The sequence below is a fragment of the Pagrus major genome, chromosome 10, assembly GCF_040436345.1.
Source record: "Pagrus major chromosome 10, Pma_NU_1.0".
Taxonomy (NCBI): domain Eukaryota; kingdom Metazoa; phylum Chordata; class Actinopteri; order Spariformes; family Sparidae; genus Pagrus; species Pagrus major.
The window spans coordinates 10,586,817-10,658,105 of record NC_133224.1 but is presented as its reverse complement, the minus strand read 5'-3'; the positions used below and the strand labels follow the sequence as shown (position 1 = coordinate 10,658,105).

The following is a 71,289-nucleotide window of genomic DNA, read 5'->3' as shown; positions in this document are numbered from 1 at the left end:
CCAGTGCTTTGGCGTGGATGGGCTTATAGAGGAGAGCGAAACTGGAGGGGCTGAGGAGGCCGTTGCCCTGCGCGTCGACTTTTCCCATCAGCACGTAGTTCTTGCCTGGGGAATATACGGAGAGAGGAAAAAACGTGTCAAAATTTGGTAAATACAAGAAGAGCTGAATTAGTCATATTGTTTGAAAATGTAATGCAGTGTACCACGTCAGTAGATGAGCACCAATAACAAAATGATACTCTTCATACTGTTTATGTAATAGAGATTATTTGTGATAATAATTACTTCCAAAAGGCACTGAACTAAGAAAAAATAATCCACCGTTACTTTAATGTTTTGGATGTATTGGTTAAATAAAGATTCACATCGTCTGCACTGATATAAATCATAGGAAAGATATCTAACCCTTAGTTGGTATGAAGACCAGTTTTCAACTTTCAATGCTTCAACGCTACAGACATATTGGTACAGGTGTTGCATGTGTATATGTAATATGCAGAGACACATAAAGGCTGTTAAAACAGATAGTTGCACTGTACCTTTGATTAGCCCGGGGCATCTCTTGCAGGTGGAGGTCAGTATGACGGACATGACGGGCCCTGATTTGGTGATATTCAGTTGTCCTGCCTTATAGGCCTTGATTACAGATACCTCAACTGTCACTGAGCCCCTCTGACCAGTGGTCAAAGTTGTAACCTTACCCGTAATCACTGAAAAAGACAGAGACATGTAAGAATGGAAAGAAAGATAAAGGATGATCAGCGAAGTACTTAGGAAATTAGTATTTTCTTTCACAAAATGTCAAGCAAATTATCATCAAACTTCATAGATTTTTGGTTATTTCTAAAGAATTACATCTAAATATTTAAGTTATACTCAGGGCTTCCACAGGGTGTATTTCCATCTCTCTCTTTTTTCACACATAAAGAAACCCTCAGAGGCAACAGAGTTGACTTAAAAAAAAAGAGTAAACTGGTGAAATCCTGTGTTAGGAAATTTAGATTTCTAGAAAGCCTGATGAAGTCTCGAAGGCGGCTGATGTGGCTCACCAAAGTCATTAGGGCAGAAGCTGGATTGGAGAGTTCCTGTCCTCGCACAGGCTTGTGTACACAGTGGGTTCAGTGGTAAAGCTGAAGAAAACACACACGGCAACAAACACAAACACACGATAAGCACATTACTACTCGATACAAGTGTGCACACATATATGCAGGTTGTTGATTTTGAAATTCCACTCACGTTTTTTGCTCACAACCGGCTTCTTCGTCACTGTCTTGCTCGCTCCAGGTCTGGGTGTCACTTTAGGCTTGATCTTTGGTTTGGCCGTTGGTTTAACTCCACTCTTAGATGTTGGCTTCACTGGTTTGACTCCAGGTTTTAAGGTGGGTTTGGTCTTCAGTGCAGGCTTACGTGTGGGCTTAGCCTTAATGCTTGGTTTGAGCGTTGGTTTAATAACCTTAGGTTTAGGTGTAGGTTTAGCTCCAGGTTTAGGTGCAGGCTTTTTCACAGGTGCTTTAGGTGTGGGTTTAGCTGGTTTGGGTTTAGGCGTGGGCTTGACGATAGGTTTGCGTGGTGGAGGTTTCAGTGGTATCTTCACCAGTGGTTTCTTGGCTGGTTTTGGGGTGGGTTTAGGCCGAAGGCCAGGTCTGGGTTTGGGGGTTGGTTTAGTGGGTTTGGTTGCTTTTACTGGCACTGAGGTGGTCTGAGGTCCATAGATGAAGTCTCCCCCGGCGGTGGGCGTCCGAGACCCGCGGGGCACACTGGAGTAGTGGGCCATGAAGCCATCTGAGGTGACGCTGAGGTCAGAGACGAACTGGACAAGGAGCTCGTTCCCATTACTCACTATAGTTCTACGTAAAGGATGAGGAAAATAGAGAGAGAATGTTGGAAGGACAGGAAGAAGAGATGTATCAAAATGAAAGCAATAGACCATATTCACATGGCGGCCATTTTCCTCTGACATCACACTCAGGCTGGGAAGATAAAATATGATACTACTGTGTTACTGTGTTGTTTTAATTTCACCACTTCCTGATTGATCAGCAACTGAAAAGACAATGGATAGTAAAAATCTCACCATTAGCTCACGTTCAACACTGCTAATGTTTGCATTTAACCACTTCCTAGCTAATGTTAGCCTACTGTTTGATAGCGTTACCATATTTCAAGGTAAAACAACATATTTTATAACCCGTTAGCAACTGTTAGCATTCAACCACTTCATAGCGAACACAACTACTTGATTAAGCCTGTCTAATGTTAGCTAGGAAGTAGTTGAACGCTGATATTAGCTAGTGGATAATCAAATATGTTTTACTTTAAAATATGGCCCAAAGTCCCTCTAGATTTTCACTATCCATCATCTTATCAGTTGCTGATCAATTGGGAAGTGGTGAAATTATTACATTTTGTCAGATTCCCTACGTTTATACGACTCGCAACCTAGAAAACAGCAGCACAACTTATCCCAGCATTCGAGCGTCCCACCCTGAGCATGACGTCAGGGTAATATGGTCAATTGTCTTTGCAAACCAACTTTCAGCGAGTGTTTTGCCTTCTTCAACAATCATTTCTGCTCGGTAATCTCACCCTGGTGACCTGTCTCCACAGAACTTCCCAATCCGCCGTGAGTTATCCCTCTCTCCCCCGTTAAACAATGCCACATAGTCGTAGCGACAGTACGTGTCAGGCTCCAAGTCCAGCTTCACAAACTTCACTTCAATCACCTGGGGAAGACGTTGCAATGAGTGCACAAACATGCAAACACAAACTATGAAATGAATGATGGGGAATGAATGATGTGAGCTGGTGTAGTAGTAGTAGTGGTGGTGGAGGAGGAGAAGGGCCAGACTTTTGCAATACAGAAGGGCATTTACTCTCTCCCTCGCTCTCGCTTCCTTCCCTCCTTCCTTACGTTCAATCTCTTGGCACACATGAACACACCTTCAGGCACTCAATGAAGTCTTTCATTTGAACTCCGTCACGCGGCCGCTGTCACACTCACACACACACTCACTTACACTACATTAAGGACCTGAGGTTGAACATTTCCTTGTGATGGGCCCCTTCACTACTACTTTCATTCCTCATTCTCACTAGCCTTATTCAACACCCCTAGCTGCCCTGTAAACAACACTATTGAACTAAATCTGAATATTCCTCACTTTTTTGTGTAAGGAGAAATAAAATATAATATGTTGGATATTTTTCCACCTGTGTAATGAGGATAAAATGGTTGTTGGACATATTTATAGTCGATGCATGTATGCTTCAGAGGGAGGGGGTGTTAAGTTTACTCTCACAACTTAGCCTACATGATGCACTACTGACTGGTCTCTTACGAACGTAAATACAAGACATCGTTTACCGTTCACAAACAAGCCTGCGCAGCATTTGCTATCAAACACATAGTGTAGTCCCTTTACAACATTCAACATTTGGGAGAACCCATCGTGTTGTCAAAAACTGGAAGCTAGGAAGCTAGGCTAACCAGCTAGCTAGCCTAGCAAGGTAGTGATTTAAGGGGGACGGCCTTCCATTGCGAAACACCCCCACTCCGAAACACCGCTGTTCCGAATCCGACTTTCAAGTTCCAATTACTTCCCAATAGGGTTAGGGTCAGGGGTTCCCCAATAGCCTTTTCGGAATAGCGGGGTCTTTAGAAAAAATGGGAAACCACGCCATTACGAAGAACGGAAGTCTATTTTCGGAACAGCGGGGTTTCGGAAAGGCGGGGTGTAACCTTAGAATCAAATGCCATTTTTATCAAGTACGTTGTTTCCCGCAGAAACAGGATTTTTGAAAACGCTAACATGCAAATAGCAGAGGGGATATGAACGTCGACTGAAATAGTTGGTTCCTGCAGGAAAATGAGTGAATACAATGTAAATGTCTTCTTTATGGTGATAGGTGACTTTAACAGAGGTCGGTCAATGATTTAATGCTTCACACTTGATGAAAGATTAACTTAAATTCACAACACTTATGTTGAACTTCTGAGATGCCGCACTCAGTTTGTTTGAGGTACATTACTAGTCAAATATACAAAGTGCTTACATTGTTTGGTTCGACGGAAATGTGCCAGGAGCAGCTGATGCCTGCTGGGTAATTAGAGTTGGGCCAGTTGGGCGTCTTGACAGAGCCCTGCGATTTGATCAGCCGTCCTCCACAGAACTGGTTCTCTGTGGGAATAAAAAAGAGGACAAAGCCAAAAGGAAATGACTGCAACCCTTTTCACATAAGTACATGACGTCTTTCTGCCCTATATTACTGTATTTGAGGCAAAAAAACAAACATTTCTGCTGTAGTTTGGTGCAAAATACAGTTTTTCAGTCACAGTGCTGACATTTATCACTAGAAAATCCGGCTCTGTGTTTCCGTGCTTGTGGGATTACATGTCCACACCTTCCACATGTGGTTTTCCTGCACTGAAGGAGGCCAGGAAGCCTCTTCCTCCAGTGGCGTCGTCTGACACCATCTCCAGCATCATGGTGTTGGAGGTGGAGATGAGAGCGCCCGGCCGGAACGTCCCACAGAAACGACCCAGCTTCTGAATCAAGCGAGAGTGACCGTTGTAGACGTCCAGGTAGTCGTACCGACAGGTGGGGTCAGCCTCCATGTCGAAGAGGCGGAAAGAGAGCATGACCACGTGACCCTCTGGGACCTGGAGGAGGTTTGAGGAAAGAGGAAGTAGTTTCAGGAGAAAAAGTAATGAAGTCATTTCTTTTTCTTTTCTTTTTTTAAAGACTCGTGACCACAGATTATTCAAGGATTATGATTCAGTATTAATATTATTGATACTATTATGTTAAATCTCTTACAACCATCAAATGCTCACAAGTGAGATGATTCTATGGAGGACTGAAACTGCCAAAATTGGAAATCCATAAAGATTTCCCCCAAATAAAGGTTTAATGCATCATTTTACACATAAAAAAAAGAAAATTAGTCTGGTATGTGTGGTATCTTTGGAAACATTGAAATTTTTACAAAAAAACAATATGGGAGGGGTCCATCAAGGTTTAATTTGATTTTCTAATAAAAAAAATGAATTAATATGCCATTATATGCACCAAAAATATTACTGAAAATAAATGTAGCCATTCATTTATATATTTAAAATGATATATAAATTAATATTACTGCTTCAATTGACTCTGTATTTAAAATATAATAGTAAAACACATAAATAATTAATGAACATATAAATAAATTGAACATTAAATGGGAAAGTAAATACATATTTGAATTAATACAAAGGTAAATAATTACTGAGGCAAAATAAAACATCATTCATTTATTTTTGGTGCATTTAATGGCTTGTTAAAGTATTTATTAATTTTTTATTGATTCATGATTTTGGCAGTGTCGATCCTCCATACAAATGTTTTTTTATTAAAACAAACCTTGAATGCTAGTGAGTATCTGATAGTTTCCAAAGATACCACATGTCAGACAGATTTTTTGGAAGATATGTTCAAAGTGATGCACAAAACATCTAGAATAGTTCAATGAGATTTAAATGTGCAGCAAACCAGCCCCCCGAACATGAACACTTTTTTTGGTTGTGTTAAATTATTTATTTGAGTCCCAAGTTGAACCATTAAACATTAAGTTTCATATTCACATGATTATTATAAAACACATTCAGACCCATGTTTGGATTCAGTGTCGTGGTGAATGACTCACAGTGATGTACCAGGTGCATTTAGTGTTGGGTTTGTAGTAACTGGGGAATCCCTCACTGGCCACGATGCCCGAGTCTGTGACCAGGTGGCCTCCACAGTTGAACACAGGCCTGAAAGAGCATCGCACAACCACCACTTAAAGGAACGGTTCACCCAAAATTAAAAATTCAGTCACTATTCACCTATACTCTGATGGAAAGCTGGGTGAAGTTTTTTGTAGTCCACGAAACATTTCTAGAGTGTTGCAGCATTCTCCATGGGGACGTTTCAAAACATTAGAATACAGCTGGAAAAAAATGATGACCCTGTCCAGTTTGTTGTGTGTTGACCCATTTCTGTGCAGGTGATTGAGGAGGCGTGTCGGGAGGAGATGCCTCACCTGAAACTGATCCACATCAGGGCTCCTCCTCCCTATATAACCTGGCTATCAAGTCATCTCCGTCTCTCTCTCCTTCCCAGCATGCAGGGCTTTTGTTTGGTTAGATTTACTTGCTGAACTGCACTAGGCTTATGTTTTGTGGACTACGAAACGTCACCCTGCTTTCCATCAGTGTGGGGGTGTGTAGAAAATGACAGAATTTTCATTTTTGGGTGAACTTATCCTTGAACTTGCTGCCGTGGAAGAAAATACAGCCATACTGAGAGTATTGAGGCAGAGCGCCTGCACACACATATATTCACAGTTTTACATACACGCTGAAAACCACGGTGGCACAGTCTGTCTCTGTTCTCCGAGGCCGGGGAGGTTCCCTATGAACTCTCCTGGTTTGTGCTTTTTTTTTTTTCATAAAACTTGGTCAAAACCAAACCAGGAAGAGCGTCAACATACAGTACACTGACTGTACCACAAGAAAGTTGTCTGTAGACGCAAGTTGAGCAGACGGGCACTTTAAAACGCTGCACACCACATGGAGTTTGGTGACACACACCCACTCTTTCACACTCAGATAAACACAGATCAAAGCAGGGGGCGACACTGACTTTCTAATTAGGCAGCACTGGTTAATTTAGACGTCGGCTGCTGTGGCATCTGGTCAGTTTGTTTCCTCTTTCAAACTCAACTCCGTGGCTCAATTTGTGTTGCTCTTGTGCCCGTTTCTTGAGGGGAAAAAGACCAAGATTCATATTTTTTTTACATTGCGGGGACTGTGTCTGTGTGCCCATCAACTTATTATAGTCCCTTTTCGTTCCTTAGGCATGCGTTGTGTGTCTACTGCATTACTTTAAGCCAAAATAAAATCCTAGTGGGGGTGGAGTGTCCCTCCCTTCTGACCCTCTGGGGCTGAACAGCCCACAGGCATTTGTTTGTCTCTCGTGTTCAATTTACACCCTCTGTGTGTCGAGGCAGCTGAGCGGTCCACACACCAGCCTCAGAAAACATCTAGAATGGACATTTTCAGACTGAAAAATGTCGATTCAAGAGGGTCAAAGTCTGAATTTATGGTCAGCTTTGACAAAAATATCAGACGTGAGGACGAGCTACTGTAGATTTGCCCACTTGAATCACTGCATCAATTACAGCATGCAGTCATTTTGTGTGTTTATGGGACGCCAACCACATCTTCCTAACAGCGCATAGAAACCCTCTATTTCTGCTGCACTTTCCGTAATCATAATACTGCAACCAGGGGAGGAAAAAACAGACAGATGTGGGCTTGAAAAGAGCATGCCACATGTGCAGGATGTAGACAAGAAAAACACAAGAGCGACATTGATACCACAAGTTTCATATTTCTAAAGTGTCACTTAAACCGAAGCTTACCTTGTGTAGTTGGTCTGACTCTGAGCCTCAGTCCATCCCAGTGTCAGAGTGACAAGAAGGCACACTGTCCACACCCTGTCCTCCATCCTGCTCTCCTCCGAGTTCCAGAAAAGACGGGAGAGGAGAAGAAGAGGCAGGAGGGAGGAAGGAGGGAGAATGAGACTGAGGCGTGGAAAGACGCAAGGTTCAAAAGGGGAGGGGAGAGAGGAAGAGGAGGGAAGTGATGGGTGAGGAGGAAAAAAAAGGTGAATGAGTGTGATCTGGAGAGGACAGAAGGCTGTTTGACACAGGTTAACAGGGGCAACAACATTAATTACACTGTACGCTGACCCACGGCCAAAAGCAATGTATATACAGCTCAGAGTACAGTGTGCTTGTTATGTTCCACCTCTGTGTTGTTGTTGAACAGGCAGTGGAGTATATGGAGAATGTATGTTTCTGCAGGTGTGCGCGCTAATGGACAGAGTGCCACTGTTGCATGTGTGTATACTGACCTCTTCACTGCACTGCCTGCTACAAGCCGCGCTTTTGTTAGCCACGCTAGCAGCGAGGAATCTGTGTTCGGCAATGTCGACAGAAGAATCTCAACAATCATCGGACGGATTGCCATGAGATTCTTTACAGACGTTCATGATCCCCAGAGGATGAATCCTAAAGACTTTTTGAAAATTTTGTACAGTCGTAGTCTTCAGAGGATGAATCTCGCTGTGTGTTCAGACACAAGGCAAAGCTCATTTTAGGCAACGAGATTGTAAGAAAATGAATGGAATGATGCAACTAGATGCAAATTTGCCTGGGACCCCAAGACCATTTCACACAAGCTATAAATCTTTAGAAATAAATAAATAGGCAGACACATTTTCATGCTACCTGGGGCTTTATGATTCTGCTTCGTAACCTCAGGAGGAAAACTTAGCCTTAGTAAGAAGAAATTTTAATCAGAAGAAAAAGATCTTCATTGGCTGATTTTTTTTTTTATGCCTAAATAAACTGAATAAACAAACTGACCTTAAAGGACAACACAGTTTTCACTGTTTTACTTTACCTGTTTATATGTGGCGGACCCTGCCACCTTTCTAGCTTCAAACAGTGTTCTGGGGACCTTATTTTCCTCTGAGAACAGCTCTTTTATTCAGTTATAGAAAACATAAATATTTCTAAGTTTGTACCTCATTAATATTGTAAATATTAAAATTCTGAGTTTGAATTTGTTCTCCAAAACTACATAGTGGCCCTTTAAGGCACTTTAAGGGATAAAGGGCACATTTTTGAAACCTACCCGGGTGCACACAAGTAATTTGTTAACTGTGAGGTTATTATGAAGATTAAATTCCTTTCTACAGAATTCATGACGGTGGAAAAGCCCAGTGAAGGAGCTCAGTTTAAATGTAGGAAAGAATGAAAATATACAGCAGGTTCACCCAGAACAGAGCTCAGACTGGACGTATAAAAGTAAATATGGAAGACTTGAAATATGCTGAATTCTGGAGAAAAATGTATATTGTTTTGGCAGGAAAAGGCCCATCATTATTGTTTAAAAAAAGTAAGTTCTAATGCTTGAAAAGGGGACTAAGAAAGCTCCCTAGCTAGTTTTTTTTAACATCAGCTCTCTAACAAGATACCCCACGCACATGACAATCATTGTCGTCATCGTTATAATCATAAAGTGCAATGAAGTCAACTTGGCCGCTTTGCATTTGTCCAAACGATGGCATGCCTTTTGTCTTTTTTAAGCTCTGGGTGGAAACCACAGCTGAGTAGAAGGAGACTGTGGTTCAGTAAAGAAAGTAGCTGCCCTGATCTGCTCTCTGCTTCCAGTTCATTCTGGACACTTCTGCGTATCCAGGCCAACTGCTGCAAAACACCCGTCGACAAAAATAGCCAGTAGAGAGATGTAATCATAAAACTAACTGCAGGGGGGAGAAAAAAAAGCACAAATCGGACTTCACATTTAAAGGCATTTATAGTCATTTTATTGTCTTTTTTTGTACAAAGTATTTTTCACAAAAATATTAAGAAACTGTTGCAGACACCACTGACGCCATAAAGCATACTGTAGGATATCACATGACCAGAACAGTGCCACAGAGAAAGAGAAAGGGACAGAGAGGAATAAAGATAGTAAACACTCTCCAAACTCAAGACTTCTTTTTTTTTGGAGTTACGTCCGCCTCTTTCAAATCCATTTACAACTGTGACCGAGCGCTGGCAACACAAAAGCTCTTGCTCAGCTGAAGGCTTCACAGCTCCATACAGTGCTGGCCGTTTGGGAATACTGTCAGTGATGTTTGTGAGAACTAATGCCCGGCCGAAGAGGAACCTTTAAAGTCCAGGTTTGCCTCTTGGCGAACTGTGTGTTGCTCAACAAAGCGACTAGATTTCTAGTGTCATGAGAAACATCTCTGCGTCAGAGACTGAACTGATTGTGTTGTCTGCCAGATAAGATTTCAACCCTTCTTACTTTTTACAGTATAGACACTTGTTTGGGCATTTATACTCTCTCTATTTGCAGTGGATTGAAAATATAAAAATATACACAATGTTTACAAAATAAACCTGGTTCTTACTGTACACTGTATCTAGTGGGTGAAAGTAGCATTCGCTTTAGTCTGGACAACCTTTTTACATTAAAAAAGTCTTCGAGAGCGACACGATCGAGGTGGGAGCAGGATCCCAGAAACATTCAGCAAGAAGAGAAGCCGTGGCTCAAACTCCCTTCTTTCCTCTCGAGCTGAACCCTGCCCAGGAAAGATTAAAACATCAAGGAGGACACTGTGGTGAAGAACATCCGTCTTAATATAAAAGGTGCCTCTTTTTTTTTTTCCTTTGTTTTTTTTGTAACACATTCACCTTAGTTCTCCTGATTATCTTACAAGTTAAATAAATATGCCAAGAACGTACTGATTCACTCTCTAAAACTGAGTGAGCATGTCCTGGTGGTGTCCGAGGCATACGTCATGCCCGGTGTGCTGTCATCAAAGTCGGACCTGATGAAGAATTAACCGGGCCAAGTGTCCTGCCTGACCTGTCCAACAATTAACGGAAGTTGTCTCAATCGATATGCACCGTGATGTCCCAGCGAACCCTACTTCTAACAACTTTACACCCTGTGTAAATGATGTTTTGGGCACAAAAAATGCTGGAAGATGCACGTTTTCTGCATATGAGCAGAGAAAGGTCGTGATAGTGTTTTTAATCTTTGGCCACCCTCTTAGTGAGTCATGTGAGACTTTTCTTCTTTCTCCGTCACTCTCTGCTCCTCTGCTGCTGGCAGCTCTTGGATGCCGTCTTGTGTTTTGGTTCCTTTCTCCTCCACGTCCTCTTCCTCCTCCTCCTCTTCCTCCTCTGGGTGAGCTTCATCCATGGCTGTCTCTGAGAGGCTTTTCTTCCTCTTCCCGTCCTCCTGAGCTTTCAGCACATTGCACAGCTCCATCTCGTGGATCTCCACGTCAAATGGAGCGGTGGGAGGCACAAAGGAGGGAGACTTGCAGCCCGTGCAGCCCTGAAAGAAACAGTGGAATTTTTAAATTCATGCTTAATTAATGCATCTAAACAATAATTCACACTTTAACCCTTCTATAGTTCAGGGTTGAGCTTCGGTGGTGCACTTACAGAGATGTTGATGGCTCGGGGAAGGCGTCCTGTGCGGATCCAGGGGTGCACCTGGCTCAGCTCCCTCTTCTGTTCCTCGGTGAAGCGTGGCTGGTGTTTCTGCATGCTCCTCAGGGCCTCACGGTCCTCTCGCAGCACTGTCTCCATGTCCCTGTTACAAAGGCACAGGACAAAAAGGTAAACAACTTGCATTCTTTCTAGTTCTACCAACAAGCTGGTGAATGTCTGTTGGATGGAAGGTGTTTGAATTAGACTCTGGCTCCTTAAATGTGAATATTTTCTGGTTTCTTTACTCCTATATGACAGTAAACTGAATATATTTGGGTTGTGGACAAAATAAGACACTTGAGGACATTATCTTGAGCCTTCAGAAACATTTTTTAGACCAAACAACTAATTGAGAAAATAACCAATGGATTCAATGACACTTAAAATAAACATTGGTTGCAGGTCTAGTTTGAATGTTCAAGCTCTGAATTCAATTTCTTTGCACACACGTTTCCCTCTATAATGTGTCATTTTCATCGCTGTGTCGTACCTGACAGGCAGCTGATAGGTCATCATGACCTTGTCGTCAGTGTTGGCCATCAGCAGCCAGATGGGGTCCTGCAGGACGCACTTGATAAACTGCTCCTCTCCACCATCTCCTCCAGCACTACTGCTGCCCCCTGCTGGCTGCTTGCGAGAATGGTCGTTCTCCGACGAGTCAATGCTGCCGAAGTACTTGCTGGTGTGGCTGCCACCTGGATGGAGGAACAAAGGAGTAAAAATTGAGAATTACACGAGAGAAGACTTGTCAGGTCTTAGTTTGAGTTTGTTTGTGATTAGTTCAAAATTTACTTGTATCACTATTTTCTCACAGATTCTGATTTCAGTCATATTTAAGTCATTCTCCTGTTTGTTTTTTGCCTGCTTAGAAGAGGTAGTTGTGTCCCAATGTCTATTATCCTTCTTTTTTTATTAAGTTTATCTCCTCCACGGTTTTAGAATTTGATTCATTTTCTATCAAGGAAATGTTTGAAAATTGCCTCTTGACATATATTACCCAGGAGGGGCTCGGTGTAAAGTAGGCAGTGTGACTTTGAAGTAAAATCTCTGTCAGGGTGACCCACAACTGTTAAATGACCAAAATGACTAAAAAATCTACTAACTGGTGCCGCTGGTGCCAGAGGAGCTGCAGCCATTGGACCCGGAGCCTGAACCAGAGGACCTTGTGCCCGAGGAGCCTGAACCAGAGGCGGCTGAGCCGGTGCCTGAGCGGGAGTCTTCCTGCAGCAGCATATCCAGCAGGTCACTGGAGGTGGACATGGCGTCTTGGTTGGACTCATTAGTTTCACCCTGATGGGCAAAAGAGAGGAAAAGAAAAACGTTTTAATATATCCCATGAAATAAAGACAACATCCTACTCTGAATGTCCGTTTACTTACATTCTCATTCTCCTTCGAGTTATCATCAGAGATCCCTTGATTGGCTGAGCTCTGTCCCCCGGCCACACCTCCCTGCACAGAAGGCGTGGCTTGCTGTGATGCTGCCAGGGCTGTTGCGACCTCTAACCGGTTGCTTGGCGATTCTTCCAGCTGCAGCAGGTTGAGAGGAGAGGAGCAGCGGGACTGGAAGAGGGGAGACTCTGCGCCCTCACGTTCAGCGGGGATCTGACTGTAGGACTGGGGGGTGCTGCTGCGAGATGGGGCGCCGGTGGCTGGGAGGGGGACGGGGTTGGAAATGACAGTGGGGAGAGCAGATGAGATGGCGACGGGGTGCGTGAAGTTAGGATTGTAGAAGTTTCCGGGGTTGGCGACTGGCTGAGGGATGGGTGCTCCCATCTGGGGGAACATGTAGTTGGGCAGAACGAAGGCCATCATGGGAGGCACCATCTGGGTCGGGGGGAAACGTGACGGGTCTGGGACCGGCTGGGGGAAGGGCTGAGCAAGTGGAGGGTAAACGGGGTAGATTGGAAGCATACCAGGAGCAAAAGGGGCAGCAGGAATGCTGGCCTGGGAGCCCACAGAGGGCCAGGAAGAGGAGTTTGTTGGGGGTCCGAGAGGCATGTTGAGGGGCATGGGAGCTGTGCTGGTTCTGGGGTCCTGGCGGCTCCCACTCAGGCCCAGAGAGCTGTGTTGGTCTGATGACTCCTGGTGTTTGAGTCTCTTACCGCCACGACCACGTCTGTGACCGTTGCTGCTTCCTGCAGCGGGGTAATCACGGGAACAACGCACTCCTGGGGAAAAGAAGAACACACTGAATTAAGCTACATTTTCACAATTTTTGAGTGAGTGAGTGAGTGAGTGAGTGAGTGAGTGAGTGTGTGTACCTCGTGACAGAGGGTTGGCAGCAGCTGTGTGGCAGCGCAGATTTGAAGACGCCGTCTGGTCGAACACGCGCAGCTTGCTGAGGTCCTTGAAGCGGTCAAGGAACGCTTGCTCCTCTTGCTGGGTGTGGGCAGAGAGCACCTCCTTCGTCAGACCCATCCGGCCTCCCCCACCTCCTCCTCCAGCACCCCCACTTCTCCGACTGTCCCTCTCTGGCTGAGTGGCTTGAGGAGGGGGAGGTGGCGGGGGAGGGGGAGGAAGAGGAGGGGGAGAGGTGATGGCCGCGTTAGCGGTAGGTGTCTGTCCGCTGGCCGGACGAGTCAGGGTAGTTGTAGGAGTGGCGAGCATAGGAATCATGGGAGCCTCCTCCATGATGATGTCTGATAGAGATGAAACATGAAGAGATGTTAAAGCATTTAAATTGAGACGATGCAACTCCAGAAAGAAGAAATGACACATTCTTCCTCTGAGAAATGAAAAGTTAAATTCAATAACATAACATTCAGTCTTAGATTTTGTTGCTACAGCCTTACTTGGTCTGATATGACCAGTAGCTAATAGTGGCTAATGTTAGATAGATAGATGGATAGATAGATAGATATAGACAGTGGAAGAAAGACAGTAATTTGTTAGTTTGCTGACTTCAAGACTCTTTTGTATTTAAGCTACTTAACATTATCCAACAAAAGTTATTTAGTCTGACTTTATAAAAAGACACAAAAGAGAGGAAACTTTAGGACAAATCTTTGGGTAAAGCAGAAAAAGCAGACACCAAGAAACTTAAAGGAGAAAATTTCCAAGACGAGAAACAAAGGCATAAATCAGATTACCTCCAATCTGCAGTTTTATCATGCGGCTACAGGTTTCTGCAAGATAATTCTTAAGACTTTTGAGCTAGTAAAAAAACTTTGTGGTCAGTTTCTTTCAAATTAAGCAAGGAAGGTAAAATACAACAGCATCAGAGTGTTACTGGTCAACAGAATAAGTAGGGCTTCTTTCAGGCTCAAATCAACCAATCCATACTTTATTTATTTGGAGGTCTTTAAAATAAAGTTAGAGGCACAGTTCACCCTTGTAGTGTTATTTATCCATCAAGATTGTTTGTGCGAGTTGCAGAGTTTTGGAGACATCAGCTAAAGAGATGTCTGACTTCTTTAGAACATAAGGGACACCTACATCCAATATCTTCAAGAGAAGGCAGAGGTACTGCTGATACCGCCAAAACTCGGCAACTCAAAAAAAGTCTAGATGGATAATCAGCATCACAGAAAATATGTATTTTTTATCTGGGGGTGAACTGTCCCTTTAAGACATACAAGCACCTCATAGTTTCAAACAGACAACCTGCTGAAAAGCAAATGCTAACATGGTTCAGAGAGTGTTGATGGTTCCCACCTGACTCAGGAGGCTTCTTGTCTCCAACATGCACGATGGTGCTGCTGAAGCTACACTGGGACGTGACTGAGGCTACACTCTCTGCCTTTGTGGCCATGGTGAGCGGTGGCAGAGAAGGTGGTTCACCTACGAGGCTAACTGAACCACCTGCAGAGACAACAAGTTCAACAAGCTCAGGATTTGTAGACTGACTACAGACACAACAACAGGCATGCTTATTGGTGATCAAGAATGATCTGTAAAAAAAACCAAAAAACAACAAGAACAACATTTTTCATTCTATGTAATTACTTTCAAGTTAAAATTTCAAAAAGTACCTTTGTTGTTGCCACTGGCCTCGTGCTGTTTGTCCTCATCCGACGTGGAGGTGCACGAGGATGAGCCGCACTTCCTTTTGACTGTGTTAGGAATGTTACAGCTGTCCAAGTACCTGTGTGGAGCCAAATTATCGATAGATTAGTATTAAATGAAGCAATAACTAAAAACTGATGAGATAGGCTTTAGGCTAGTGCTCGCTTGCGCACACGCACACAGACACACACACCTTATGATGCTGTCCAGACAGTTGATTTGCTGGTAGGAGTAGCCAGTGGGAGCCTCCTTCTGTACAAGTGGTGCAGGGACCAAAGCTTTGGGAGGCTTTGTAAGGTCGGCTATCAAACCTCTGATTGGGTCGCTGCTGATGGCTCTGATGCTTGCTGGGCCTGGATGAAGAGAGGAAATGGAGACTTTAGATGACTGTTGAGGTCTTTTTGACATCATAGTTAATTACTAGCCCTTTAAATTCACAAAAGTATCTGTTGCTATCCTTTTCTTTTACCTGCGCTGGTGTTTTTTCTAGGCGGTGGCCGGTTACGGGACTCGATAAACATCTGCTGTCCGTTAGTCTTGACCATGTGAACATCTTTGCAGATCTGCTGGAACGTCATCTGGAAAAATAAAAGATCTTGTTATCAGACTTGTTAAAAAGATATGGCTGTGAGAAATAGCAGGATGTTTGATATTTAAGTGTATTGATTATGAAAATGTTATGTTTTTGGTCTGACAGTATCTCCTACAGACTCACCGGTTTGTGCGAAGCGACCACAGCAGCAGCCTCGTCCATGGCGGGGCCGTTGCTGTCGCTGGACGAGGCACTGAGGTGCTGTTGGTGTGAGCGGCGGGAGCCCCGCGAGCCGCTGGAACCAAGCGAGCTGTAGCCCTGAGAGCCGCCACTGTGCACTGGCTGCACCAGGACCCGGTGGATCTGCTCGCTTAGCTGAACCACGTCGGGCGTGGTGACCCTACTCTCGCCGCCCGGCGGTGTCGTGAACACATCTTCGTTCAGAGGGCTCCTGGAGAGGTGGAGGAATAATGTTAAGCACCCCCTCATGCTTTAGATCAGAGGATTATATTTGGATTTTTTCCCCCAGTTCTACCATTTTATGCCTTCATATTTTGCAGAAAGTCATCACATCCCTCTCCTTCCATCTCTCTAACCTCACCTCAAAAATCTATCTCCTCTGTCATAAATGCAAATGTTTTAGAATTAGTTTATTTATAGTCTTACGTTCTGACTTTGTGGCGCCCTACGATGAATGCCACCTTCCGGCTCCAGGGGTTGACAAAGGAAGACCAGCTGGTGTCGATGGTCAGATATTCCCCGTTGCGGGCGCACATCCTCAAAGGCGAATATTCAAACGGCTGCCCTGCAAACTGAAAGACTAAAGAGAGACAAAAGTGCAGACATGAAGACACTTCTATGAAAGATAGAGACTTTTTTTAAAGATTAAACTACTATGATAGGAGTTATGACTCAATAAGACAATGTAAAAGTTAAGATGAAAAGAAAGAAAATTCATGTAGAAATCAATACAGAAAAACACCATTTTCCATTGTATGTAAACAGCAGTAACAGTTGAGTGCAAAATAGACTCACTCTTCTCATGTATTGCCACCATCATGGGCCTGTCTTCAGGGTGGATGTAAAGCAGGGTGGGGGTTCCCACCAAGTCCTGAGGCAGGTAGCCCAACAATGGCACTGCCCTGCAAACACATATTTGTGATATTTACACACCGTCAGAGAGTAATAGTTACCGCACTGGAGCAGCAGACACATTGGTTTACAACTCAATGCAATTATAGAATATTAAGGGAATAACTATAAACAGTAGATGAACACTGAATATTGTCTCAGAGGTCACTGACCTCTCGTCAACTTCCTGGAAGAGGCAGCTGGGAGTATGACTGGTGGTAAAGATCCTCTTGTCTGGTGGGATACGAGGAGCTGAGAGGACACAGAATCAACAGATTAACAGCATGTTTTGAACAGGCAGGCTAAAAAGTCCACACAGACATTCTTTATATATGGTAAAGGTTTATTTGCAATTCTGTAAGGCATCCAATCATGTGGTGTTTATGATATAATTAATATTCAGAGAAATATGGTATGGTTAGTATGTCTCTTTCATGTCCTCAGACACAAGTAAGTTAAGTTTATAATCATGTGGACAGCTGCTCTATTTCAACAAATCCATTTTGTTCATAAGCAGAAACAATCTTATCTCGATACTCAAATAGGTCACATCAGTTTTTAGTAAGGAGGAGTATAATCCAGCCAAGATGAAATTCATTTATCAGAAGACTACTGCATTTGTGATGTCTGGGTTACTCTGACATAACATTTATCAACGCTGCAAAGCCAAATCAAAAACATTGTTGGAGTTGTGTGATCAATTTCTTTCTAATGATGTCAATCAAAATAATTCATCTGAAATAAAAGCCTGTTACTACACTGTATGTGCAATTTCTTTTAAAGATGATCCCTAATAATGTTGGCGACTCCTGTGTCAAACAAACTCAAACATCCTTATCTGCTCACATAGATATAGAGGGAGTAAAAAGACAAATACCCTCGTATCCAGAGTGGACCCTCTCTGCGATAAGCAGGCAGCAGGGCTGTGGCTCAGCACCGTCCGAGTCTCTGATGGTGAGCTGGTAGGGCGTGAGGCGAAAGGGGTAGTAGCGCATCTCACGGCCCAGCGTCCGGTCGGCACTGATTCGACAGAACATGGACTTCTCCTGAGTGCAGTCGACAGAGGGAGACGCTGGGAGGAAAGAGAGTTGGGGAACAAGTCAGTCAGTGAAGGAAGTAGTACAAAGATATCCAACGAAGACCTGATTGGATCAGTGGAGCATAGAAAAGAAATCAATAAATATTGAGAAATTGAGCAGTGTTTTTAATCACTTTTTTCAGTACCATCTCACACCAAGCCTCCCTCTTATTTCTAACCATTTTCCCAATTTGACTGTGACTCAGCTCACCAGACCCGATGCAAGAGGCCCAGGGTGGCAGGCGGCAGGGTGCTGTGCCACTGTAGAAAGTGCTGACGTCCTGCGGGGCTAAGAGCTCTGAAAACACGGTCCCCTGGAGACACTCGGGCTTGCAGCGCAGCAGGGACGAGCCCTGGGGTGATACGTATACGACTTTCCCTGACAAGAATGATACAGCCATGGAAAAAGTGTCCTGAAGAGAGAAAAAACAGAAGAGGAAGGTGGTGAGACAACTCCAACAACCAGTCAATGAGCTCTCTCTGGCAGTTCAGTAATATCATTTGTTTTAAATGATTTAAAGTGGGAAGAAAGCAGTTTTTGAACACAAAAAGTTCCTTGTAAAAATAAGGTTTTTAAAAGCTCAGGTAGTGTTTTCAATGTACTCAATGTACACAAGCAAATCAGGTAGATTGGATCTCTAAATCTGAATCACCCTTATTCTTCCGCGTTTAAGCTGCAGAGCAGATGTTAACTAACTGCTTCATTCACTAATAACAGGAGAGGCTCTTCCTGAGTTTCTCTCTTGTCTCATGTTTTTCCATCAGTGAGCTGTGAAAGCCTCTTATTTTGAAAGGAAGTACAAGGAAACAGTTACATTAGAAAATATGTGGCTTAGATTAAGTATACTGCATTTTACACTGTACCAAAACTCTCTCAAAGCTCACAGCAAAATAAATGCAGCATCGAATAATCATGATCACTGTCTTCCTCATAAATCTTTGTGGCACTTAAAGCCATGTGACTGAACCAATGTTCCTTTGCACCCTATAACATTTTATACCCGTGGGGTAAAAAAAAAAAAAGCCATAAAAAGATGATGTCCTAACTAAGTGCAGACTGATGAGGCAGCTTTAAGAAAACAATATGGAGTTTTGTCAAATGAATAGCTGCTGAAACTTACAGTGTTTTTGAGGGTGTATTCTGAGGTGATGTTGTCAAGCTCCTCAATTGTGAAGGCAGACAAGTCCAGACTGCAGCCGTGACACTCCTCTACGCTCCACTGATGATAGTACTCCTTGTTGGCTGGAAACGTTAATTAGAGAAAAAGAAAAGAAAGTCAAGGAGTGACTATTATTATTATTATTATTATTATTATTATAATTACATATTGTAACAAACATTATGTATGCAGAAAAAAACAAGCAAGGGAAAATGTTCAGCTCAGTAGAAGATATGGTAACGCTTTGTTTTAAGGTCCTAATAAGTAATAAGGCCCTTATAAGTCCTTATAAGATGCGTACTAACATTATTATGTGTTAATAAGACTGAATGGTTATCACATGGAACTTAATATAAAGCGTTACGAAAATACAAACAAAACCACTCCCTCACCTCGAACTTGTTTGACACACTGAAGTGCATATTTTAGTGCATTTAGAGTGCTGGTGTGGCCTTTGGCCTTGCGCTCATTGGGTAGGCGCAGCTTCAGTTCCTTGATGGCCTTCATGAGTTCCTTCTGGGTCTGGACCCTCGCCGACTGGTCGCTGCTGCAGCCGGAGGTGGAGGGGGGGTCATGCTCTGAGCTGGTGGACAGCAGGCTGTAGGCCAGGGAGCCGCTGGGAGGGGAGAGACTCTGGGAGTTGGAGCTGGGAAAGAGAGTGGCAGTTCAGATTAGTAAAGATCATTTTTACGCACAGATATCAAATATGAGCAGAACACTGTAACAATGCCCATAATCATTCTCCTCATACCTCTTGTTGCTCCCTGTCATCATGCCAGAGTCCTTGCCGTTGGATGAGCTGTGGGAGCTGCGTGTGGATTGGCGCCCACGTGATCCGCTCTCCCTCTCCATCCCGCCCTCGCTTTCCCTCTCGCCGGAGTCGTTCCCGCTGGATAGTCCATCCATATCGTCTGAGTTGGGTCCCCTTCGGTCTCTGGACGAACATCCGGATCCTGACCCTCCGCTGGGAGACGAAGCGCCTCCAGATCCGCTCCCCTGCTCCTGAGCGGCGACATTGGCACCGGGCTGACTGCTGCTGGTTGCCACAGAGTTTAACCCCTCGGACTCAGCTTCCTGCTCGTTGTCTTTCTCGTCGGCCCTTGCCACTCGCCCCCGAGTGCTGCTACCGGGCATTGATTTAGGGTTGTCATAACTCATACTAGAGTAGGATGAGGCTGGTTCAGCTTGATTGAGGTGTCAGCCAAGGTAAAACAGGAACAACTTTGATTTAAGTGGGACTACTATTTACAAACAGGTGAATCATTTTTGTTTGCTGTTTGTTGAAAGAACTAAGGAGAGAAATTCATTGTTTCTCCTGCAAAAAATGTTAAATTAAAGAGGTTTGGGCTTAAAGCCCTTTTATAGGTGCAGACTTTGGCTGTCGCAGATGAACAAAAAGCAGTGTCTGCCCTTTTAAAAAAAGACAGCAATTATCTTGAGAAGAAGTGTCACTCAAAGTAATGCAGACAAGACCTGAATTTCTGCTTGTGAAACAGCCTTGGCATAAGTGCTCCAACAGATGGGATGAGAGATTGTGAGGGAGAGTGAGAGAAACAGCTCTTGGTTAGAGCAAAAAAAAACCCAAAACAATCTCTTCAGTCCGTAGCTGGTCTTGTCGCCTCTTCAGAGATGTGTTGCTCTAGGTGCTAAAGGCCACCTGAGATGACAGAAAAAGAGAGAGATGGACAGAGAAAAAGAAGGAATAACATTAGCTGCAGGTTTACAAAAACACATGTCATGGTCTAGCCAGCATCTCTGAAGGACTCCGCTTATCAGCAGTTTATCATGTCGGCCTCCAAGGAAGAAGACTCAAACATGGCCATGAAATGTTTACACAGCAGCGTGGTGCAGACTGAACACCCAGCTGTTAGTCTTTTACCCAGATTATCTGGAGAAAACAAGTACCTCATATCTTGAGCACAGATTGACAATAATCTGCGAGTACGTACGCATCTATCTGTATATAGACCAGGTGATCATGTGCTAATTACAGGGGACATTTGTTGGTCGTCATAGCTTTCTCCCGTTTTACCCAGATGACGGTCAAACAAAAAGAACACCAGGAGGGCGGATCAAAGCTCTGCATCAGAGGGTTGTTATAAATTAGGGTTTGTATGTGAATAGTATCTTAAAGTATATATATGGCCACCACCTACGCAAGTAAAAGTCTAGGGCTATTTATTCCTTGCAAGGGAGACACCTTGCACCTAATCCTTTAAGCCCTGCGGACGCAACCTGAAGGAGACACAGGCCAGTCCTCAGTCGTCAATCCTTCCAATTTTATGCACCTAGCTGCCCCACAACCCCCTTTACCTACGTCCCTCACATGTGCTGTGATGCTTTCGATGCAGAACTTGTTCAGGACAGGTTTAGCCAATTCCTGCACTGAGAGTTCAGACACACTTGACGCAAAAACCCAATACGGCTGAGTGGACGAGTTTAGGGTGGCCGCCACCAGCTGGACACTGGGACAAAGAGGATAACAGCTAATGACAAATGTTACTCATGAAACAAAAATAACTAAAGCAAACGTAACAACCTGGAATGGAAAATGGCAATCAACTGCAGGTTTTCAAGTGATGCTGCCTCAGTGCATGAAATGAATTGCTAATCAGCCTTATGTTTGGTCAGATGGATGATGCAGCCCTGCACATGACGAGCTGTGTGTGCCATCATCGAACTGGGCGGGGGGAGAAAGAGCGATTAAACTATGGAAATATGCAAGCAGGGCGTGAGTGGGCGTCGAGGCATGCTGGCATCAATGCGTACTTCCATGGGTGAAGACAGACACACGGCCGTGGGTGGAGGTGGTGGTGGGAAAACTGTGCTCAGGCTACTAGAATACCTGGATGTGCTGTCCTAGCCCAACCACCTACCCACCCACCCACTTGCTAAGCCAACTGTAGTGGGCCATTCCCAAATTCAACTTCCTGTACCACTGCTTCAGCCAGTCCAAGCATGCACTGGGTAACAAAACAAAGACAGAAACAACAATAATGCTCATATTCCCACCTACAGGAAATTTCCAGTTCACCCAACATGCGTGCCTTAGGAGTGTGGGAGGAAGCTCGCACAAACACAGGGCCAACATGTAAACATCACACTGCGCCGCCTGAACCGGTCAGATCTGAGCCCATGGCTGTGAGGTAACAGTGCCCGCCACTGAGCCACTATGCCGCCCACCTGCTCAAATTATTCACAGGAAATGCACATGGTAAATCCAATCTCTAATTATGCAAGTCTTTCTGAGTGTGGGAAAGCATATGGAACATGGGTCGCTGGCTATATAAGATGCTGCATTACCCTCTGACCAAAGTGCACGCTACTTTTTAAATTTGTTTAAATACACTATTAAATTGAGCATACATGACTTGAACAACTCTGAAACTTCATGTTACCCTTTATGGCGGATTTGCTGCAAAAATTCACTGACTCCAAGTGGGGCAAATATTCTCGCTCAATCTCCCACTCACTTCAGCTAAAGCCAATCATGAATTTGACATCCCCTTTTTGGTCTGATCTCCTCGCAGGTCAGAATTCACCTTAGTTCAACCTTTTTCCTGATAATTTGGCCAATTAATACTTGGGTTGCAGCATTATTAAAACCGGTGTTATCATACCATGGACATTCACTCATCTAAGGTATTAAACTCTACTGAATAACTGTTATAAAAATATATTTGTTTCAGGTTTATATAAAGCTTCATAATCATCAGTACAAGTGAAATTAACCCTTAAGAAACCCTTCTGTTTTCATTCCTTTAAAAGATCACTGTAACTGGGTTAAGGTTTGGGATTATCAAAACAAAGATAACAGTGTTGTTGGAAATGGAGACGCCACTATTCTAAGTGTCATTACCTTGTTTTGTATAATATGCATCATCACTCTTATATGCTGTTTAATGACTGATTGCTCCGATCATATATTCAGGCATTAACCAGTAATCAGGACCATAACAAACATTCCCTACTTGTTGTGCCTCAATTGTGAGGACTTACTGCTTTTCCCTTTTTTTATCAGTGTAAACTGAATATCTTTGGTTTCAGATATTTGGGATTTAACCTTGATGTTTCATTTTCATTTTATCAAAAACAACAGAGTGATCTAGATAACAGTTGCCGGTTTAATCAATAATCAGCCCTACTCTGCTCATTATTAATTTATTAGCCCTATCAGAACTGTGTTATCACTTCCTTCTCTAGGGCAGGTCAATTTATGGACTGGACCATAATGTTACCATACCTTTAGCGTATGGATGACACATTGCACCATCAGGTTAAAAATTGCAAATAACTTCATGTTGCTCAACAGTTGGTGGAAATTATCAATTATTATCTCAAAAGATGGGACTATACCCTGAACATCTATAATGGTTCCTGAAAATGATTTACATTTGAGGTTGCTGAAGCCAAGACTTCATACACATGAAGCCGTTAGAACAGTCAAGTCGTTCAAAGGGTGTATGCAAGGGCAGAATTTGCCTGCTTATTTAGTGGCCCCTTGCGACGTTTGTATGAACTCCACTGTTCTGTTAGCTAGTAGACTATGGCTGCACAATATGGTCAAATGATCATACTGTGATTGCAATATGATTCATGATTAGTGGGAATGATCATTTTTGCATCACAGTCTTCATTTTCACTGGAAAACTATTTAAATCACAATAATGTGACATTAGATGGGATCTGTACCAAACAAACAACATTTATAGGCCATGACATATCTGCAGCACCGAAGTACTTCATTATAATGCTGTTTTGATAAATATTTTACCAAAGAATTGCAGCTTCTTGCAAATTTAATATTACACTTTGCCATATTGTGATTACAATTATAATACAATTATTTGTGCAGCCCTACCAAAGAAACCCAGCTTTATTTAAGTGCTGACATGCACAGACTTAAGATGGAGGTTGCAGTTAAAACATCATTAGTCAATTACCTGATGACAATTAATACTAAAATTATTCTATAATTAAAATAATTATTGTTGCAGCCCTAGAGAATGTGACAATCTTAGATTATATTGTAGCACAGGCCAAAAACACAGCCTATGCATTGTTGTTGTAACACTAAATTGTCCACAAACAAGAATTTCTTTCATTATGGACACAGAAGCTCTGACTTGAAGCTAAACATAAGCAAGTTTCTGCTCATTTTCTTTCTTTAAGACACACCCCACCATTATACCAAAAGAACACTACAAAGAACACGGGGCTAGTCTGACATAATAAATCAATAACCGTAGGTGCAGTCACTGTTTCATACTACATGCTATACTGACACACTATCACAAAATAAAAACAGCACCTGATACGAACTCAAGATAATAAACACACTTCCCTGCTGCATTGTGCAGGTGGAGGCTGCAGGAAGGTGTGGCGCAGCTCCGTGAACGAACATGTGTGAACTTCTCCGCTTGTCCGACACCACCCGCTCCGTCACTACAGCCCGCATCACGACACGTTTAAAATGACACAATAATAAGTAATAGTACCGTATCAACGCCTTCACCGGTCTGATCGTCCGTATGCAGACACGCTGCTCGACATGCCACCGTCCTGTGTGTTAAACAGCGCTTTCACAGCACAGCGGATATGTCCCGCCTTGCTTTCCTGTGTACATTCTGCACGTGTCCGCGGCCGTGTTCCCAGCAAGCCTCTCCGGCTCCTGATTGGTCGGCGCGCCGGACCAATGAGAGAGCGCGTGCACTAGTGGCTGGTGTGCCTCCAACAGCGGTCTGCCTGATGAAAGGCTGCCAGACACTGGTCTCAGCTCCGCCTCTGGGTTGGTCTTTATAAATATGGAAGCGATGTGCAGATGTGTGCGCTGACTCACGACCAGTGTCTCTGAAGGAGCCAGCTCTGTACATAATGTACGTTTATGAGACAAAGACACACGCGCGTTGCATGAGTCGGGAGGGGTAAAAATACGGGACTACCTCTTCTCACCCTAGCCAGTAGAGATTACATAACAGTATATGACTACATTATAACCAAACATGTACACACATTGCGAACTATATCTACCTTTTTGAGATTTTCTTAGCTTTTGCTGTACTTCCTTCCTTGTGATTAAATATATCATGCCCTAGTACTTTATATCTCTGAAATCTAAAATAATATAATTTAAGCCTCACCTCTCAGTTCTCAGTTTATAAAACTAATTTTCTGTGGCCTTGTGGAAAGTGAGGAGTGTTGGCTGCCTCAGGGGGAAAAGAAAACCTGGATACAACATGGCACAGTTTCTGCAATGGGTGGGATTCAATCTCCACAAGGTCACCTAAACCAGGTACCTTGGATAAAATCCTTCATCAACCACCCTGTTAACATCTTAACAAGTTCTCATCTATGACTATGCTTCCACTTTCCCTTCACTTCATTCTTGTTGAACCACTTTGTCCATAACCTTCCAACTGGGTTATTGTAAAATAATCACAACATTTTTGACAAAATACATCAATATTGGTATTGTGACAATATTTGGAAGAATAGCTATTGGTGCTTTTAAGAAATATTACCAGAGAGATTTTGATAAGTAATCATCAGTTATGTGGATATAATGACAAAGTGTACAAAGGCAAGTTCAGAAACTTGCACCACTTTATTGTAATGCAACTTTTACAACCAGGAAAGGACAACACTTACACCTTATCACAACAGAACAACATCCAAAATCTAAGACGATAACTAGTATCATATTATGATAACAACATAATATCAATATATCGCCCAGCTGTATTGTGACATAACAACACATGACCACGCTACAACCAGTCCTATACAATGATTGGTACTTTCCAGATCCCTGCACTTTCTGTGATTCTTCAACTTAATTGCCATGTAAGCATTTTGTGCACAATATTTGCTAGATTTTTCTATATCACTGCTCGAACAAGTAACCTATTATGTAATCCACTGAGATATTCTACTGTCGGTGGAAGGCAGGAAGCTTGTTTAGTGAGACAAATGTTAATTGTTTTTGGCGGAAACTACCAACCAGGAAAAAGATGTGTCAGTTGTGTGTCATGATGACATATGCAGTATTACATTATGTTGACATGTCTGTCAGCAAGTTGGAACTATGTCTCAATTATTTATGTTTGTTTATGCTGAGCATAAAAAACTTTAAGCTACGAGGTTAAGTCTGAGGGTTCACATGATTTTTGACCTGGATAGCACATATTTCTTAAGAATGGTGCCTCAGTTGTTGTAGTTATAATGGGTATCATTTAACACAAGAAAAGACTCAACATTCCTAAGATTAGAACGGAACGTTTCCTTGGCGTGGCTAAAATTTATGTCTAAGCATTTGCATATTCGAACTGGAATGATTAGTCGATTAATCATTTAGTCGATCGCAAGAAAACTGACTGAAAAAAATGTTGATCATCGATTATCCCTTTTAGTCATTTTCCAAACAAAAACGAAGGAAGGAAGGAATTGCTTTTCTTTGTGATTTATGCCAGTAAATGAAGAATCGAGAAAAGTCTGAATAATTACTGATAAAATCGAATTTAGGAGCATCCTGATAGCATTAGCTGGGCAAACACTCCTGTTTTTGTACTCAATAATTACTGAAAAAAGAAGGTGCGCCGTCACATTGCACCCATGTGAAGTTATCGCTTAAAGGAAATTTCAGACTCTCCTTTTCAGTCTCTGTCAATAAATCAATTATTTGTCTACATCCTAAGATAAATGTACATGTGTCCAGTCCACAGTGTGGTGTGGGAGGAGGAGCTCTTTTTGGTGTCCACCGTAATCATTATACCAATTTAATAAAACAAACTAGAACCATCCTCACTTCTAACTTGTAAAACCTTTTAAAGAATCCCATCCTCTCTATCAGATAATTTGCAAACTTCTCTTGAGCTGATCCCAAAACATTCTGTGTTATATATCAAGTTACGAAGACAAAATGCTCAACGCAAGTCTTTTCATGAAGACTTAAATCAGAGCCAATCTTGGTAACTTTGGTTTTGCAAAAAAAAAGTTTTTTACATCAGCCTCATTTCACAAATCCAGACTTGCTTAACTTTAGCATCATTGGGCTACATTACATATCAAGTTTCTGCTGGAAACAATATGAGTCACTATATTAGAGGAAGCCAACCTATCTACCATGATAAAATATGTTTAATAATATCCACTATACATTATCCATTTTATAAAGGATGCAATCTGGCTTAGCCTGTAGCAAAACTCAGAAACAGCAAAAAGTGAAATGCCAGATCTTACAATAGCATATTAATTAGATGTCCACATAGCTAACCCCTGTAGAGCTGTAAATACAGACCAAACTGAATGAGAAAAGATTAAACATTCGCCTCCAGATGAGGCAATAACGCTTTGACAGTAAATTTCTCTAGCCACCAAACCTGGGAATAATAATTTTAAATAGCAAGAAAACCCTCATTAACAACAACAATAGAAACCACGATCATGAACTCATGTTTAAGAGCCACCAGTGAGCTATTTCCCGGCAGCCTGTGGTATGTTCAGTAGTCCTGATTGTTTTATTATCGTCTGAGCACATTGAGGGCACACTCGACCTATCTCTTGTCTCCCTTGGCCTTAAGCTTTATGTTTTTATTCTGTTTATAGTGGGAAAGAGATTAGTGGGGAGTGCCATGTGACTTTTTGTGGTCGGTGAAGGCACAAACTTGAAGCCAAAACAGGAGAAAACCATGTATTGCGGCTCCCCTGCTTCACCCATCAAAGTCCAACTAACACTGTGATGAAAACTGTGTGTTGAGTCAATCCTCCACAAATCTGGGATCACACAGATTAAAATGTGGATCACTACCTGTCACCCATGCAAAATTAGTACAGCTCACTGGTGTCGTGCCTGACCAGTTTGATTTGCATATCTTTTTTGTGCCCACCCACAACTCCCTTTGAGACTTTTAAACGGGTCACACATTAGGGGAGGGAAGGTTACTTTGAGCTATGTTTCAGTGTTTTATGTCCAATTGCTGATAAATAAATAATTTTAAAAAATGCTAAAATGCTTGGGCTCTGATGCAGAAGCATCCCTCTGTCCTTAGTCACCACTCTGTGGTCTTAGACAATGTCCCGCCCACACCTTTACCCGATTGGTTACAAGTCACGATTAATGGCCTATCAACACTGAATAATCTGAATCTGTAAAGACACTACTTGCCTCCAAAATGTAGTGAAGTAGACATATAAGTAGGAGAAATATAACATTACTTGAGTAGTAACAGTAAATCTTACCTAGTTACATTCCATCACTGTTTATTCTAAATTTTGACAAAAGATTCTCATTTTTACTGCAAATGTGTATTGTTCCCATTATCGGTATTGCTAGCTTCTTTGCACACTCAGGCACTCTCAGGCTCAGATATCTAGGAGGTTTCATCTGTGCAGATTCCTGGACCTCTCAAATCCTCCAAGGTCTGTTATAAATGGTCTATTGCGCCATACTGTCTGGACATTTTCTGTAAAGCAGAAAATATGGCATGCCACGCAGAGTATAGTGCTGGAAGAGGGTTGCATGGATACGCTATGCAAATTCTCACAAATGCCACAACACAGAGGATGAGCGTATAGATGCCAGCTTCTCACTCCATAGTTGCCATTTGCTAAGTGTGAAAATACATAAATTCATGGTTGACTGAGAGGATGCTAGAAAGGACCGACACAGACATAGCTTTTTTTATTACTGCATAAGTATTCTAAGCAGCTTGCTATGGTGTGTTTGTGGTGATATGACAGAGGAATGTTGGGGTGCAGCCTTTCTAGGTAAAGAAATTGCAGGATATGCAGCCGCATATTGGGTGGATTGCAACAGTTGTCAATCACAGCACACCATTTGATTGGCTGGACACACACAATTTTTTTTAAAGCCTGCCTTCAACAAGTGTTTCATGGGCGTAACAGAAGGAGCCTCTAGTGCAGGGCTGCTCAAAGTGGGGCCCGGGGGCCAAAGTTTACCCACCATTTAGATTTGGCCAACCAGATTTCCTCGTTAAAAAAAAACATCCAATAAATTTTAAAATATATATATCTTTGTTCATGCTGTTTCATTTTGGTGAGGTAAAAACAAACTCCTTAAAAACATTGGATCTCTAATTATTATTATTTCATAGTCTGAGCATGTAACTTGAAATCAGTATCATTTTACATCTTAATTAACAACACAATACCTTAGGTGTTAACACTAATCATGTCATAGCGTTGTGCACTGCTGGGAAAATCAACACGTTTCAGAACATGCTTCATGTAAATACCCTACAATATGGACCTATCACAGTGGGACATTTTGTATCCTTGGTACAACATTGTGCAATGTACAACGCGCATGTCCACGCCACAGAAACTAAAACATACATGTTTACTCAGTTTAAAAAAATAGGTCGAAATCGCTTTAAATCTGGATGAATGCCAATGTTTGAGGAGGCTCTCGTTAACTAGTGGTGTTGACTTTTACCTAAAAATCATAAATGTTTTCTTAATCCGATGCCGTCCGCTTGCACTAAGCGACACCTAAAGCGACCACACGATTCAGCTGTGTATTTTGACATTTCCTGAACAGCTTACAGCTCATCATAAACGATGCATTACAACCATATTACGAGGCGGTTAAATTTAGCGATGTTTGCTGTTTGTACCCTGGCGCAATCACAGCCCGAACTAGCATGCTAACGTTAGCTCACAAAGCAGCGGACACGGACACGACAACAACCAAAATCCCCATCGGCTTACCTTAGATATGCTTCGCGAAAACAACAGCTTCGATATTCCTCGATAAGAGACTGGTCAGAGAAACAGCAAAAAAATCCTGGCATTACCGACCGTCCTCGCTGTACCGTCAGTATGAGCTCTCAGAACATTTTCTTTCGCCCCCCCAACAGTAGTTTACACGCAGGGATACACGTGCCGGTACATGGTCTAGAAGTACTTTGGAAACAAACAGCCGTGATTGGATAGCAGGAGGCGATGTCCCCGCCCAGACACGCCCCGCCGCGCTTGTGATTGGTCGTCGGGGGCGGGACTAGCTGCACGGGGCTCAGCAGTCACGTTGAAGTGTGTCTGGTCCTGAGCTCAGTTCCCAAACAGAATGGAACATGAGAACGCCTGATGTGGCCTACTTGCTCGGACCGTAGTACCGGTGATAGCATCGCAATGACATTTAGTGTAAGAATGCCGTGTGGGGTGTTTTCACAGTTCTGTCAGCAGTGTATACAAAGAGTGACTGTCACTGTCACAGTTGTGCTAGTTTGTGTGAACTTAATCATAAACTAAGATGTCATCTTCATCAGAAATCAACCCTGATGACTAATGGTAAAAAATAAGGCTATGGGCGCCCCCCCCCCCCAATTAATATTTATAGTTAAATAAGCAGCTGAACATGATAATAATAATAATTATAATAATAATAATGATGATGACATATTTCCATGACGACAACAAATCCATCTAATCTTGTCGACTCATCTCTTTACCAGTGCTACAAGCGGCACAGGGCTGTTTCTGCTGCGTGTTTGCACCGGTACTTACGGCTGCGGCAGGGCCCAGGCATGCACATTTCAACGTGCTCCCATACGGTGACGTCATTTGTTGTGCTTGTCCTCTGCGAAGGCACGCGGCAGACGGGGTGGTTGGTGAGCGGCCGTAAACAGTGCAGATGTGGAGCGCATGCCAATGTGTAAACAGCCATTACTACAATGATACACTCTTATCTTTAATGGGAGGAGATTTACTATGCCAGAAATACCTTCAACACACAGAAAAAAAAAAAATCTTTCACAAAAAATCTGTCTGAAAAACTCATTTATTACATGTTTGTAGGTGCAGTAAACTCTGAAATACAGTAGATATACATTGATTTTAAAATATATCATGAATACAAACAGGTCTACTAGTGAAGTGAAACAAGAGATGTACATATTCATGTAGGCCTATGCACAACTAGGCTATTAATATATCATTACCAGGCTCTCCACAGTGCCACCACTTGGACACCACACACAACATATTCTGCATCTCTGGGCAAATGCTCCATTTTCTTCACCAGTCAGTAGTTTACTCGGCCTCCCTCTGCAATTGGTTGGTTCAGTTTGCACTTGGCCTCCCTGAATTTGTGGGCTGGAAACAGCAGTGGAGCCTTGACACTCAGCCTGTTGTTTTTTTTGTGCAGCTGCACAGAGCTGCAGTATTTTGCCATTGTAATATAACCTGAATGTATATCATATGATTAAACCTTCGTTAATTCTTGCTTTTCTATCAACATGGAGTGCAAAACAACAACAACAACAACAAAAAACCCAGAACGTTTGATTCCACATGCTTTAAACAGATAGTGCCTTTTCAAGAGATGCTTGCATTCCACAATTAGATTAACACTACGGCTGCTTTAAAAAATGACTGGTTGGTTATTAATGTGAATATACAGCATGTCATTGGTTGAGCCGCACACAGCCATCCGGCCAATAGTCTGCTGTGAGCCTTTGGCACCTGCTACTGGCAGCTGTTTGTGCCCACATCTTGTGTCAGGACAATTCACTGCACTGTCATGTTTACCACTTTAATCCTACTTGAATTAAAATATAAGGGAGGGTTTTTCAGTTCAGGTACACATTTGGATTAATTTTTCATGCTACAAGCAACACATATTAACTGTTCATCAAGTTTATGGGGGAAAAAAAATCCCCAATGTGTAAATGTATCTTAATGTTTAGAAATAAAGATGACATGCATAGAAAGAAGAGTGCACTGTTGCTAAATTTCCCCGACCCAAAATCTGCATACTACAAGTATTATGAGCAATGCAGATACAAGTTTAACAAGCGTGATGTGTCCAGTAGAGGGTAGCATTGCATTCGATTGAGACCATAGGAGAGCAGCAGTGTAATCAAAACTGAACCTGCAATAAGATAACTTTGAAATAAAAGTAGTAGGTTTATAACATTTGATTATTTCATACATATTTAGCTTTATTTGTGTTTCACAAGATTATTTTATTCATATTAACTACTGACAGTGAAAGCAGGTAACAAGTTGAGACGTGACAAGGCAAGGAAGGAGGGGTAAAACTGTTTAGCAGTGAAGGGTTTTTCTTTTTATGTGTTGCCTACATTACCCACAGTGCAACTAAGCCACTGAGTGACATTACTGGAGACAATTTATCAGATTACATGCAGCTTCCTCTGGAGCCACAAGAGGCTTTATACCACTTTATCTATACCATATTTTAGAGCATTTTAAGTATAATGCGTTTCAATCCATCGCTGTTGAAAAATTATAATGCTCTAAAAAAGCACAAAGAAATGGTCAGAAATCTGTGCTTTTATATGTGTCGATCTTGAATGCAACCTGCTCTGAGCAGGTTAGGTGTGCAGCATTAGTTGACATGGCGTTTCACGCTGGCAAGATGTGGACCACCGTTGTAGTCCTGAAAACTCAGTTTACCCTGAAGTTACCTCGGTAACCACAGATCATGCTTCTTAGTACAGGCCAGCATAGTGCATTCAATTAAATGAACCTCTTTGTTCAGAGCTTACCTGAGTAATTACATTCCTGAGACAGGTATATTCTTGAAGTCAAGTGAATTTGAATTTGATAGTCACAACAGAAGTCATCTGATGATAGTGCAGATCTAGACTATAGTCTTTAGTTTACAGAGACCCCACATTCCCCCATAAGCAAGCACATGGCGACAGCGGTGAGGGAAAATTGCCTTTTTAATTGGAAGAAACCTCAGAGCAATCCCAGGCTCATGGTGGGCTGCCATCTGCCTTGACCGGTTGGGTTGAGGGGGAGAAAGAGCGGAGCGGGAGGGACTAACTTCGTCCTGAAAGGGGAAGTCCAGTAAACCTGGGCCCTATATATACAAAGTAATGTTGTCAGACGCTAAGAATAACAACCTCAGTCCGTCAGTGTCAAAAAACTTTGACGGTCGGAATTGCCCCAAAGGATTACATTGCAGCTGTGTCATTCATACCAATTGATACTTACCAAAACTTTTGGAATCAGTCCAGTATTGCCTCAGCTGGCAGTCGTAACACAGCTGCAATGGCTCCCAGATAGCAAAATTAAACCAGACATGTTCCTTCCGGTCCACATACAGCATGGAATGATGACACCTGGGCGGTCCACTCCTGTTTGCCAGATCTGAGCCACAAGCACATGGCCACATGTCAGCCAAGAGTGAACTGAATAAACCAAAACTGGTACAAAGTCTGGGCCAGATCCAGCCGGCCAGGCTAGAAATGAACTGTGGACGAGCTTTGGGACGGTTCTGAATTAATCTGTCCACTCTTGGTTGACATGTGACCTGCTTGTGTCTCAAAAGTGTTTGTTTTTGCCACTGACAGGCTAATCTTACTAATTTCCTTTATTTTGCTTTTGCATCTGTGAAACAAATAGGGGAAAAGGGTTTTGCCAGATGAAAAAAATAAAGTTTTGCAGTATAATTGCAATATTAAGTAAACTCAATATGTATCCAAGGGGCTTATTCTGTTGTGTATAGTTATCAGTACATTGACACAGTTATCCAAGTGTCCAAATACCCCACTCACAATATGCAAACATATACTGTATTACAAATAGACCCTGGGAGTTTCCCATCTGTGAAAAAAAAGTTGTTTTTTTTGTTGTTTTTTTTTGTAATGCTCATTTCAGCCACAAGAGGCTGACTTGCACCAATACGTCATGTTGTCAATGGTCTAAAGCGTTCCTGTTTTCTTTCAGGTGAGTTTTGATTCTCTATGTATTCTCCATGTGTGACAGACCGATTAATATTTACCATCAGCAAGTCAGATCAATTAGTGCAGTAACATTTAATGGCCTCATACATTTATTTTTACATTCTGATATATGAGCATTTTCATTTATTACCAAAGTTTATGGATACTGTCAGTTGCAGCAGTACAGCATGTTTGTGTTTACTTATGTTTTATGTTGACTTTGTCATTGAAACCAGCAGTTGTAAGAGTAGTAGACTAGTAGTTATCAGAGGGCTCCAGCAGGGGGAGCCTGGAGATGTTGAGCTACATTTCTGGACAGCTGGCTTCCTCAATATAGACATGATTTTAGGAGAGTTTATGTCCGTGCATCTTTCATTTAAATTCTCTAATTTTCAGCTATGAGTTCCTCTTAATAAGGGTAGATGTTAACCTTAAGGTGAATGTAAACATGTTCTCAGTAGAGACAGTTTCTACAGTATGTATGTTTGTTTGCATTTGTGAGTGGGACATGTATTTTATGAGTAAATGGTTCCCTTGTCTGTGTTTTGGTGAGCTCACCGAGACAAATTACATTCAATTATGTTGATATGATAAAATAATAAAGATAATGAAGTGTTAAATTGAATTGAGGAAACTTGCTAAGAGAATAGCATAATTGTGTACATGTAGTGATAGCTATACACAACAGAATAAAAGCTTTTATATATTTGCATTCTGGGAATTTTAATTGATAATTATTATCCATAATTATCATATATAATTGGTGGTGTTTATTTAAGATTTGGAATTATACTGCACATTTATTTTCTCAAGAGGCAAAAAAATATATAATGGTAGGCTACTTTTTATGCAGAATGGTCCATTTCACTATTATTAGTTACTGATGCATTAATGTGTGCATTAGTGCACTTCAGTGTCACAGGTGGTAAAAGTGGGGCTAATTTAATATACTAATGCACTCTTAGCTTGTGGATTTCTTCTTTTTCAGTTTTCCATTAATGCAGCTGGTAGGTAAATGCAGCTCTTGATTGATTATGCTAGCTTGCTACACCTCTAAATTACCTTCATTAGTAATTGGAGGCCACTGTCTAACATCCTCAGTCCTACTAGCTATGCAAGCAATGTCATGGCGGCGGCGCTAGATGGCGACACACACACATTGGTCGCCGGATTCGTTTGTAATGATGCATAATAATCTATAGGAGTATAAATATAAAGTAGCAGAAAATGAATATAGCCAAGTAAAGTACATTTAACTGAAAATTGTACCAATGTTACTGCAGAACTTGCGCAATAGTCTAAATATACCTACTTAAAGTCCAGCACTGCTGAAACCGCCTTTTTCTAATCATCAGCAGTCACCGAAGGCGGAAGTAGCGGTGAGTGAATCATCTCGCTCTCCCGCCTGTGCGCTGCTCTCTGCTGCTGGGGGAGTACCACTTTAACAGCAGGGCGTATCCGCTGTGTGGAAATTAGGAAATACGTTCATGTTTGGATAAGTCCCTCCTTTACTTTTAGTTTGACCACGGCTGCTGGTGACCAGAGCCTCCAGCGGCCGCCTGATACAAACATCTCCACCGGTCCAGAGCAGCGGTTCCGTCCATCAATGGCCGATACAACCTTCATTACGCGTAAGTTTCCAACCTTTTACGTTTCTGTGTCGTGAAAAAGAAAAAGGTGTAGCTGAGCTGCACGGTGAAGAGTCGTCAGTATCTTCTCATCTCCTCAGGAAAAAAACAAGTTTACTGTCATTTTAAGAGTTTTATAATTTATGTTGGCCCGAGGGTCTTGACGTCAGCTAAGCGAGCTTGTTGAGACGTAACTGATGGCAAAGTTTGCACACAGACAGGACGGTGTGACAGCCACACTTCAACTTCAGCTGCTCATGTGGAGAAGGGTAAGAGGACAAAAAGACATCGAATATTTTTAATAAGATATGACACAATGAAATAAACAGACAACCTACCTTAAAATGAACTCCGCAGGCACATGAATCCCTCATTATAAACATGTTTAATGAGTTATAGCTAATTAAACTTATATAACTACCCAGACCAACACTTTAGGGTGTTTTTTTTGGACTGAAATATGTTTTATGAAACTCAGAAGTATAAAGGAATGCTTCTCACAAGATCTTACCCTGTTTATTGTACTCGGAAGCAGAGCTTTTCTTTCCTAAAAACTGCCATTTATCTGTGTTAAACATGTAAAACCTACCTGGGTTATGACACTCAGATAGCAAACCTAATCAGTTACATGTATACTTTAAGGTGTTATGGTAATTATTGAGATGGAAAAACTTCATGTCTGTCTAAAACAATATATCTCTCGTATATTGTCTTAAAGGTGTACTATCTAGTTTTGGGGAAGAAACTTTAATCAGAAGAGAAAGATCTTCATTGACGTGATTTTTCTTTTATGCCTAAACAAACAAACTAAATAAATAAACAAACTCTTTGTTTTCATGACTGAATAAACTGTAAACAAACCAACCTTAAGGACAACACAATGTCATACTTGTTTTACTGTGTTTATATTTGGCGGACCCTGCCACTAGCTTCACACAGTGTTCTGGGAACCTTATTTTCCTCTGAGAACAGCTTGTTTATTCAGTTATGGAAAAAGTAAATGTTTCTGAGCTTGTATTATTACCTCATTCATACTGTAAATATTAAAAATCTTAGTTTGAACTTCTTTTCCAAAACTAAATAGTGCACCTTTATGTACATAAATGACAGGAACTTGGTGTAATAATATTGGAGTTGCACAAACAATTTGAACAGCAAACGTGATCCCTCATATCAGTTCAGAATGAAGTGTGTATTAAAACGGGGTCAAGATTAATGTTTTACAGTCTGTTGAAGCCTTTAGTAAGAGTCTGGGGATATTTTGAAACGCTGCCAGAGCCATTTATGTGTCACAGAAGATTACTGTATGTGTCTTTGCATTAAGAAATACTCAAGCCAGCGTTTTCTTTTAGTTCTGGCTGAGCTGATGCTTCGGTTGTCTTCATAACCTTTAAAATGTCGGGCCTGTTTCCATTTTCCATGGGGAGTCCACAGAAATCTGTGGCACGCAAAAGGCCAAGGCTGAATTGTCATGCTTATTTAATTAGACCAAGTCATGCACTGAGTTGGTTTGGTATCAAGAATGCATGTAATGTAAAAGCATACTGTGTGTCTTGGTTAGTTATAGCTGTCTTCACCACTCTATGTGCTGCAGCACACATAGTATAAACATTTCCAGTTGAGCTTGAGACTCATTTGCAGGCGAGGAAGTTGTTGTGGTCTAGGTCAGTGGTTCCCATCCTAGGATCGGGACCCCCCCCAAGAGTTTCTCAAGTCAAATGTGAACGGTCACAAGATGATTAAAATAATGAGAAAGGAAACAAAAACATATTTTTGGTGTTTATTTTCCTGACTTTTGTCTAACTAGTTTGAGCCAAGTGCAATATCCAAATCGCAAGAACTGCAATTTGTATTATATTGATAAAATGTGTGAAAACATACCATTATAAATGAAGCAATGCAGCGCAACAGAGATGCCAAGGCCTACAAATCATATCTTCCATGCATAAAGGAACATGTTTGTTTGGTACAGACTTAGAAAAATCACTTCTTACATTTCAGTGCAAAAATGACCATTCCCACTAAAATCGTGTCTCATTACAATTGTAATATTGTCAAAACAATCACAATATGGGATATTTTTGCACATCGTTCAGCCCTGCTATGTTTTTCTTTTGCAAAATTCTGGATACTTTCACCTCCTCAGTCCTTTAAATTAAACAATGTCTGAAGTAAAACTCGATGCTCAATCTACACGCAAAAATACAACATGTGCTGAGGGGTCACAAGCGCATGAACAGAAATGGTTGGGAAGCACTGCTCTATATGGAAAGTAAAGCAGGTATAGTGTTTATTTCACTGTAGGACTAATGCCAAACATTACTTCATATCTCCAAATGAACCAGCTGGTAGCTTTGTTTTTGATATTGCATTTAAGATGCTTTTAAATGAAGATGAATAGTTCAGTGCCATCTGGGAGTGTGGGAGTTTTTCAGAAACATATTTGCAGTTGAGCTTAATGGATGTTGATCCAAACCAACACAGGTATCGATGGTGCTGGTGAAAGCTCTGGAGCTGAGCCATTCCTCGTATCAAGCTGCATTTTTAAACATGCTACAGTAAGAAAATCCTCTTCTGTGGTGTCTTCTCAGTTATTAGGACGCTATTCTTGTTTTACATGTGGCAAGAGCTGAGCAACAGTGTGATGATTAGTCATTTGACAGAATTCAAAGAAAACAATGGCCTCCCCTGCTTCCATCTTCTCCATTTGCTGCGATTCTTTGTCAGGCAATTCAAATATGCCACCTTCTTGGAGGCGTTTTCGCTATTTTCCAACATTTTATAGACCAAACTTTTAAGCCTTTAATGTCATGGCTAAATCAGAGGGCAATCATGAAAAAGCCAACATGTTTCGACCGTTATGTCTTCATCAGGGCTCCAAACAAACAACACCCTGTAGACCCACCTATATATTGACCACAGCTAATATAAGGCAATCGCATGACCCAGGCGATGACATGTAGGTGAATTCAGGTCAATGAAGCAATGAAATAACAAGAGACGAGATGACGCAAAGTTTACAATGTGCAAAAAAGTGTACATGCTTGCAACACACAAAATAGACACCTATATACAAAATAAGATGCCCCAAAAGGCTGTATTACAGAAAAATGTTAAATCTGTGTCCTCATTGAGACCAGGATACCTCAACTTCCTCTCCTTTTTTGGATTGCCTTTGGAATCACCCTTTCTCCCGTTTTCCAAGAGCACCCGACACAATTTTTGCCTACATTGTGTTAAATAAAGCAAGCAGTCATCTTCTCTTTTTTTCCACATGTGACCATCATGCAGTTTAGATGCTGCAACCCTGTATCTGGACTGTTTCAATCTGACGCAGTAATTGTCTCATTCTTCTAGGGGAAATTGGACTTTTCTGCTCGCTAATCAGTATGCAGCGGGATGATGCAGCTTAGCAACGTTCTGCACAACAAGTGCATGCTTACGAATATGCAGAACTGTCCAAATGCAGGCACACCACTGACACATTGGGGAATAATTACCACGATGTACTGACATCTTCTCAAAGTGTCAGTGCTCCAGTTTGAGAGCTGTAATCTCCATTAGTGAGTCATCTTGCTGGATAAAGGACCAAGGGCTGAAATGTCTTGCTCCAATCTCTAATCTGCAGTGAGATGTGGTTGATTTTAAGCCAGTGGGTCTTAGATTTGCTTTCCTAGCTGTGCATGATTTCCTGAATATGAGGAAATGGCTCGGCCACAGACAGTCTCTGGCTTTTAACCCATTCATATTCAATTATCAGCTGAAGACCACAAATGCTTTTTCTAATTTGTTGTTATGGTCAAATATAAGCCTTTTACAGGATGCTGGCCATTTATCAACAGTTAGGAAACACATTCTTGTTTGACAGCTTCGTTGAACATTTTTATAGCCATTGAGTTACTTACAGTGTTGATATTTTGTTAAATGAATCTACGGGGATACAGGAAATGTCTGGGGTCTTGATCATCCTCTTGTTATTTACCTAACAGCTGGTGGTTGCGTAGTAACTTTATCTGGCTTAATGTAGTCTGTGGACTTACCAAGGTTACAGATACATGTTGAAAAGTTGAAGTTTTACAGTGCCCCTGGTCCAAAAACTGAAGATGCAATCCCAAAAATAAAAGCTCTTGTTGTGCCTGCGACTCACCCTATGCTGTATGTGGCTCTAAAATCAGTCTGGATACAGTCTGGATATACCAAAAAAACAGATTTAGGCTGGCCGTATGAACAAGGCCATAGACATTGTTGTAAAATGGGAAGGAGAGGCTAACTAGCCCAACAGTGGTCAATGAGGAGACATCAAACAGCTCCCATTTCCTTTCTCTCCTCTTCCTTAGACAAATAAATGGAGGAGAATAATACAGTTACATCTGGTTAAGGATCATATTACCGAGTGAATGTAGCTGAGAGTTAACTCATGGATAAGAAAAACCGTTCCTGAGTTCCTGTTTTAAGAGATTAACCTAATTTTCCACAAAATGACTCACAAAGCTGTAAATGATCTGACAACAAAAATGAAATGGAAAATATATTCTTTAGGTTAATAAATACACAATGTGCTTTGTGGTGTCATGAGGTTTTCAGCTGATGTCAGCATGGAGAAACATTCACATCCTCTTTTCTGACATGCCCTTTGGCATTGTGGTGTGGTCATCACTCAGCAGCACTAACCACTGATAAACAATGTTTGCTCTCCATATTCCATACTGTGTCTGGGAAAATCAAAGGAAAGAAGATTTGAATCCACCAGTGCAAAGAGAGCGAGCAGAGCACACTGCTAAACTATCACACAGCTCAGTTTTTTTTACGTATTTTTCCCATCACAAATCACTCTCCCCGGTTTATTTTTTGCCGGGATTGATTTCACATCACTTCTTGAAAGAGTCTGTTACAGCGGAGACGTCGATAACCTTCAGGCAGACAGAACTTCTCACAGCGTAAATCCTCATAAAACTGCAGGAAATGAAACTAGCAGAACAGTAATGCTGACCTATTCAGCCGGCACTCGGCTCCAAAGGATGAATCAATGGGAAGATTTAACACTGAAGACAGAAATACTTTTGCTGATACCTTCGGGAATGCCTCTTATCAGTGACGGTGGCAGGGAAACACTCCTCTTCTGTTTTGAAATAGTTTAAGCGTCAAATTGAATTTTGTGTTTACTTGCTACAGCGCTCAGTACAGCTGCTGCTCACTGTAAGATATGCGTTTCTTGTAGCCAGGTGCAGTTTGACCCTCAAATCTCAAAATCCACAGAAGACGTATTGTTTTCTCAAAGTCAGAATAAACATAGTTCAAAGCAGAATGTTGCTTTGTCTTATTGTGAGCAAGATAACGACAGTTTTGCTCAAATTAAACACTAACACATTAAACAGAAAGTTATGACTTAATCCAGGTATTACTGATCGAAGAATATAGGTCCAAGATTTTAAGTTTCAGAGCTACAACGATTAGTCGATTAATCGGTTAGTATTTTGATAATCACTTAAACATTTCAGTCACTTTTCAAGAAAAAATGTCAAACATTGCTGGTTCCAGCTTCTTAAATGTGAGAATTTGTTGCTTTTCTTTGTCATTTATGATAATAAAGGAAGGGTCTTTGGACTTTGGTTGTCAGTGGGACGAAAGAAGAGAATTGAAGATGCACTCTGGGACACTGTGATGAGCATTTTTCATAATGTTATTGACATTTTTATAGACTTTTTATTGGGCAGATTAAATGATAATGAAAATAATGGTTAGTTCCAGCCTTGTAAGTCGATTGCCAAATGTGATTTTGTGAAATTTTTATTTTAGCACTTTTAGTGTTAGTGCACTTTCTCTCGGGATAAATAAAGTTCTAGTTCATTCGTCCTTAACTTTCCGTTCTCCTTTTACTCCGCTCAAAGTATTTAGGTTGAGTTAGCAGCTCTATTTATACCCTTTCAAAACTGCGGCACGAATCAAAGTTGTTTTGAATTTGTAAACAAGCTGGGGAAAAGAATACCCCAATTATACGGCATTAATCTGTGTGAATCCACAGAACTACTGTATGAATCTGCAGCTGTGATGTGTTTGTTTCACACTTTTCTATATTTTTTGGCATTCCCTCTGAGGATGTTCATCACGGTACCATCTGTGGTTGCTAAGAGACTCATGACTCAACTCCAAATCCTCCTTCAAGGACTCAACCCATTTGTCAGCCTCTAGTCTTTTTTTTCAATGCTTTCAACACAATTGGCCTGTGATTACTTGCGAGTCTTTCGTGGAGACGTGAGACCGTGCCAGGGCAGCCGGCTAGTGTGAAGATATATAAGCACACAGACACACAACAGTCGGTCACAGGATGGTCAGTCAGCACACAATGGTCTTTATCAGTGTGTTCAGTCTGATGCATCAGGGAACTTGCACAATGGGAGGGCACAAATCCCTGCATGCATCAGGACGCAAATGGTTAGGTAAGCAGATACATGCCTATACACACACAGTGCTGTGGTATGTTTCAAAATGGTGTGAAACACAGGATTTGATTGTGACATATGATTGAGATTCAATTGAAACTGTGATCTACATTTCTGTCTCTCTGTGTGTGTGTGTCTCACACTCACAGACACACACACAGACACACTGATGCGAACAGGAAACCAGACAAAAGCACTCTTGTGTGTTGTGTTGGAATGCCTCACGTGGTGGGCCAGCAGCAGGAGCAAGGGGAGCTTTCCCCCTGTAGCTGACCACAGGTCACGGTCGACTCTCTGACCTTCTGACCTGATCACTCTGAAGACATCAGGGCCAAAATGAGGGTAAAATATAACATAAGAACATTCAGTCATGTGAAAGAATTACTTGTTTATTTTTTTAACAGACTGGCTATGTCCTGCAAGTATGTAGATCATTTATTTTGTAAGCAAAAAGGCCAAACATTTGCTAGTTAAAGCTTCTCAACAGTGAAGGTTTTCTTTGTTTCCTTTGGGACATTAGGCTTATTGGCGTCCTGTCATCCTGTGGACAAAAGAAAATGTGTTTGAGTTGAATTGTATAACATTTCACACTGGCTGGGTGTTGGCGTGAGACCGATGGAAAAACATGATGTGTTAAAATCTGAAAGGACACAGTAAACTCACTATCGACTGGGGGCGCATCCTATTTTTTCCCCCTGATAATGCCACATTTTGAACAACAAATCTGTTGAAATCGGCATGAGACGGTGTGCGTCATGCTGTGCGTTTGGCTAACGGAGCTAAACACACAGCAGTACTGAGAGTTTCTGTTCAGAAGAAACATGAAGCCTGTGAACAGTGAACGACAGTTTAATGGGACAACAAAACAAGTTCAACTGACAACTATAGATGACATTAACACAGTAAAATAACTACATTTTGATTTTTCGATGGATTGCTTTCACTGGTGGGTGGTTAAAATAGTTTTTCAGGACAGTTTTGGGATGATGGTGGAAAAAGGTTAGTCTGGAGCAGTTAAGTCTACAACTTTGAAACCACCTAATTAAAATTCAGTATATCTTTGGCGTTTGGTCAGACAAAACAAGCAAAATAAAGACAAGACTGTTGTCTATGGGAAGGTGTGATTGGCATTTTAACTGCCTCTTTACATATCATAGACTAAACAATGATTCAGTGTGGAAAAAAACACTACTTTCAGCCCAAAGGGTGTGTCTTCAGTTGTTTGAATGTAAAGTCCAGTATGCTGAGCTCAGTTGCTGCTGCACCCTTCACAAGAGTCTTTTAGCACCCTAATGGGTCTAAAGTCTGGTGGGCAGGTGGGCGAGGGAAGCTCGAACTAGAGTGGTAAAGTTTATGGTCTCTGCTCATCTTGCTGCGATCACTTACAATAAAAAAGGAGATATACCCAACAGGCCTTGTGTCAGGGTGTTGGGGCAGACTTTAACGCAGTGCCTCTTTACTTTAAATAAAGTTGTGACTTCAACATTTCGTTCCCTTTTCACTCTTTCTGCCTCTGACACCAAATGAGTCCTCAAAACTATGAAAGGGGGGACAGCTTGCGACAGATCAGCAGTAAGAGAGCAGAGACTGGCTTGAGCCAGGAAGGGAGCATAAAAGCTCTGTCATTTTGCAGCTCATAGCATTTAAATCCCTTCAGCTGCTCGGCGTGGGCCTCGAGTGTGCCCTCCGACTCACCGTGGATATCAGGTTGCCATCAAGGGCATTGTAATGATAATCCACTGTTTTTTTGGGAGTATTTTTTGTCTCCTGTTGTGACAATACTTGAAATAATTACTGTATGATCACTCTCCATCCTCCAGCGGGCCACACCACTGATAATGGAAAAGGTAACGAAGCACCAACCAGGATCGAACCAGACTACATTGCTTTCGCCCTGGTCCCTACTTTCTTCCTTCTGGGCCTGTTGGGGGTGGTGATCTGCCACGTGTTGAAGAGGAAGGGCTACCGGTGCACCACAGAGGCCCAGGATGATGAGGAGGAGTGTGAGGAAGAAGAGAAGGACCTTGAGCTGGGTGCAGGTAAGGAAATCTGATTAAGAGGGAGGGATTTAAAGCAACTTAAACACTCTTAGTAGTTGAAAAATGTGACACTGCCGACTTCTGGAGAGTACTTTATGTTTTTATTGCATCTATGTACTCATTGTTTCAAGGCATCGACCATCTTTATATAGCACACACCCAAGATTAATGCCCAGCCAGACTTATATTCATCTCAACTGGAGAAGTGGTTATATAAGATAAGGGAGGGAAGTAGAAATTGTTTGACAGAAGAGAATTGCTAATATGCAGAAGATACAGCATCAGGTCAGATGTCAATGTATTGATGTGTATTTATGATTTCTCTTTTGCAAAAATGAATGAATGGCCACTGTCACATTGAAGCATTTTAACTTAACATGTCTTTTTGCTTTTTTAAAGAAATTGCTTGTGCAAAATCTCACTTTGCTGTAAGCTTAGTTTTAATACAACAGATCCCAGAAATCTTAGGGCTGCTGCTTTGTCACAACATCAGAAGAATAACAGAAGAACAACTGGTGTACGTGTTTACAGTGCAGCTAAACAAACTTGCATCGTTTTGAAGAAGAAATCAGTGAATAATATCCACAGATACAATCTGGTTTCAGGCTGAGCACGGCATGTGTAGCTTTCCACAAAACAGCCGCACGCTGTAAAGCAAGTTAACTTGCGGCAACATTTAAAATTGATCAGCTGGCAAAAAAATGCAGAAAATGATCTTATCCTTTGGTGATGATTAATTGCGGTCAACTCTAACAAGGGTGATGAATACGTAAATTGTTTCCTGTGGCTTCCTCACAATATAAGCCTCTAATGTGAAGCAGCAGCAGCATGTTCAGTTTGCAATTTGCATAACTACTAACCTAATGCATCTCTGATATGGTGATACTGCAAGGCTGATAACCTTCTGATAAAATTATAAACAGAAAGATTTCATGCTGTGACTAAGCTCATGCTTATTAAGGCACTTTAAGAAATTGATGGAAAATCTCACCAAATGGAAAATCTCAAAACTCACCAGAAAAGACGACATGAATGCTTTTAGTCCCATTAAGAACATGGGGAAGCGGCGCACTTCCTCCTCATGTGGCAGAAATGAGTATTTAAAAAAAACTGCCAAAACTTTCACAGATTAAAAAAAGTTGAAAGATTTAAATGAATCACCAGAACTTTTTGTTCTCACTCGCCTCTCAGGGGATCAGTAGATCACTCTATCGGGAGGTATTTTACAGAATGTTGAAACACTGGAAAGCTATTGCTGAAAAAAATCAAAAATTTGATTAATTTTTTAATGAAAGTCTTAAAATTCTAACTTTCTCACCTTGTTTCCCTCCCTGCTTCACCACAGCAGCTCATGAATTGAAATATTCCTATCAGGTTAAACATTAACTGATGTCCAGTATCAGGCCAAGTTTTCTCTGCAATCAGTCAGACTGTGAAGCTGTCTACTGAAAAGTAAATACAGAGGAAGTGATTTCCAAATTAGTCACTGGTCTGCTTGAGGTTTACCACTTTCCTGTCATGGGTTGATGAGATACAAGGTCAGCCATTGTGCAGGAAAATCACCAGATGCACCTACCTACCCTCAGGTACTTACAGGCTGGTCGTACATTCCTGAATCTAATGAGTTTGTAGGTGTAGGTGCTGAAAGATGATAAGACTGAATGGTTCCTTTCTTTAGCAAATGTTTTTCACTTAATCTGTATGCCTTAAACACGATTAAAACTAAAAACCTGTCAGAGCTTATTTATTTTAGGCACCATCATTTACAGGGTAACTCTACCAGTTTATGTGAAATGAATAGTTTAAAGCCTTTTGTGGCTCCAGAGGAAGCTGCATGTAATCTGATAAATTTCCTCCAGTGATGTCACTCAGTGGCTAAATTGAATTGTGGGTAATGTAGGCGCCAGGCTGTGAAAAGGACGAAGACTGGAATAAAAAAAAGTACTGTATTGATTTTGATCTTTTTTTTATAACAAGTCCAACAGTGTTATAGGAGTGTAATGCTAGACCAGTGGACTGCTTTTCAAAACCTGGTGCCTACTTTACCCACAATGCAACTTGGAGGCAATTCATGAGATTACATACAGCTTCCCCTTGAGCCACAAATGGCTTTATACTACTTTTTCACACATGCTGTACTACTCTCCAAGACCGCTAAACACACTTTAAGGTGAAACTGCTTTTTACCCTTAAAGAAGTGGTTTGTGCTGATGAATGAATCCTCAGAAAGTATCTGTAAGATCACAAACCTATTAACAGTGTATTTAAAGTCATCATGACGTGCTCTTACCATCGTCTTGTTAAATCTCAGCCTCATATCAGCCAAACTCCTCTATTGTGTCTGTCTTTTAAAGGAGTGGAGGCCTATAGAAACCAGGAAGACATTTGGCATTCATGTCGCTCATGTTCTGACTCAACTAGGGGTGTGTTAAATCAGGTGAAACAAAAAAATCCCGGCACACGGCCAGTTTAAATTCCCGTGGATAAACCACAGATAATGCTTGATTACTATGAGCACTGAGTGATGATGAGTTTTCCGGTTTACTCACTTAGTGTTTCACTTTCTGCATGCGTTGTGTCACTTTTTGCTTGTGTGTTACGTGCCATGACTGCACAGTAAAGCAGTGAGGTTAGTGCTTTGCTCTCTCCTCTCCTTCTAGTAATTCTCGTGTGCAGATGTGAAACTTCCGGTGTCACTGGATTGCCCTGGAGTATCTCACGGGCATGAGAAATGTTGCAGAACGATGAACTGTTTAGGCCATGCTGTCAAGGCTTGTCTGCCTTTCTTACTTATCTTTTCCTCACATACTTCTGGACAGTTTCATTCCTGGCAAAGCACATCTCCACTATATCCCATGTTTTCCAAAAAAAACCCCTGAACTCCCTCCCCATACTGCTAACTGCTAAAGTCTTTTTAAAATCAATGTGGGATCTCTGGGCTTCTTGAGACTTGGATTATGCTGGAGAAGCTGAAGGGAGCCATTTTATATTTGTGTGTTTTTTTTTTTTTTTTTACATTTAAGAAAATTCTCCATCTACTTCAGTTGAACCTTTCCTTTAAGTGGAGTCTGTATTGGAAGAGGATGGGCCTAAAGCTGGTTTCTCTTGTCGAGTAAATGTGAGCTCCCAGCCAGCAGCACAATAGTCATAAGTGCATTAGGGTTTTTCCCCTGCTGTCTCTGTCTTGCTCTGTGCGTCTCTCCTCACTGTGCCCAACCCTTTCTCTCTCATACGTCGACAACAAAAGAATAGGAGAGAAAACATTGCTTGTGTGCTCTGGCCTAACACATTCAGTTGATCGAGCTCTCTTGTTTCACAATGATCAGGTTTCCTCTTTTATCTCTCCCTCCGTCTGCTTTTTTCTCTTTTTCACTGACTTGTTGTAAGTTGTGAACAGCTGACTTTTACATTGAGTCGGTGACTTTCGAATCAGTCATGACATGCAGAGGATTCCAATGACTTGCTTAAAGAGATTAGGAAGAAAATCTGAGGAAGTCAATCTACAGGAAGCTCTAGGAAGTGCCTCAAAGGGGTGGGTTCGCTTTCTATTGAGTCCAATCTTGGAGCAAATCTATATGGACACATGCTGTACATGCTCATACTGATCACATGCCTCCCATTGATACAGTACACAAATACATAAGATATCACAATTTTGCTATATGAAAAATGATTTTTCAGAAGACAGTTAAACACAATTAATGATTAGCAATGTGTGTATGACAATCAATCAGGTAGAGGCATTTGTTGTTCATTGTACTCCGCCAGAAAAGCCTCATGTCTAACATTGGTAGCTGTAATTAGGAGGAGGATTTGGTGGTACCAGCACCTATGGTGGCCGCTGAAACGCGAAAGAACCTCTGTAGAGCCAGTGTTTGGTTTGTCCTTCTGAGCTACTGTGGAAACATGGCGATGCAACATGACAGACTGTGGAAGAGCACCTACCTCTGTAGATATAAAAGGCACATTCTGAGGAAACGAAATGACAATGTTCTTATTTTAAGGTGATCTTACTCTGAAATGTATATAATAAAAAAGACCAAATCTTAATAAAAAAACATCAGTATGAATATCATACTCCATTTCTGCCAAAAGAGCCCCATTAATCCTGCACACTGGACTGGACTGGACCTTTCAAAGCTGCTATAATCAGTAATTTTATTTCAAGAATGGACCAAATGGCGACGTGTAATGTCAAAGTGGTTGCTCCTATTGACAAACCCACAGAAAAGTATCACCCAACTCTCCAGTTTTCCACAGCTCTACGCAGAGTTTTAGCACCTTTCAGCTCATTGTTTTGGTTTAACGGCCTCTGGTTGGTTTAAAGCTCAGATCTGAGATGAGCAGACTGATTTTGGTTCAGTAAGAGGATAAACTGATATAGTAAAGAATTCCTCAGCTTGTTATGTTTAAGTGGAGGGACTCTAAATATCCTATTGGAGGGCAGAAGTTGTTATTCTCTGTCTGGAACGTGTCAGGGGTCAGAGGAGATAATGTTTGCAAGTCTGAGCATGCTCCTGTATAAAGTGATAATCAGTTAGTGTTGTGTTTATAGTTTGTTGTGCTGCCACCAAGTGGCTGAAATTTGGAGTGAATCCAAGTTTAAGACTCAAACAAACCACAAAAACACTATCATACTATATTTTAACACATGTTTCGACAGCCAATATCCTAGACAATATAATCTCTCATTTCACAATATTAATAGTACATCAATATGAAACCAAGCTTGAATCGGAGGTAACAGGTGAACAAAAGGCTCTGTGAGTCGTTGTGCAGGTTTTAATTTATCATTCCTTTTAACTCATTGTTATCATTCCTGCTCCAGCCAAGCAGTCAAGTCCCCAGGGTGCAATGTCACCAGGTTGTAATAATAACAAGTGCTCTGAAATGATGATTTATTGGTGTCATGTTTGGCATTTACAACATAAAGGGTCCTGGCTGTTGAAGAAAAACAAGCCTTTGAGCTAGATAATTTCCTGTAGCTGTTATACTCCTGTTGCTACTTGAGGAGATTATCATTTTCATACTTACTACTCACTTAGTAATGCAAGTACTTCTGTTTGTCTTCTTATCTTCCAGACATGAACGACACCTTCAGTGAAAACAATGACACCGTGGGGCAGATTGTCCATTACATCATGAAGAATGAAGGTATGTGTCCAATGCACAGACTTAATTAAGGTCTTTTTTCCACTGTTATAAACTTAACTTTCGATTACACATTACACACATTTAGGAACCTTTTTCGCCCTGCGTCCATGAAACGATTACAGCTGGCACTCCATCATTTGTTCCAGCAGGCACATTGTGACACACTATACGGGAAGGAAGTGTTTGTCAGTGTCTGTGTAGTAGTAGCAATGCGTTTGTTAATGTGGGACTCAGGAATGAGGATGTTCGAGGAAGTTCAGCAGCAGGACGAAATGGCTACCAGGAATTTTAAAGGAAGATTAGTGATGAGTGCAGTTTAAACACGGTCGGCCACGTTTCCTTTTAAAGTCAGAGGAGTGTTTCAGCTGTTATTTACCTGCCTTATTCCTGTAAACTGAAATGATTTCCCCTCGCTGGAACATGAAGTTTAATTCCTAATAAATCACAGCACCCTCACGATAGCGAGTAATTGCTGTTCTTTGTTCAGCAGAGTTTATAAAAGGCAACAGGTGAGATAAGGATCAATGTTGGTATTGTATCGAGTACAATCAACCTGATGAGTATGAATACACGGGGAGATTACAGTATTTCCCTCAGTGCTAATAAAACTCCCCAAGCAGCGGGCTTCTATTGAAATCAGGCTAATGTACGTACATTTTAAAGGCTTTAAAAGGTACAATGGGTGCTTGGTTACCTTTTGTGGCAACTGGATTCACTTGATTAACTAATCTTGAGAATTCATCTTGCAAGACTTAAAAGCTTAAACACACTGGTTTGGACCATACAGCGGCCTATTAGGAACTCCTGACAGCTACAGGCGTGGTTTCAGCGTGAGAGAGTGTTGTTTGAAAACAACAGTAACCTCAAGAGGTCAGGATAGTCAGGTGATGTCATTGAAAGTAGAGCAAAGAACAACACGAAGACTTTTCTCGATGGAAAAGAGGTTTTCAAGCTTGTCTCGACTGGCATCGGCAAGAGTTTGATTTACTAAGTAAATCAGTGTGTGCTCTCCTACGGCATATGGTTTATCAATTTTATTGGTTAAAGTCAGCCTGCTATAGAAATACATAGACAGATGGTCCGTCCAATCACCTGCCAAGAACAATTTCTCAGATGGTTCTGCGCAACGAACAATCTGAGAAGTCGCCCTGTTTGGAAAGTAACACATTTTGCATGGCACTTGGTTTGAGTTCCACTTTAGGTTATTTCAGGCCTTTTATAGTTTAAGTTGGGAGACGTCCATAACAGCTCCTTTAGTTCTAGATATGTTGACACAGCAGGTCAGTCGATCAATTTATTGACTGACTCTCCATGTTGGAGATAAAGTGCTTAACAATGTATAAAATTGAATTGTCTGAGGGGAATCTGGATGTGTCGTGGCAAGAGAGCTCGGACTGACAATGTAGTTATTTCTTTGCCTGTATATACGTACTGAGAAGAGATAGCACAGAAGTCTGACAAAGGTAGGGAAAGAGGCCAAAGAGTAAGGAGATGAAACGCAGATGTTTGTACTATAGAAGATTATACTGTAATTTTCACAAAATGCCAGAGCTGTTTAGGATACAATGTGTAGTAATCCACCCTGAAAATGTAGCTCTACATCTAATTTTAGGTACAAGGCCAGAAAATCACCATTCATACCCTTACACAATAATGTATTTGTTCTTTTATATTATATGTGTCTATTGTTGTAGTTGTCGACAAGTTTAACGCCTCTTTGTTCATGAACAGATAATGAATGACAAAATGATATAATACTGTTGTAATATTATATAATAATATAATATTATATAACCTTCTCCAGATGTCTAACATATTCTGTCCCCCCTGAGGAGGCGGAGTTTGAGCTGACTCATCACTCCTTTGGCAGGAAAAATGTTTGTGGAGTTGGAAGTCTGTTAGCTGTGACTAAAGCCTCACGTTGTCAGTCTGGTGACAGGTTGTGGTGCTTCGGAGACAGTACGGTTGGGATCTTTGAACATTCGACCTAAAAAAACTTAAAAGCCTAACTACTGGCTACTCTAAAAACCCACTTTTTTTTCTCCATGGAAATTTTTATGCAGAACACAGGAAGTGGTGCGTGTATTTCACATTTCCACTGGCAGCAGCAGTTTGTATATGAATGAACAGAAGAACTGAGTTGTCACCACGAGTTGCAGTCATAGTCTGAGCGAAGACTGCCATCTACAGAAAATTCTACAGACTGAAAATTGTTAACACTTTCAGGATTTGTTGAAGCTGCATTGGTAACATATATGCGATGTCACAAAAAAAATACCAATTAATAAACTGGGACCAGGGAATATGTGAATATACAGTACATTGCAATAGTCTGTCTTTTTAAAAGAAGCTGTTTTCCGTTAAAAGCCCCTGAAAACGTGTTTTTATATTTTTCTCTCAATCAAATATATGTATATGACCAAGTAAACAAAAATTAAAGCTAAAGATTAACACCCAAAAACCCAGCTTATCTGCTGTCATTAAGATTTTTATTCACACAAACAGAATGTCACATCACCTTTTTTCCAGCTGAGACAGCATCAGCAGTCTTGTGACTTCAGACTGTATCTGTCCTTAGACCTGGTTAGATTCAGAACATATTTGCATGTTGGGCATGTCTGCTCTCTCTCGCTTCGTCTGGATCCTAGCATCGTATTGCTTCTTAACAATACAATACAGTTGGTGTTTGCTTTTGGCCCGTGGCCCACCATTAAGTTTCAGATTTGGCCCTCGAAGGGAAAAAGTCATAGCATAAACATTCATAAAAAAAAAAAAAGAGGATTCCTTTTTTAAATAGAAGCATGTATGTTACTGTAATTTTAGCCTATTTTACAAGTGAAGTCTGCGATTCTGAGGAAAGATTGTTATTGTTGACCTCATTCCAACTACCGGCGCCAAAGCATCAGTTAACAACCTGGAAATAAAACTCAACAATCAACTATCTTTCCCCAGAATCGCCTACTCCACCTACAATTAAATTGTACTTGGAGGGAATTATTTTCACTGGACCTTATGACCAGAAATATTTAAAGAAAGAAAAGGATAATATAACTAAACCAGTGTCAAAAGCAGGAAATAAATAAATTGACCATAAACTGTTTTAACTTTGGCAGGAATTAAAATAAGTTTGGTCACAGTAAAAGTGTGTTTTCAGCGTCTTTTTAAAGACTGAAAACTGAATCCTCCACCGTCCTCAAAAGGCAGCCGTGCATAAATAAAATGACCAAAACAAAAGCAAGTTCATAACACTTCTGGACTAAAAATAAATAACCGTCAACAAGAATGTTCTTGTGAAAACCCCTGCGGTGCCTGATGGTATGAGGATGATCCGGGGTGATAAGGAGGACACAGGCTTGAGTCAGACATCCGTGCACGTTTTTAGATGAAACGGCAACATGGAGCTCCAACGTTCACCTACAATGAGTCATCTGTGTCTCGGTGCAGCCCTTGAACCTTTTTCCTCAGGTGCTTTGTCTCTCATACTCTGGAGTATGTTTGCTCCGGGGGAAGTTTTTTCTGGGTTGGGGGCGTGTTCCCCCGAGGTTGTCGTGTACAGTAATCATGTGCTCAATGAGTGCATGTGATGTGCAGTTTAATTGTGTTAGGGAGTTAATCTATTGTAGCCATCTTTCAATAAGCGCTCTGCTTTTGAAGTCACTGGAGCGTTCTCCTTGCTAATTCCCAACACAATTCCCACACTTCTCTTATCTCTCACTCTCTCTGCTCCTTTCGTCTATCTGAACAAGTGTCTTTCTCTCTCTCTCTCCCTCTCATCAGCAAACTCTGACGCCCTGAAAGCCATGGTTCTTGAAAACAGCATTGATTCTGACGGGTAAGTGTATTAACCGTCTCAACCACCAGATGGCACCATAAGACTCTTCGAAAGCCTCTCGGTGTCACTGCTGGCTGAAATGAGAGTAGCCAGAGCAGGAAATGAGCACTCAACAAGGCAATCAGGCCACATTTCTCTTTTGATACTTTTCCAGATTGGCAAGGTTTGATCGAGGGCGAGCAGCTGGGGACTGTTCCCTAAATGCCACTGGGCCCCGTATCACTGTATTGTGGGATTATCAAAGCATATTGTGCACAGTTGTTTCCATGTTTCCTTATTAGATTCTTAGCCAGGGTACAGTGGAGTGACTATGATTCCACTTAACAAGGAAGTATTAAGGCAGAGAAACCATAGCTGTCTTATTACTAGAGGCTTAACAAATACAGCTGCCTGCATTAGAGCAGAAACATGTCGTTTATCAAGAAAAACTCCTAAAAATGTGCCTGTTCTAGCTTCTCAAACGTGAGGATTTGATGCTTTCACCTGTACTGTATCTTTGGGTTATGGACTGATGGTCAAAACAAGCAATGTAGATACACCTCTCTTTCTATTTTCTGAAATTTCATAGACCAAATTTATCAATTGAAAAAAAATAACAAACAGATTTCTCCTCATGTTGGTCAGTATGGGGCTGTAGTAAGAGCGATAATCTGTGTCTAAAGGGTTTAGAGGTTTCTGTGAAGCCTTTCCAAAACTAAAAATACAAAAACAAAAGTGTTAGCACAGACAAACACACAGTTTAATGTATTCCTAACGTAAGCTGCAAATGTTAGCATGTCTGGCTAACTAGTTTTCTACCTACAGCAGTAATCAAGCGCTACTTCCAAAGCCAAGGAACGTTTCATATGACATTATTTTGTGAGGTCAAAGCTTATGTTAAAACATTCCTTCATGATAGCGCATACACTGTATCTTCTAACATTAGAAGTGAAAAATACAAACAATAAATCACAATGTAACCTCCAGCTGACATAGCTAAGCAACCAGACAGTCTGGTCTTTTATAACACTAAGACTAACTACCTCTACCACTCTACAGGATGCAGTGTCTTTACTTCCCTGTGTAGCTCAGAGATCATCAACTGGTGAAGATGCTAACATTTAGCCTCAGTTTTAAAGCATACATTAGCTGACAGGTGCACAATAATTATGGGGCTCCTGTTTTAAAACGCTGCTTGAAACATTAAGAAACAGTGTTTCAACCAAACCATGGAGCCAACCAGGATCATTTGGCTAGAAATGATGAAATCAAGGACTTGTCGTATAAAAAATGCTAAGAAGTTCAAGTGGTAATGTAGCAGCAACTACTTAACTCACGGTCATTAGCAAAATTTTCTTTGTTCGCGGCTGCATGGTTTCTGTTTTAAAGAGCTGCTTGGAACATTGTGAAGTTAGCCTTACTGGCTAGCTAGCCACAGCTGAGTTGTCATTTCCGACAAGTGTAACTAACCTCGATCTTTAGCTAGAGACGAGAAGCCGCTTTTGTTTTCCCCCCTTCTGAAATCAATTATTTATGATTATGTATTTTGAGTGTTGGTGTAGCAACAACTACTAATTTATTAATTAACTAATCTAATTTATTAGCAAACTTTCAGTCACTCTAGGCTGTTTGTAAAGGGCCAGGATCCTCAACCAGCACAAATTCTACATGAGGCCTCCAAATGGATTTCAGTGGGTTTTTCATATTTCGACATACACATCTCAAATCAAAGGCTGCCCACTTGTCACTCTAAACGACCCCGCATCATAAGAAGAGGAGCTGTTGCTACAAGCTGAGATTAGACGTCTTTGCGTTGCTTTGCTGCTGAGATAAGAGGAGAGGGAGAAAGGCTGATAGACAGATCGGAGGAGGAGATGCCTGCGACTGAAGAGGAGTGTGAGTAAATCGAGTTTTTGCGGAGTATGTTTTCCCCTCTCTCTCCTCCTGTCATCTTCCTCGTCCCGCTGCATATTGTTCTGGGGAGTGAAGGAGAGAGATAAAGCGGGGAGAGATGTTCTCCTTTGTTAGTGTGGATAAATGGTAGCAGTGTTGCCTCTGCCAAGGATTAGATATTGAGGTATTCTGCTCAGTCACATTGGGTGTCCTGGAACAATCAGCAGAAATCTGCAATCGCACACATTTCCCCGGCGTCACTTTCATTCTTCTTCAGTTCTCTCTCCAAATCCCCTTTTCCACATATTTCCACTCCTTGTTTCCCTTCACTTTTTGTTCATTTTGTTGAAATAGCTCTCCCTGGTACTCCCTCGTTCTCTTGCAGTTACTCTTCATATCTTTCTCTCTCGCTCCCTCCCAGCCAGGTCGGGCAGTCTGCCAGTGGATCACTTAGAGATGGTGGAATAGGGGGGACGAGAGGTATCGGCGGGGGTAATTTATGGGACACTTAAGGGGGGTAGGGAGACGGACAGACAGGCAGAAAGAGAGAGCAAGAAGGAGGGAAGGATGGAGAGAGACAACAAGGAGGAGAGTGACTGTAGTGTGGCCAGGGCTCGCTATCTACCTCTCCAGATTCGATACTTAACTTTACCCTCGCCTCAGTGCTGCTCTCCCCGTCAGTGCTCCAGCTCTCCACCACCCCTCAGTCTCCTCTTCTCACATCAGCTGATCTCCCCTCTGCCATGTCGTTTCTTCCCTCCTGTGGATCAAACTCATGTTTCATACCTCGGCTCTGCAGGGATCCTCGCTGTACACGAGGATAATGCAGATTTTTTTGTGCATTTGTTTCAGATAAAAGGCGAGAATTATTAATTTTACATGCATGTACTCACACATTGTTTACCCCAGTGTTTCCCAAGTGTTGTCTGCTTGCTACTCCCCCCTCTCACTGGTTGCATGTGTTTACTTATGGTGTATAATCACAAGTTTCACCACAATACAATATATTATTGATTCTTTAGTAGACCATATGATATATATGCTAGGTGAGAGTGAGGTGTCCGGTCAGGTTTCCTGAGTATTTGATCTCGCAACAGCATTGTTTTCAATGAAAACAATGCTGTTGCGAGATCAAATACTCAGGACGAACAACATGCCATATGAAAACTTTTCATATGGCATGTTGTTTGTCTGTTAACCTGTCGTTTCTCTGAAATGCAAACTATTTCCACACTGCTGATTAATTCCCAGGCTGCTTGCCTTTATCTGCCTACTGCTAGCTCTGTTTGAAGTCACACAGACGCGCCTCATATATTTTATAGAAAACTTAAAGCAACAAAGTGTAACTTCCTGGAGACAGAGTTGATTGAGTCTCCCCTCACGGGGTCAAGTACAAGTTTAGACAAGTTACATTTTGTTGCTTTAAATTATCCAGTAAATCATTAGAAAATAAAGCAAAGATCAAAGAAAAATCAGATAAATTGGACAGAATTTAGTTTTATTCTGCTCAACTATCCAACAACGCGTCTTATTTAACTTGCAAAGATTTTACACTTAACCCCAAAAATATGACGTCCCTGTGTGTCCTTTTGGTTTAGACAAGGCCTTAAATAGGAGAACCCTCCCAGGGGCTCAAGAACCTTTATAGAAACTCAGGAACTTGAGATCAAAGGGACGTTGCTCATTATGCCGTCTGTCCCATGACACGCTGTATATCACATGTTTACATCAGTGGATAGAAACACTGTTTATTCCACCTTTTGTGCATAAACAATGTGAGGAGCTGCTCTCCAGGGTCATGAAACACACACACTGAAAAGAAAAAAGAGATGTGAGAGAGAGCAAACGAACAATTAGCCCCCTTTGACACACTTCTGTTTGTTGTATCATATGTAACTCATCACCTAATTGCATCCATTATTATTAAACACAATCATAACTAAGAGCTCGTCAGTGATTGTTTTTGCCTTGTTGAAGTGAGACTTTGTCAATGAGTTTATATTCTCTTTAAAATGAAAATGTTTTGGACTGAATGTAGGTGAGTCTCACTTCTCAATGTCTGGTTTCCTTGTCCTTAGTCCACCGCTCACCCCCACGTCTCCCAGCACCCCGACGCCTCCACTGACTCCCATATCACCGGGTGCGCCTCCGGGAGCCGCCAAGCACACCTGCAACCACCTGCACACCATCGGCGGCATAGGCGGCACCAAGAACATCTGCACCCGCTGCAGCCAGAAGAAATGGCCTCTGATGAGGAGGCCGTCGGCCCGTAAGGCGGAGCAGCGGCGCAGCCACCATGGAGAGGTCACGGTACTGGCTGTGGGCAGGTGGGCAGGTGTGTGAGTGTGTGTCTGAGGCAGGAACAAAAAGGATTTTTTTACGAGCAGAGGTAGATTTAAACAATTTGTCCCAGAGACATTAGATATTAGCGAGGAAACATTAACTCTAAATGTTTGTCACTGAAAAATCCACACTTAATTACACAGGCTTAGACTAACGTGCACTTTGACACCAAACCAGTGACCTGGAAAATTCACAGGTGGATGTTTCTGGGAGAAGCCTGGGAAAATAGACGCTGCAGGGTTCAAACAGGGTTAAAAAAACCACTGAATGTGGAAACACATCAGTAAAGAAATAAAGACGGTAGTTATATGTTGTTGGGCACAACCCATCTTGAGCTTCTCTCTGTCCTCCTCCTGCCATCATTTGAATTTGACGCCCAGATTTGCACAAATGTAAAACATTTTTCTAAGTAAAACGTGTTGGGTTCTCACTGAACAGCCTTTTATCACAGCAGGCCATTTTTGCGCAATTTTTAGCAATGCAGATTTAGAAGGATTTCAAGAGATGCTTGTTCCTCCATTTTATAGAGCTTTTATTCATTAGGCCACTTCTGGAGAACTGTGATGGTGAGCACAAAAAGTTGAGTACAGCTTGATTTCATTCACAGACTGTTTTTGTAGAATACTCTCTCCATCTTAAGGGCACACAACGCTTCTGCTCACAATACACAATACTTTTTCACACTTTAAAATAAAATGTTTTTGATGGATTTTAGGTTTTTTCTTTTTCCTCCAGTTCTCTAGAGATTTTGGGGGTCACCTGGTGTCACATCTTGAATCTGTATTCACTCGGCAGTTTAATATGTGCCTCTTTCAGGATGTCATGCGGCTGCTTCTCAATAAAAGCCACCCTGTGTTTGCGAGTTTAATGCTTTTTATGTGAAGCAGCGGGAGAAGGGTGTTCTGTTTGCCTTGGCAGTAACATTACACAGCTCTGACACGGTGTAAAGAGAGCGAACAATAGACAATGAGGCTATTATCGATGTGATAAACCCGTGCTGGATTATGTACACGCATCTTTTTCCTGTGAATCCCTCCTGAGTGTGATGGAACAGGAATGGCGGACACCACCGCTAACAATAAAGATTACTGTATGTTGAGATTAACACTGAATTTAAATATAGTGAATGGTGAACTATAAAAGGAAGCCAAAATGGTGTTCATTTTTTATGAAAATCTTTAAGCATTACAACTTTAAGAAAACAAAACAGCACAAGAATTGTGCTAATTTTTTCGCTTACTAGTGTTTGTAAAGGGTTCAAGACAAAAACACCGTATTTGTAAATGAACCCTGGCACTATGTTCGATAATGAAGCTGTCAGAGATGTTTAAAGTAAAGCCAACATTTCTCAGTCCACTAGTGAACCCAGGAAAGCGTGCAGCCTCGTCCCGGTCACGCAGCGAGCGCTCCTCTCATCCTTAATGTCCTGCTGCGAGCTGACTGGGATGCAGCGAGGCCGCTTTTCATTTGCACACCCAGATGAATGGCCGCGTACGCAGAGGGTCAGCATGACCTGGATCCGAATATTTATTTGTTGATTTAATTAAAGCTTTGGAGTGTGTGTTTGTGTGTGTCTTCTGTGTGGGTGAGAGGATGTTAAGTTTAGGTGAGTGAGAGTCGGCAGCTGTGGCACAAATGAGAATAGCTGATTCCCACTGAGTTTACGTTCAAGAGCCGTTCTCTGTAGTTTGTTTTTTGTATTATGATATAAATACACTATTTACAAAAAGTCTACAGCAGAGAAGGTCTGAGGGTTTATTTTGACCCAGAAAAATAATTCACACTGTGATCATTTTTAAAAAAACTTTCTTCAAAGAGTTCAACACAATTTCGCTGTACTGTTTGTATTCTTTATTTCGGCCAGTGGTCTCAACATAAGAGCCGGAGTTTGTTTTAATGAGCACAACGCTGCAGCGCGCGAGTGTTTCATTTGGGTCACAGGCAGCAAAAACATTCAAGATTCAAGATGTTGACTGTCACTCCGCTTGTACAAGTACACTGAAATTCTTTGGCTGAGAGGCTCCACTACAGAAAACAGAAAACAAGTATTTATAATGTATAAAGAATTAAAGAGTAAAGTAGCTGTAAAAGCAAGCGTATTAAGGTATAAAGCAAAGTTGTGACATATGAATATAAACACAGAATGTAATAGAAATAAAGTATAAAGGCAGCAAAGTTATAGTGCAAAGATTCTTTAACGTTTTTTATAGATATACTAATTTTTTCAATGTCATTTTCACATATACAACTCAAATCATGACAAAGAGAAACTTCAGTCAAAATTCTAAACTAACAAAAAAGAAAAAAACAGTAAATTAATAATTAACAGATAAATCCTCAATATAAAGAGAAGGACATAACTTTTTTGTTTGTTGGATTGTTTGTCGTCTCTCAGGTTCAGGGTGACGAAGTGTGAAAAGACGGCCCGGGAGAGGAGGACACTGCTAATATCAGACTCCAACGGGAGCGTCCCCACGTCTCCTACAGAGTTGGAGCCCAAGAGTCGGACGACGTCGGAGTCCCAGCAGGTCGGTGTCCTGGAAACGTCTTCATCTGTGTCCCTGTTTCTTTTTCACGTCCCATCGGGCTGCTCCCCGCCAACACTCTCTGTATAAACAAGCGTTGCTTATGCACACATATTCACTCTTCTTACAGCTCTTTCTGAAGAGAAGCAAAGGACGTCTTTCAAGCTCTAGATTTGTTCAACCATCATCCAGAACCCTAAAATATTTAGATTAATATCACCTAAGAGAAAGAAAAGCAGCAAATCCTCAGATTTTAGTAGCTAGAGCACGAGTATGTTTGTTAGATATTCTTAAACGACTATTAAAATTGTCATGGAGTCATTTTCTATCAATCCATTAATAATTTTAGCTCCAAAATGTCACTAAAACATTGTTTACAGTGGCGACGGTGAGTACACAAGTGTTTAGAAAGCAAAAGTCAAGTTTATTTATATCCAGCTTCCTAATATCAAATTCATAGGCAACCAGGAAAACACTTAAAACTCCCCAAAGAACATAAGAAATCAAGGAAATCGAGCCAAGGATATGAAATAACAATAACAACAACCAAAAAGAAACTGAATCCTGAATAATAAACAGCTGCATGCACAGACACTGTGTACCTTTTTACTCAACAATTAACCAAATAAGTGTTTAAATATTCATGATAAAGAGAAAACTGCAGCAATAATCAGCCTCCAGCTCTGCTGTTTTGTGTTTACATCACAGAATCTCTGGTTTGTGAAATTACAATGCTCCAGGTGATCGTGAACAGCCTCCGCTTGTCTCTCCTCAGTGTTTAATTTACTGTTTACAAGTGTGCAGAGGAGGTGTTGTCTTCCTGCTGACGCTGCAGTTGAAGCACAGAAATATCCTCGTTGTTGGTTTCTTCTTCTTTGGTGACAGAAAACAACCTCAAACCGAAACTTTTAGATGAGCCTTCTGTCCTGTGGGACTGAACTCTGATCCAACCTCGGTATCAGTCGTCAGAGGTGTTTGCTGAAAGTAACAATACAGATGAGCCCAGTTTAGTTCTCTTTCTTTCTTTCTTCTACATATCCTGATAATCCTGAGCAGATTCTAAAGTTCAGACTCTGTAATATGAAATATTAGAGTTTGTTTAGATTCACTAGCTTGAATAAATTTGTTTTAGGGTGGAGAAACGTCACACGTTTCATAGATGATACAATTGCAAAGAATCCGTTTACAGCCCAGGAAAACATTAAACATCCGTGTGTGTCTCATTTCATTCTCCTGTTTCACATATTGACTTTTAGCTTTCTCATATTGACTGTGTGAGAGAAAAAAAATTCCTTCCGCCCAAGAGAATAAACAAACCCTGTCGATCTCTCCTAATCTGAAGATCATCGATTTAATGTTTATTTTCTGCAATAAATCAAGATTATCTCTGTCCGACAGGAGCAGACGGACAACTTGGACAAAGAGAAACGATAGAAATCCAGGTAAAGTGTTTCGTTTTCATCAGCTTCATGTGTGTGTTTTTTAATTTCTGTGTCCTAACACCTTTTATTCCCTCATTCCCACAGATGTCCAAAGAGACGGGGAAAAGGAACATCTGGACACTTGTGTAAAACCCAAACAAGAACATTGAACCATCAGCAGAGGAGGAGCGAAGTCGACCCGGGAGTCGTCCCTCCACATTCCCGCTTCGCAGGGAGCCAAAAGTGCTGCTGATGACGAGGACGGCGGTGGGAGAGTGACGCGTAGAGTCACACTAGCCAGTTATTTTTACAAGCAGGAGGAGGTACGGTGTTTCCTCCTGAAACAGATTTATAATAGTGCCTTGCTCAAGGGCGTTAAAGCAGGGCAGCTGCCCAGCGTCAAGGAAGCCTAACTCATGGATGTGCTCCATGATGTATGTACATATGTTTTTGTATGAGGAGGGATAGAGGAGTTTTTTGCATGTCATCAGTCGGCTAATTGATAAAACTCCACCCCAGAAACAGGAAGCAGGAACAGCCTGATAGAGAGGTCACAGAACCAGGAAGTAGACGTTACAGAGTCCTGGAACGGCGTGAACATGATGTGCGCCTCGCCGTCAGGATGATTAAGCGTCACTGTCAGGTTTTGTCCTGCTCCTCCAAACTATAATCTCCTGTGTTCGTGTTGATCATCCAGTCTGACCTCTCATGTAGACGAGCACGCAGCGTTCTGGGTCAAACAACAAATTAGCCGGTCTCTCAGCGACAGTGTTATTGTGACATTAACAGCCAGTCTGCTTCAACTCTTCACTGCCACATTTTCCTCCGTGTCAGACGGGCATTACCTAATCTTTAAACCTGCATTAAATGATCGTCTTGGTCACGCCCGTGGCCGTAAACACAACATCGATGTAATATCAGATTTTAGATCACGTGGAGTCGTGTTTCTGTACACACGTATTCACTCTTCTTTTCTTTGAGCTCTGTTTCGTTCTCCACCAAACCCAAACCAGCTTGTCTTGACGACAAATTTAAACACAAAGCCAAAAATGTGAGTTATGGAGCTTCAACGTGTTTACATGGGATGCACCATATGGATTTGTTTTCAGTTCATACCCATAACCAGTAATAACTTACTTCTAATGGCCGATACCGCTAAGATAAGCGATAATTTCATATTTTTGTATTTTAAAAAGATCATAACCTGCAGTATGAAAAGCTCATGTAGCGAGCAAAGATTGTGGATGTTGTATTAATACTATGGATCTATTAAGGGGAACTTCTCTCATCCTTATGAAAGCTGCTCAGTGACACATGAAGCCAAAATAAATTCGACTTCGTGGGTATAAAATTAATTGGATCTCTAAATTGCTTCCTCATTGTGTGGCCCATAGAGAATACGCACAAGAGATGTCTGCCAGCCGAGCAGCTATCTTCTGATGTCTCCCTCTACTCACTTGAATGAGAATAAAATGATTCAACATACATATTGTGCATCCCTTTTGTTTACAAAGGCAGAGACTGCCTTATAAAAACACGCATCTGTTGCATTGTGGGAGATGTAGGATCCCGTTGTTTTTTGGAGCTTGACCCATACTAAAGACTTAAAGTCGGTATATCGCACCCTTTGCTGCTTTGATTTGATCACCTTTTTTAACCAGTCTCTCGTGAGTCCTGCAACTTTGTGGAAGTGAGATACAAAATACCCGGAATGGCCCTTTTTTAAAGACACATCAGAGGTCACACATAATCATCCAAATATATGGCTTTCCCAGATCTTTGTGATCATTTTACGTGTCACGTTTTGTTTCATTCTGGCCTCTGTGAATGTCATGTCCTTGTGCCTCTTTTTTTTTTTTTAAAAAAAACACCTTTATGTTATTCACACATTCTGTTGTGTTTTTATTGTTGTAATGAAAGAAATAAAGACTAACACATATCAAATATTAATAATCCACTTCTTGTTGTCATCTAATCACACCCTGTACACCAGTTGAGACATTAAAGTGATAAAAGCCGCTGACCTGCAGTCTAACTTCTCCCTCTCCTCCCTCGTCTGAGTGAAACATCCATCTTCATATTCTATTCTTTCTCATTTCCTTCTCCGCTCCCTCCTTGCTCCCTTTTTCCCCTTTTCGCGCCCGTAATGAAAAGATGATTCGTCTTATTCATCTGGAGGAGGTAGTCCGATGACCTGGGGCTCTCTTTCATATTATTTCCACATAATGGAGATGAGATGGAGATGGAGAGGTGTTTTTGAGATTGAGGATTAACACCCCTCGCTCGTTTGGTGTCTTGTTGACCTTCTGAAGCTTATCAGGTTCACTCGCGCTACAAGTTTCTGAACAGAAGAGAAGATACAAATCTGCTAATTTAGGTTATAACGTTGCTAAATTATTAACATTATGCCTAACTGCTCCGAACAACAGCGAGGACGTGATTAAACAAGGCTCCTGAGTGACACATGGCTGCCGCTGGTGTCACTTGACAGCGCCGGAGGGAGGATTGACTTTCAGAGTGTTGACAGGGACTGGGGAACATTTACATGCAGCCGAAAAGAAACCCTGAGAGCACACAAGGCGACGTCACCCCACCCATAGCAAACCTGCCTATTATAAACACAGAGGGTGGCTGCGGGGCGTTAAGCCTGTCAGAAAGATGTGGTCGACAGTGCAGGACATGAAGGATCTGGTGCAAATATTGACTCCATGTGTGTTTATTTTAGCTCCAGAAACGGTGTCACCAGTTCTGTGAAAAAGGTTTCTCACGCTGCATCGAAGCGACTTAAAAATCCCACGAGGGAATTATGTATGCACATAAAAATGGTATAGATAATAATAAAGCTCTGCTCTGTCCCTTTTGCATGACTTCATAAGCGGTAAATTTATCTCAGGCACTGAATTATTCAGGCCTCCAGGCGACAGGGTTCCCATGCCGATGCCAGGCTAAGTGCCCTACATCTTATCTTTGTCTCTGGCTATCAGCCAAAGAGGATGGAGCTCTCTGTGGCTCAGGGGGGAGAAAAAAATTTTTAGGGAAACTTTCGGGACCAGTGGGAGGAAGTCTAGTCAATGTTTAACACCTTTGAACTACATCAGGGCCGTGAATACGGTGACCTTCTGAAGTGGCTCACTGCCCACCTTTCTGTAACTCAAACAGTGTTCACAGATCCCAGCAGACAGTGAAGGCAGCAAATGGAAAGATATAATGCTCATTTTCAGGTGCATAACTTCATTTTAAGTTACTACTAGAATAAGTTTACATGCTTTAAAGCTGTCTGAGATGCTCTGTTTTAGCTCCTGTCTCTTTAAGCCACGCCCTCCTCCCCGAATACCAAGTCTGCTCTGATTGGTCAGCTCTCACACGCCTGACCCTAACAACAACAGAGCAGCTGTGCTAAATCAGTTCTTTAGTGCCAAACTAGCCGCAAGGCATAGAGGTAAAAATACCTGTGCAGGTGAGGTAGAAACTTATTACGGGCTTATCTGAAAAAAAACCCCAAAAACGACTCACAAAAAAAATAAAATAAAAAATAATAAAATAAAACATAACTTTCACATCCCTAATCACATTATATGTACTGCTAATGGAAGAGAACAGCACTACTTTACATTGAAAACACAACAAGATCAGTTAGTCAATAGTATAATTACATGTATTATCTTATTTTTGTACATTATGCATTATCCTGAAGTAAAAGGAAGTATTCTATAAATGGACTCCTACTGGACCAGTTTTATGAAAATGAACTTAAGAATACAAATGAAGAACTTACTTTTCTATACGCACTAAATAAATAACTGAGCACAGTGACACTTTACACAGGAAATTAGTCAATGAAGAGAAATTGCGATCCTAGCTTTGCATATTAACTATACAATATGTGTTTGCTTTGTCCCGTGGTCCATCATTAAGTATCAGTTTTGGCCTCCAAGAGATAAAGTTAGGGCAACCCTGCTTTAGAGCTAAAGAGCCGCATTCAGTCTCCAGTTAAGGACTTTAATATTTAACCAGAGTGAAACATTTCCAGAGATGTCGGGTGAATTCCAAAACGAGGCGGACTGTTTCCGGCTCCTTCTCAGACATTTAAAGGTGAAAGATACCGTTTAATGTCAGCGCTGATTCATGTGTTTTCAGGAAGAGGTCAACTCAACAAACATTAAAGCCTGTGTGGTGTTCGCAGAAGGAAACCAGGAAGTAAATTCAGAGAAAAAACCCTATGGTATGTTTATAATGGATTTGTGTTAAACGCAGCTGAACAACCCAGAATCTATAGAATAATCCCGCAGTAGGCGGAGACGTCTTCCTTAAATATACCCGTTCCCCTGAGACAAGGGAGTGCGCGTGTGCTACAATTAAGGGTGACATCATTAAGGCCAACAAAGCCTTGAGAAAAACAAACATGTTAACGGAGCGCACACACCTCAGGGACCGTACAGCCAGCTGCCTAATGGACCTAATAAAAACAACATGAAGGAATCCGACACACAAGTGCTCTTTATTTGCCTGCGTACACTCCATCGACGTTCAACGCACAGCAGGCTGCGGCTCAAATTAGCTCGATGCCAAATTACTTTTGTGCTGTTATCTCGAGGCGGGGCGAGGTGAAGTGATTACTGTGAGTCACTGGGATGACAGCAACACTAAAGAGTAACAGCGAAGGAGAACGAGAGGCAGCTTATGGGACTTTTTGTGATTGTCATGCTTTCAAATGAGTGGAAAGTTTATAGAAGAATTCAGGTTATATTATATATTTGTGTTATCGAATGATTAAATGAAAAGACCAAAATTTACAATAGATTTATCCTGCTAACAAGTCGGACAAGACTTCCATCAGAGCAGCTTCATTTCCAACTAGTGACTAGTCTAACTTCCTGTTAGCAGGTCACTTAATTAAAGTGAGTCGTTGCAGCTTAATTTCCAACTAGTTTCTGTCTAACTTACCCTCAGCAGACGGTTGAATTGATGCAAGTGATTTCCAACTAGTTTCTGTGCAACTTCTGCAGGTCGGTTAACTGAAGTACGTTTTTTTAATCACACATTTTATAGCTGTAAATTAAGCTCTAACACCTGACCTCAGTTTAGTGGCCTGCTGGGGGGAAGTTAGACAGAAACGGGTTGGAAATTAAAATGGCCCAATCAGCAGAAGAAAACATTTACTAATGGTGGTTATCATGAGGTGAAATCTTTTAAGCTTACGTTCAGTTGAAATCAGCTTTTTGTTGAAGTTGCAAACCGACATGGAGCTGTGGTTGACTTGTGTTTTTGTTTTATTTATCACACTTTTTTTTAGTTGAACGCTAATCCAAACCCTTCATGCCTTTTTGTATTTGTGCCATAATAAAGCCCCAGCTGCTCCCTGTCTCTACGTGATCTACCTTTCCTTGTATCCTTGAACAGATTGAAAGGATCAAAGTGTGACGCACACGCAGAGTTCAGCTCTGTTGTTTTTGGTGCGAAGGGGCGCATCGATGAAAAGATGAGTCACCGGCTTGATTAAGCAGGAACTCCACAGCAGATCCTGTTTGTCATCACGCTCCGCGGATATATGGAAATGCTCTTTTCTCATTTCGTGAGATAATCAGACCCTCACCCTCACACACACACACACACACACACACACACACTGGTGCAGGTGTGACTTATTTCTTAAAGGACAATCCACTTCCACATCAAAAATGCATATCTTTCCTCTTACCTGTAGTGCTATCAAGCCATCTAGATTGTTTTAGTGTGAGATGCAGAGTTTTGGAGTTATCGGCCGTAGAGATGTCTGACTTCTCTTGAAAAAATACAATCAAGATAATCCCCAAAACTTGTTGTGAGCAGTTTCGTGGAGGAACTATTTTCTTTCTACTCGGCTACACCCGCTAACCGTATCACCAAGCAGAAAGAGGTGGGCATCTACTCGTGAACGAGAGGCTCCTGCTTGTGACATTGCCAGATGTAAACATTAATGGCGTCCTCTTTGGCTGAGCTGTAACATTAGTTAGCTTAGTTAGCTAGGGGCACGTCCATGAGTAGATACACGCTTCCTTCTAGAAAGTAGAAAATAGTTTCTACAGGAAACTGCACTACAGGTAAGAGGGGAAATGTGTGCTTTTGATTTTAAGGTGAACCGTGCCTTTAACACCGATCGCAGTATGGTGTACATTCAGAATTTCATAAAGAAAAGGCTCATTTTTAGTTTTTGCGGCAGAAAACCAGCGTTAGAGCTTGTGCCATTTGATTCCTTTACAGATTTGACTGTAAGCCCTTCGACTGTGGTCTCACTGCTGAAGAACAAGCTCGTTTGTTTTCCAGCTTGTGATTTCCCCTGCTGACTTAACAGCTACCCACCGAATCCACAAGTTATCTTGTTCATCAAGGGGGGGGGGGATAAAAAACACAGCAGCACCCTAGAGAGAGAGAGAAGACACATACCTTCTTGTTTACTCACTCTGAGTGATTTCGGATCAAAGCTTCAACGTGGCCCGGAGGCTGGCAGTCCTATTGTTTGACATCATGCTGTACGTGACTTATAATTGGCTCCAGTTTCATGTGGTATCGCTGTGACGTTTGAAACTCAACACCGTGCACTACATGTGAGGGGATTTAAGAGTGACAATTTTCGCAAGTAAAAACATTCGACCCCATGCCTGAAAAACAAAGTCCAACTACAGACAGAACCAAGTTTCAGGCTTAAAAAGAGCACACTGTAATTGAGAGAGCCATGGTGAGCAATTACAGCGACAGGCGAAGAGCAAGAGGGATGAAGATAGAAGAGGGTGGGTGAGATGAATAGATAAATGTCCAAAGAAAGGGCTATTTCGGTATCGTCACAGCTCTGTTCCACCTCCTGCTCTCAGAGAGACACACTAACATCCTCTCCTGCCGTGAAGAGAATAAGTCAGTCAGCCGATCAGGATTCTTCTTCCAGCCGCAGGATGTTGCGGTTGTTTCCAAGGTGCTCTGCGTGTGTCTTCCTGGTTCAAGTAAAAAAGCCCTGAGGTGTTCATTAGCCGAGGCCCAGGGGCCCTGGACACCGCCCGCCGAGGCTCTAACTGCTGCGATGTTGAGGTTTAAACACCGAAGTCCCTCAGTGATCGCACTCGTTTTATGGAGTGGGAGGGAGGAAGCGCTCGTAAACAAGCGTTCATGTCCAGCAGAATCTCTCTAATAAGGTCCTTTTGCATGCTACTGACATTTACAGTCGGCTACCTGTTAGCTTACTATACTAACACAAGAAGACAACTACAGAAAGAATTCTCAAATCCTTAAAAAAATGACAAAACTCTTGTGAACAACACGTGTCATCCTCCATGGCTAACGCTAGCTATCTAGTTGATAACTTTTTTTTTCTGTATATCTTTTAAATCTATTCTGGCCACATCAGGATTAATAACTGCACACAAGTACACACACCTCACATTTTGCGAGTACATTTATTAAAGTACTTTCCTTTGTTTTATAATACAAATATAATAAGTAGAAATGATTTGGCAGGCAAACAATGGGTGAAAAGGCGAGTCGCAGTGAAACAAATTCAGAACTTCATTTAGCAAAACAGCTTATTTAACATGAACACACTTCAAAAAGCCGTATCTGTGATTTCCTCTGCACGGTCTAGCCTCAATTAGTTCGTCATTAGGCACGTGAGCAAGCTGTGGATTGAACTAATGTCACAGGCCGAACTAGTAACACGAAGCCTGACCTATAAAATAGAAAAAAAACAGAGATAGAAGGTGTATTGATGGCCCCTTTGTGGTTTACTCATCAATGATATGACCTTGGCTCAACCTTCAGTTAAGGTTGAAAAAAACTGCAGAAACTAAGATGAATTCAAAGAAATGTACAAGTGGCTATTTTCTACTTTATCCTTTGGTAACCTGGTTAAGATTTCACATGTGCATAGAGCTTCTGATATGTCACTGCATGACAAATGGTCTCACAGTGATGCTGCGCATTAGACGACATTGACAGTGACGGTGTGTAAACTAATTTTCTCTAAATTTCCGAGTAGATAGATAATTCATTCTGTTGAAATCAACGACGAGACAATTAGCTATAAATAAAGAAAGCTTCCTCGTCTGTTTAGCGACGTCCAGTGCCTCTCACAATAAATCAAAAATGATGCGAGTGAAGGTATTATAAATAACACGAGGAGACGGAAACGTATAAAGGGTAGCGTATAAAAACATGCTTTGACCTTTCCTCTTTTGCCTCCTCAGTGAACGAGGCCGAGATTCCTGAAGAAACAGCAAGCTATGGCAAGGAAATATCGACTCTATGCTAGCATTTAGCATAGCTCTGCTCTAAAATGAGGCAAAAATGTGATAAAAGCAACATGTTGGTTTTTACAATACCTGTACAAGGGCAGTATGGACATGGCAAAGCAGTGATGAGTGCATACAGACTTTTTAGGACTGAGGAGTGTTTAAATACACTAGATTCATAGATGGCTGCAGGCGCTGTTCAGTCCACACGTCTCTTAATTTGTGGCTTTACGCAAACCTCGCAGCACTGGAAAAGTTGCCTCCTTCACAAGGCAGTCGTTGTGTTCCTTCAGTGTGATCAAAATAAAAAAATATCCAAGACTTTGAGTTCAAAAATAAATCTGTACCTTTGTAAACAGAGTTTTCCTTCATTTGTTTGATAAAAACACACGAGGTGTTCTTCAGAACCAAAGTTTCGTGGTGGTTTTGACCGCTCTGTTGAATCGCATTCAGGTCTGTCACTCGTAGTCCTCCCCGGCGGTGGCGGCCTCCAATGCGGCAAGAGCCTCTGCTACCATTGAGTCTGTAACGCTCTGCACCTCCTCCTCGTCCACCCTCGCCGCCTCCTCCTCGTCCTCGCTCTTCATCACCAAGATCCCGCTCTCGCCTGTGGAAACGTCCGGAGTCTTTGGCAGTCTGAGCTCGTCCCTGGTGTCGGCAGAGGACAGGCTGGTGGTGCTGGTGTGGATGTCCACGGACAGGACGCTACCCTCGTCCCCCGTGTCGCACGGGTACTCCGGCGTGCCTCCCACGCCCTCGTCTGTCTCGTCTGCGGACAGGCTCTCCATGCCAATCTCGCACACGGTGATGGAGCTGTCCCACCCGTTCCTTGTCGCACGGTGTTCCCGCTCATCGTACCTCGTCTGGTTCTCGTACTCCTGTATGTTGGGGTAAACGGGCACCTGGCTCGGCTCTTTCTCCTGCACCATCCACCTCGGTCCCAGAGCTTCTGGCTGGATGATGTACACCTCTGCAGGTGGCGCCGTCCCCTGCCTGTGCAGCTCCTTCGCGGAGGGTGCAGCGTGCAGCCTGTGGTTGACGTGGTTGTTGTCCACCTCCAGTTTCAGCGTGCTGTCGTTGGACTTGTTGTAGCCCAGGTTGTTGAAGCCCTGCTTCTGCTTGTTGTGGCTGCCGGGGGCCCCGTCTGAGGGGTGGTGGGGCTGGTAGAGCGAGCCGCTTGCAGAGTCCGTCTTCCTCACATCCACCGCCACAGAGGGGTCGTAGATGTAGCTGTGAGAGAGACAGACGGACGGGGTTAAATTCATTAGGTGACAAACTGACTGAATTCCAAATAAGCATAGTTTTTAGATTTGAAAGTATGTGGGTTCATGTGGGTTCAGACAGAGAGAACTATTTCTGTCCTCCTGACTGGGCTCCAGGAGTCAGATGTTCCCGTGACAATCGATGAAAACACCACCGCATCCTGTAAACCGACTGCAGCGAGGCTACTTTATTGTGCAGTCGATTCACCTTTCTAAATGCCACTGTTACGTCTGAGACATGCGCTTGATGTTTACAAGTACTGCATCTATTGCGTCTGGCTGTGGTAATGTCTGCACCGCTCACGTGAATGTCAGATATATTATGCAGACTGTTGGAAAATAAAACACAACAGGGAGGTGTACACAGGCCACTGACTGCACTGTCCTCCCTTCAGTTCTGGTTCAAATAGTGAAATACTGAATTCATGTGTTGTTTTGTTTGTGTTGCTGATGTTCACAGAGCAGAAGGCAACCACAGTAAAAAAGACATGAAGTGAAGAGGATGAAATAGACGCTGATGCACAAAGCACATAAACACAGATGTTTATATCAATATAGGCTGCATCACAGAATCTTCCAAAGTTGTGCTTAGTCTGACCTTGAAGCTGCAATATTAATATTAAAATAACAAATTCATGGTGTACTCCGCATTATTTGCTTTGAGATGTAACTCTTGCTGCCCAAAATGAAATTCTCTGTAGACTCAGATTGTTTTCTCAATGATGTAGATGGATAATAGCTCAACTGACACCAGATTTTTGAGGCAGATGCTGATATCAATATTTAATAT

General features: G+C 41.8%; 4 protein-coding genes across 6 annotated transcripts in view; 1 reads left to right on the top strand and 3 right to left on the bottom strand.

Annotated features, from left to right (window-relative positions):
- Nucleotides 1-7,535, bottom strand: part of LOC141003867 (procollagen C-endopeptidase enhancer 2-like) — a 7,624-nt gene extending 89 nt beyond the window's left edge. Inside the window, exons 1-9 of the mRNA XM_073475343.1 lie at nucleotides 7,450-7,535; nucleotides 5,689-5,797; nucleotides 4,405-4,663; nucleotides 4,057-4,181; nucleotides 2,590-2,726; nucleotides 1,519-1,850; nucleotides 1,050-1,133; nucleotides 540-710; nucleotides 1-105 (exon numbers count right to left, since the gene is read on the bottom strand). The exon at nucleotides 1-105 is cut by the window's left edge and continues 89 nt beyond it. Of these exons, the coding sequence (XP_073331444.1) occupies nucleotides 1-105; nucleotides 540-710; nucleotides 1,050-1,133; nucleotides 1,519-1,850; nucleotides 2,590-2,726; nucleotides 4,057-4,181; nucleotides 4,405-4,663; nucleotides 5,689-5,797; nucleotides 7,450-7,535 (1,408 nt within the window). The remainder of the gene's footprint in view (nucleotides 106-539; nucleotides 711-1,049; nucleotides 1,134-1,518; nucleotides 1,851-2,589; nucleotides 2,727-4,056; nucleotides 4,182-4,404; nucleotides 4,664-5,688; nucleotides 5,798-7,449) is intronic.
- A 1,864-nt stretch (nucleotides 7,536-9,399) lies between these two features.
- On the bottom strand, nucleotides 9,400-20,273 carry per1b (period circadian clock 1b). 2 transcript variants are annotated; one of them, XM_073475568.1, is made up of 19 exons: nucleotides 19,769-20,273; nucleotides 19,410-19,663; nucleotides 18,979-19,100; nucleotides 18,069-18,270; nucleotides 17,657-17,851; nucleotides 16,953-17,031; nucleotides 16,684-16,790; nucleotides 16,315-16,468; nucleotides 15,832-16,099; nucleotides 15,586-15,694; nucleotides 15,310-15,469; nucleotides 15,083-15,195; nucleotides 14,766-14,912; nucleotides 13,373-13,750; nucleotides 12,489-13,279; nucleotides 12,213-12,399; nucleotides 11,600-11,804; nucleotides 11,062-11,212; nucleotides 9,400-10,951 (listed from the first exon to the last, which is right to left on the bottom strand). In XM_073475568.1, exons 1-19 carry the CDS (start codon nucleotides 20,173-20,175, stop codon nucleotides 10,661-10,663), a joined length of 4,320 nt encoding a protein of 1,439 aa, XP_073331669.1. In that variant the 5' UTR covers nucleotides 20,176-20,273; the 3' UTR covers nucleotides 9,400-10,660. The 2 variants fall into 2 exon arrangements, with proteins under 2 accessions (XP_073331669.1, XP_073331670.1); XM_073475569.1 differs by lacking the exon at nucleotides 14,766-14,912.
- Nucleotides 20,274-35,240: 14,967 nt separating this feature from the next.
- On the top strand, nucleotides 35,241-62,467 carry rell1 (RELT like 1). Of its 2 annotated transcripts, XM_073475452.1 has the most exons (8): nucleotides 35,241-35,359; nucleotides 43,617-43,835; nucleotides 48,918-48,989; nucleotides 52,767-52,821; nucleotides 56,772-57,020; nucleotides 59,432-59,564; nucleotides 60,960-61,003; nucleotides 61,088-62,467. In XM_073475452.1, the coding sequence occupies exons 1-7, from the start codon at nucleotides 35,335-35,337 to the stop codon at nucleotides 60,993-60,995; spliced, it is 789 nt and encodes a 262-aa protein (XP_073331553.1). In that variant the 5' UTR covers nucleotides 35,241-35,334; the 3' UTR covers nucleotides 60,996-61,003; nucleotides 61,088-62,467. The 2 variants fall into 2 exon arrangements, with proteins under 2 accessions (XP_073331553.1, XP_073331555.1); XM_073475454.1 differs by lacking the exons at nucleotides 60,960-61,003; nucleotides 61,088-62,467 and having other exon boundaries at nucleotides 35,287-35,359; nucleotides 56,772-57,028; nucleotides 59,432-59,521.
- A 5,920-nt stretch (nucleotides 62,468-68,387) lies between these two features.
- LOC141003551 (uncharacterized) overlaps nucleotides 68,388-71,289 on the bottom strand; it is a 20,864-nt gene continuing 17,962 nt past the window's right edge. Inside the window, exon 3 of the mRNA XM_073474919.1 lies at nucleotides 68,388-70,467. Coding sequence (XP_073331020.1) covers nucleotides 69,696-70,467 — 772 coding nt within the window. The 3' untranslated portion in view covers nucleotides 68,388-69,695. The remainder of the gene's footprint in view (nucleotides 70,468-71,289) is intronic.

Coding starts and splice junctions, on each gene's coding strand:
- rell1 (XM_073475452.1), top strand. CDS start 35,335: ATGGCCGATACAACCTTCATTACGC. Junction 48,990..52,766: donor TTACATCATGAAGAATGAAG/GTATGTGTCCAA, acceptor CCCTCTCATCAG/CAAACTCTGACGCCCTGAAA. Junction 52,822..56,771: donor AACAGCATTGATTCTGACGG/GTAAGTGTATTA, acceptor CCTTGTCCTTAG/TCCACCGCTCACCCCCACGT.
- per1b (XM_073475568.1), bottom strand. CDS start 20,175: ATGAGTTATGACAACCCTAAATCAATGCCCGGTAGCAGCACTCGGGGG. Junction 19,101..19,409: donor GTGTGTCAAACAAGTTCGAG/GTGAGGGAGTGG, acceptor TAACGTTTCCAG/CCAACAAGGAGTACTATCAT. Junction 16,791..16,952: donor TTCCAGGAAGTTGACGAGAG/GTCAGTGACCTC, acceptor ATGTGTTTGCAG/GGCAGTGCCATTGTTGGGCT.